This window comes from Camellia sinensis, chromosome 3 (assembly GCF_055761805.1).
Source record: "Camellia sinensis isolate YWXY chromosome 3, ASM5576180v1, whole genome shotgun sequence".
NCBI classification, from domain to species: domain Eukaryota; kingdom Viridiplantae; phylum Streptophyta; class Magnoliopsida; order Ericales; family Theaceae; genus Camellia; species Camellia sinensis.
Genome location: NC_138963.1, coordinates 91,458,574 through 91,530,662, shown reverse-complemented (window position 1 = coordinate 91,530,662; position 72,089 = coordinate 91,458,574). Strand labels below are relative to the sequence as shown.

Genomic DNA, 72,089 nt, shown 5'->3' with positions numbered 1-72,089 from the left:
CCCCGAGGGAGAGGCCAGTAGTGTCCAGCCTCCGCTGCATTCCGGTGGCAACAACGTTCTTCTCTGGGACGCAGAACTCCGAGCCATGAAGCTCTAGCTCCAAGGAGTGATACAGAACATACAGAATAAACCATCTACCACAGCCAACTCACCGTTCGTTGCCTCAATCAGGGACAAACCCTTACCTCCTAGGTTCAAAATGCCCTCGCTCGACTCTTTCGACGGCACAACGGACCCGGTCGACCATTTGGAAACTTACAGGACCCTCATGATCCCCCATGCATTCCCCGACGAGATCATGTGTCTGGCTTTCCCCGTAACACTTAAGGGGTCGGCTCGACTCTGGTTTAGTCAACTGCCAACAGACTCTGTCTCTACTTTCCAGCACCTAAGTGACTCCTTTCTTAGCCATTTCATTGGTACCCAACGCCAGCGGCGTCCGGCAACCCAACGCCTCAACATCTGTCAGACCGAGGGGGAGTCGCTTCGTAGCTTCGTCACTCATTTCAACACCAAAGCCCTGCAGGTAGCAGAGAACGATGACAAGGTCATCCTCACAGCTTTCATGGCCGGTCTACGGTCATCTGATTTCCTTTTTTCTCTCTACAAAAACCCCCGACCTCCATGGCAACCCTACTTTCCAAAGCCCAAAAATACATGAACGCCGTAGATTCCTTAGCCGCCCGACAAGATCCTACAGCCAAAAACACGACCCCCAGAGAGAAGAGAAATGACTCTGAAATCAGAAACACCCAGTACACTCACCAAACACCTCAGTATACCGACCGACCAGCCCGAGCCGACCGGTCGGCGCCAACCCGACCACCCGGCCGGTTCGAACGATACACACCCCTCAATTCCCCCACAGAACAAGTCCTGAACCAGATTCAACGAGACTATCCTCTAAAATGGCCCCAACCATTACGGTCTCCTTCCAACCGGCGAGACTAGTCCAAATACTGCTGCTTTCATCAGGACTACGGCCATAATACGGAGGAGTGTGTTAACCTCAAAGACCAGGTCGAGGGCTTGATGCGTCAGGGACGTCTCATTCGGTTTACGGCAGCCTGTCCTCAGCAAAGGAAAAGGACTGAACCTATCAGAACCAACCACCGGCGCACCCCTCCTCGACAACTCGCACAACCTAACCAAGGTCATAATAGACCCCCGCAACAACCCTGGGCACAAGGCAACCCTGCCCACCCTGTTGGAGAGATCAGAGTTATTGCTGGCGGGCTTGCTTGTGGAGGACCATCCCGTTCGGCTCAGCGGGCAGAACTCAGAAAAATAAGGCAGGGTTCAGATAAAGAAGTTGTCACATTGGACCGCCCTTCCAAACAGCCCAAGCAGTGGATGGAGCCTATCACCTTTGAGGAGGCCGACTGCACAGGCATCCATTACCCCCATGACGACCCCCTCATCATCTCTGCCCTCCTCTCCAATCACAAAGTAAGACGGGTTCTCGTCGACAGCTGCAGTTCTTCAGACATCATCTTCCTAAACGCCTTTCACCAGTTCAAGGTCGGGGAAGAAAGTCTGTCCCCTCTCCAAACCCCATTGGTCGGTTTTACTGGCGATCGGATGACCTCCATAGGCTCCATTGATCTTCCCATCACAATCGGAGAATACCCGCGGAAAACCACAAAGTTGCTCACTTTCCTCATCGTCGACTGTCCCTCTGCTTACAACATTATCCTCGGCCGCACCGCCCTAAATGCTTTCCAAGCTGTCACATCCACTTTCCATCTTGTCGTCAAATTCCCCACCGACCTTGGGGTCAGCACTGTGAGGGGAGAGCAGACCGTGGCCAGGGAATGTTACGTCGTTTCACTTAAAGAGGTCAAGCTAAATGAGGCTATGATCATTGAAAGACTCGACGAGCTGGTCAGAGGGGAACCAGTAGAAGAGCTTGTCGAGGTCCTCATCAATCCCACAAACCCGACAAAAACAGCCAAGATCGGCAGCCACCTATCCCCTCAAGCCAAGGCCGATCTTATAACCCTCCTGACTAAACACAATGATGTGTTTGCCTGGACCCATTCCGACATGCTGGGTATCGATCCTTCCTTCATCACTCATCGTTTGAGTATCGAACCCTATTTCCGACCCTTCCGCTAGAAACATCACATTTTCTACCCGGAACGCAATGCTCTTATTGCCTCTGAGGTAGATAAGCTACTGGAGGCATAGTTTGTCAAGAACGTGGACTACTCCAGGTGGCTGTCGAATGTGGTCTTGGTCCGTAAAAACAACGGTAAATGGTGACTCTGCGTCGATTACTCCGACCTCAATCGAGCTTGCCCTAAAGATAGTTATCCCATTCCTCGCATAGATCTGCTTGTTGACGCCACGACCGGTCATCAAATGCTCAGCTTCATGGATGCCTTCTCTGGGTACAACCAAATTCTAATGCACCGTCTGACCAGGAACACACCTCCTTCATCACCGACCGAGGAACCTACCATTATCGTGTCATGCCATTTGGGTTGAAAAATGCCGGAGCAACTTACCAACGGTTGGTCCACACCGTCTTTCATCATCAGATAGGTCGGAACATGGAAGTATACGTCGATGACATGCTAATCAAGAGCAAACTCTCCTCTGATCATCTGGCCGACCTGCGAGAGACCTTTGGCAGCCTACGAAAGTATCAAATAAAGCTCAATCCAGAGAAATGCGCCTTCGGCGTAGGATCTGGGAAGTTCTTGGGTTTCATGGTCAGTCAGCGGGGCATCGCGGCTAAACCCGAAAAGATCAAGGCCTTGATAGAAATGCAGTCACCCAGAACAGTTAAAGAGGTTTAGAGGCTTACTAGCAGAGTCACCGCCCTCAACCGCTTCATTTCCCGCGCAACGGACAAGTGTCTTCCCTTCTTCAAAGTTCTTCGGCAGGCTTTCGAGTGGACGATCGAATCCGAAGAGACTTTCCAACAATTGAAGCAGTGCATGGCCAATCCCCTCTTACTCTCCCAAGCGCTCACGGGTGAGCCCCTTTTTCTTTATTTAGCCGTATTGAGCATCGCAGTCAGCGCGGCCCTCATCAGGGAGGACGGTTCAGTACAGCGCCTAGTTTATTACATTAGTCGGGCTCTCAGGGACGCAGAACAGAACTACCCATTGCTAGAAAAAATGTCCTTGGCCTTGGTTACTGCCTCAAGACGACTCTATCCTTACTTCCAAGCCCACTCCATAGTGGTCCTCATTGACCAACCTTTGAAGAAGATAATACAACAACCAGAGCTGTTCGGTAGACTTATGCAATGGTCAATCGAGCTCAGCCAATTTGACATCTCCTACCGACCTCGAACGGTGATCAAAGGGCAGGCTGTTGCCGATTTTATCCTGGAATTCACTAATCCCATCCCAACCACGGCCCTCCCGCCCCCGCAATCCCATACTGAGGCAGAAGACCCCATTCTTGGACCCTCAACATCGACGGATCATCCCACAAAGAAGGCAGTGGGGCTGGTCTTATCCTCACCGCCACCGAGGGTGGTTATTTCAAGTGTGCTCTCCGTTTCTTGTTCGACGCAAGCAATAATGAGGCTGAATATGAGGCATTGATAGCAGGTCTCTACCTAGCTAGAGACATTGGTGTCAGCCATATCCAGGTATTCAGCAATTCCCAGCTCATTTTCGGACAAATTACGGGGGAATTCAATACCAAGGAAGACACAATGCGGGCTTACAGGGATATTGCACTCCCCCTTGCTCGTCTCTTCAACACTTTCCACATCAAGCACATCCCTCGGACAAAAAACTCCAAGGCAGATGAAATGGTTCAATTAGCTTCTGCCGACCAGTCAAACCTTAGCCATGGCGTCCGCCTTGAATACCTGGCCCACCCTGCCATTTCCCCATAACAACAGTAATTCCACTTCCTCCAAAATGAACCTATTCCATGGGCGGCAGACATCCTGTTATTTTTGACAAATGGGGAATTGCCTGCCGACCAACACCAGGCCGCTAAAGTCAGGGCCCGGTCGTCCAACTATATTCTTATCGGCGGCCTTTTGTACAAACGTGGCTTTTCACGCTCATACCTGAGATACCTCAATCCCGCTCAAGCGACCTACGTGATGAGGAAAGTCCATGAGGGTGTATATGGTAATCATTCGGGTACCAGGTCACTAGCCCACAAAATATTTCGCACCGGTTACTTCTGGCCTACTCTCAATCAAGATGCCATTGAATTCGTGCTTAAATGTGATAAGCGCCAACGCTTTGCTAACATCCCTTATGCTCCTCCTATAGAACTGATCACACTTTGCAGTCCTTACCCATTCGCCAAATGAGGGATCGACTTAGTTGGCCCATTGCCCACTGGCCGAGGCCAAACCAAATTCGCAATCGTTGCCATTGATTACTTCACTAAATGGGTGGAGGCGGAACCCCTCGCCACAATTACCGAGCGGAACACAACCAGATTCATCTGGCAGTCGATCGTGTGCCGATTTGGCATCCCTCAAGCCATCGTCTCCGACAACGGCAAACAATTCGACAACGCCAAGTTCAGGAAATTCTGTGCAGAACTTCAAATCCAGCCATGTTTCTCTTCCCCAGGTCATCCCCAAGCCAATGGCCAAGTTGAGGTTACCAACCGTTCTCTTCTGAAGATCATCAAAACTAAATTGGAAGCTGCTAAGGGACTCTGAGCTGAGGAATTACCAAACGTACTCTGGGCCTACCGTACTACCGCCCGAACCTCCACTGGGGAGACCCCCTTTCGCTTAACATACAGCGCTGAGGCGGTCATCCTAGTGGAAATCGGTCTGCCTACCCTGAGGGTTTTGCACCCGAATCCAGAACTACCTGAAGAACTGCGTCGGGCAGACTTAGACCTGATTAAAGAGCTCCGAGAGGCCACTGCTGTCAGGCGGGCCTCATGTCAACAGAAAATGAGAACACACTACAACCGCAAAGTCCGACCGAGGGAGTTTGCCGTGGGGGACCTTGTTTTGCGCGAAGCAACTCTTGCCACAAAAAATCCGGCTGAGGGCAAGCTAGCAGCCAAGTGGGAGGGACCTTACGTTGTTAAGGCCAGACCTCGTCCGGGCACTTACTGACTTCAGGACATGGAAGGTCGTGATCTCCCACATCTATGGAACGCCGAGCACTTGAAGCGTTATTTTCAATAAAGCCCTATTTTTGTATTGATCAATTGCTGTATGTTCTTTTTGACAATCTACACACTTGGATGTTTTTGTCCTTTTCTCACATGGTGTACATTTGTGATTAATGGGCTACGCTTTAAATGACAACGATCTTATATCTCAGTTATCTGCGTGGTATTTCAATAACACCCTGCTTGCAGAGCTCAGCTAGACTGAGTCACTTAAAGCTTCAGCCAGACTGAGCATGAAGAGCTCAGCTAGACTGAGTTACCTAAAGCCTCAGCCAGACTGAGTTACTTAAAGCCTCAACCAGATTGAGCACGAAGTGCTCAGCCAGACTAAGTTACTTAAAGCCTCAGCCCGACCAAACCCGACGAGCTCAGCCAGACCTAGTGGTAGTCGACCGGACTGAACACAAAAAGCTCAACTAGATGAAGGGCTTTCCTAACAAGAGACGTGGTTATAATTCGGCAGCGGCCGATTTTAATGATTTAATGTTACAGCATGGTGGCCATACTTAGTCAAAATCCAACCCATTTTTGCAGTGTCTATATTTTTAATCTCACATTTTCCACATCGTTAAAATTCAGGTTCATAGTCGTCCAAGATAATCTTTCCTCTTTCATTTTTTAACATTTTCATGTACGCCCATATTTAATGATTTTTGCACCATGGCTCTCTCACAAGTTAGGCTAATCTGCGCACAAGTCTTAATTTCATATCCACTTTTCGTTGAATTATTTCCAAATTTACAACTCAGAAGAAATAAGGGCAACAATGATACAAAAGACAACTTGTTTTATTCCCAAAACTTACAGTTACATACAACTTTCTACAAAAATTACGCATAACCAAAAAAAAAATAAATAAATAAACAACAAATTTTTTACGTGCATCAGTCTTCTTCACTAGAGACCAAGTCTTCCTCCTCAACCCCCTCATCTAGGGGGGTCTGGGCAACGTTGTCTTCATCTATTTTCACACTGCTGAAGTCTAAGTCAGGGAACATCTCTTCCGCTTTATGTTTGAAGGTCTTCTAGCCGCTGTCCCAGAACTCAGCCATCTCGTGCTTATAAAAATCCGACCGCTGGAAGCTTTGGATCACTTCTTCTTCACTCCTGCTTCCAGTGGCCGCCCTCGACGGCCCAGCCCCTCCATCACCCTCTCCCTCCAAGCTCCTGGCAACTGCGGCATCGATGGCTATCTGAAAGTCAGCAGACTCCTTAAATTGTTCCACTGCCGCCTTGTAGAGGTCGGGATACCTTGCCCTCTCAGCCGCCAGTCTAGCCTGCTCGTCCGCTAGTGCTTTCTCCAACGCACCGATTTTCTGATCTGCTTCTTCCTTTTCCTTGATCGACTGAGCGCGTAGATCTTCATTGCAAACCATAGCCTCATCCCACCTTTCATTGGCGACGGTGCAGGCTTTCTGGGCCTCCTCAAGCTTTATCTGCTCGCCACCCAACTGGAACTCAAACGACATCACCTTGCGGCGTTCTGTCTCCAGCTCCAACTTGGTCGCGAGCAGCTTAGCATTAGCACGGTCTGCTGAATAGCCCTGCACCATCGCTAACACCTCCATCTTCTTGGTGTTCTGGGCATACTCCAGCCCCCTAACACACGCACTCTGCGCGGCTTTCCTCCAGCCCCCGGTCTCCCTCCTTAAATTTTCAAGCTGGGCCTTCACCTCCTCCAGCTTTGCCTCCAGTGGCTTAACTTCGCCTTTTGCGTGCGTCACGTTGTTCAGTAAGGCCCCTGCTAAGGCCATCGCCTCCATCTGGGTCGAGCACAACCCCCTTAGCAATTCGGCCTCTGTGAAACATGCCATTGAGCGCACGACCGCATCCTCCACTACTCCCAAGAGCCGATCTGCAGCAGTCCTGACTTCACCTCCTTCTCCCTTCAGTCGCCCGGACACTGCTAGAGCATGGTAAATGGCAGTCTTCAACCTAACCCTCTCTCCTTCTCTTTGGGGCACAGGACCCCCTTTGGGCTGTTGCTCTGCCTCCTGCTCAGGGCTAGTCGCCCTACCTTACACTTGTGTTTCGGGGCCCAGGGCACTCTCCATCCCCTTCGTTGTTCCCTCCAACTCCATTTCGGGGGTCTCCTATGCCATCCCCTCCTTCATCTTTTTCAACACTGGCCCTTCCTCACCCTTGTCTACCTTCTTCTTCTTCCTCCTCTTCAACACAGTCTCCACCTCCTTGTTGCCTCTTTCCTTCAATGGATCCACTGGGAGCGATCGTGGCTCAACACTGCCCAAGTCCTTTTCCCCCAGCGGCTTGGGGCGCACCTTCACGATCGGTTTTGGTGGACGGCCTAACCGTGACTCTTTGTATTTATCAACCTTGGCAAAAATCGTCCTATCCTCCGCCTCCTGTGCCCTCCTCCTCGTCTCCAATTTTGCTGGCGCGAGGTCCCCACCGGTCGGCTGCGGTCCTAGCCCCGAGGCAAATAAGGCTGAGGGTTGAACGAGGTCGTCCCACTTGGCGCCCTCCTTCTCCCTCTATGCCTTCACCTTCTTCACCCTCTCCTCTGCCTCCGCCTCCAACCTTGGCTCCACTGACTTGGTTGGTACCCTCCATACTGTGCGTACTCTCACTCCCCCGTTGGCTGACATGTAAAACCACCATGGCCTTCACCTCTTCACCGACGATGGTAACCCCGCCACCAGACCTTTCCCGGCCGCCGCCTGTAAAGTGACCCAAGTCTCTTGCTGGCCCGACGCCTTGTAGCATGCAAAAAACTCATCCATCGTCGTTGTAGCTCCGTCGTTCGCCCGCGGCCACGCACTTGTGCAGGCCAATAAAATCTTCCACGCGTTGGGCATCAATTGACCCGGAGCCACCTCCAACCGACCTAGCATATCCACTATTATCCGGGGGAGTGGCAACCTCAACCCCCCCTTTAACGCCTCTTCGTAGAGGGCAAACTCCCCCAATCGAGCATCAGATGGCCTCTCCTTTGATGTCGGCAGTTTTAACTCTATTTCGACGGGAATCTGATACTTCTCGCGCGTGTCCTTCAACTCTTCCGCGGTAAATGTCGATTTGTTGGCCTTCGTGTGCCAGTGATCTGGCTCTACCTGACTGATCGGCTACGCAGCTACTATCAGCGTGGACGAATGGGGTCGCCTTGTTGACTCCCCCCCACTCCCTGCTCGCTTCTTCGTCCTGTATTGCTCCGCCAGGTCCACCACGTCATCGTCCCCAAATGCATCTAGTCTCATGGTGGGCACATCCTCTCGAGCCATCTCTCTGGTATGCCTGCGTATGGCATCAGACGCTGGTACAAGATAGTTCGCAAAATATTGCAAAGGTGTAGCACTCGACACAAAAGAGTTTACTTTTGGAACGTTTTGGTTTTTTAAAAAAAGATAGGTAAAGCGGATAACACCAAAAGCCCAAGGCTTGCCTGTATTCCAAGGGTTATGATTAAATTTTGCCAGTTTGAAAATTTTCAAAAAATTTGCCAAAGCCTTTTCAACGCCCTATGTTAACCTAGCCCTTCGTTTCTTGCCCAACGCCTAACCTCCCCCATTATGGGATTCCGCCACGTGTACGACCACGATCCACTGCCCCCTTCCCCTACCCTGTCTTTTCCACTTTAAATCACCACGTGCCCTGCCACTCCTTGAGCTCCGCGCACCGCCACTTCTCTCTCCACTCGGTCACCCTTCGTGGTCGGCCCTCCTCACGGTTGGTCCCTCTACTCGGCCACCCTTCGCGGTCGGCCCTCCTCACGGTCGGTTCCCCCGCTCGGTCACCCCTCGCCGTCAGCCCACCTCTCGGTCGGTCTTCGTCCCGCCGGTTTCTCACAACCCTCGTTCTCTTCATTATTCCCTTCGTTGGACTAAAGCTGCACTTGGGAATGGGGGACTACTGACATGGGTAAGCCCATAAAGGGTATGGCCCACCACCTAAGGTCCAGTCCATGATTCAAATACTAAAGCCCAATACTCGTGAAACCCAGCGTTACACCAAACACCAATGACATCTAAACACTTGGCAAACAGAGAACCACCCACATCGGCAGACAAAGATCCTGCAAAGTTATTGCTCCACACACCAGCCATTAATGAGTTTTCCTGCAGCATTTATTGCGATAACCCTTCTCTGTTGAGATAGAACGGCCTCACCATAAACAAGGTAAGCTAGAGCATAGACTTTCGGCCAAGGTGACAGGTCGGAAGGGACAACGAAATGATTAGCAGAGGATATAAGCAAGCATCGAAGACAAAGAAAGGGTTAAGCTTTTCTATCACTAATCTATCTCTACATTCCATTTCTCTTTTTAACTTGTTCGTCGGAGGGTTCGCTGGGGGACTCCCCATTCCCCGTTGAACTCTTGTGCAGGTCTCTTTGTAGGCTTGGTACCTTGGGCACCGATTTGGGAAGCGTGGATCAATCCGACCCATTCCATCTGAAAAACGCTGTATCATCAGGATATGGCCACGCTGTATCATCAGGATATGGCCCATCACCTAAGGTCCAGTCCATGATTCAAATACTAAAGCCCAATACTTGTGAAACCCAGCATTACACCAAACACCAATGACATCTAAACACTTGGCAAGCAGAGAACCACCCACATCAGCAGACAAAGATCCTGCAAAATTATTGCACCACACATCAGCCATTAATGAGTTTTCCTGCAGCATTTATTGTGATAACCCTTTCCCGTCGGGACAGAATGGCCTCACTATGAACAAGGTAAGCTAGAGCATAAACTTTCGACCAAGGTGACAGGTTGGAAGGGACAACGAAATGATTAGCAGAGTATATAAGTAAGCATCGAAGACAAGGAAAGGGTTAAGCTTTTCTATCACTAATCTATTTCTACATTCCATCTCTCTTTCTAACTTGCTCGTCGGAGGGTTCGCTGGGGGACTCTCCGTTCCTCGTTGAACTCTTGTGCAGGTCTCTCTGTGGGCTTGGTATCTCGGGGTACCGGTTTGGGAAGCGCGGATCAATCCGACCCGTTCCATCTGGAACACGCTGTATCATCAAGATTTAATATCTCAAGTATAAAAAAATAATTAAAAAAATAAAAATATATGTATATAATAAACCACAAACAAATATAAAATAATAATATTAATATAAGTGTGAATCAAAGAACCTGTGCAAATAATAAAGAATTCTAGGAATCATATTGAAATTTCTTAATGGTTGGACGTCCAGCATGGCTGGAGAGGAGCTAGACCCGATAGGTAGTACCATCCACGAATGAGCAATGCTATAGACCACTAATTTATCATCACTAATACCACCACTAGTGAGGTGGCAATTGAAAAAAAAAAAAAAACAAGGCACAAAACACATGTGGCAGTGGGTGGGACCCACTGCCACATCATTAGAGCCATCACTAATTAGTGGTCTAAAGCATTTTTGTCCACGAATATCAGTAAGGATGATGATAGAAAGTTTTAAAAATAGAGCTTTATTGAAGTGGTAGTGAAATATATATATACTAGTGTATGTCCGTGTTTGAAGGCACGGTGTAAATAAATATAAGTGAATAAGAAAATATAAATAAATAAATAAATAAACACGGAGGAAAAAAAGGAAAGAGGGAAATAAAAAAAAAATGAGGAAGGTGAGATCACGGGATCATTCGTGGATTATTTATGAGATAATGGGAAAGGTGGGTGAGAAAAAGAAAAAGTAAGAGAAAAAAGTGGGAAAGTGAAAAATGTACACGTAGCATACATCACAGCTGTTTTGTAATTTGAACAGATCTGAGCCGTTCAAATGTCTTAGTAAGACAAAAATATATTGAAGATTCAAAACCCTCATGTTCAGGAATAATCTAAATAATTCCACTTATTTGATGAGTATACTTATTTATGTCTCATCCCTTTTCTATTTTTCTACATATTTTTTTATAAAAAAAGTTAAAAAATACACTAAATAAGCAAATCTCAAACAGCTTTTTAATATTTATTTTTCTCATATGAGTTGTTATTCCAAAAATGTTTTCATTCATTTGTTAGTAATTTTTTTATCTCATTTCCGCTCATAAGTTATTTTCTCAAAAATAAATGGCAAATGCATAATTTCAATATTGTAAATATTTTTTTAAAAGACTAATGCTATACAAATAGAAAAATTTATATATAATAATAGAATTGATTGTGAATTTCTTATTTCAAAATAAAATAATAGAAAGAATAAATTTATTTATAATAATCATATTACCGCATTATTGTCAAAATTTATTTATTTATTTATTTATTTTTTTGGGGTATGAATTAGAATAGAGATGAGATTGAGAAGTTTTTTTTCTTCCACGGGACTAATAAAAAAATAAAAGAAATCAAACACAACTCAAACACAGGGAAGCCTTCAAATTGGTCCCAGATTTGAAACATTCAACTGTGATCAAGATCTCGTCTGCTTTTCTCTTCCCAACTTTGTAATTCACTTCTCTCCAATACATAGATCGAATGATATATACATATATATATATATACACATTTCCAGAGACACATATATGGTTTTCATTTTTCTTCTTCTTTCTCTTCTCTAGGATCCCCAAATTCCTCATACATATAGACACACATTTGCGGAGATATATTAATAGCGAAACTCACAGCTTCTATGTTGCTGATAAAATCCACCCTTGTTCTGAGAGGATTTATGAAATGCTGCATGAACTCTTTCTAGCGATGAAGGGAGACACTAATTTTACAGATTTTGAATATTTGATGTAAATTTTGGGTATTAGATGTAATCAGGACACTGCATTGTGCCTAAGTTCTGTGGTGGTGCAAACGGACGGAGTGACTTGAAATATAAGAATATTTGAGATTAAAGAAAATTGACTTATTATCTTCTTTAATTCAAACTGTCATCATCAAAATTAAGGTCAATTATCATCAGGATTGCCTCTAGTCTATAAAAGTGGATCAGGCATGCAGTCTTGCTGTAAGCCTCACCTTAAGTCTCACTCTAGTGATCTAAATTGTTCATTTTGTAAATCCCTACGTATAAATCATAAATCAAACATAAAAAGAATCAAAATAATCGTAGCCACATTATTTCATCATTTAGTCAAAAATAAACATATAAACTTCATTGTAAATTTAAAATATGCATTACATTGCACCAAAGGGAGAAAGAAATCGCATTATAAAATGGGTCAAAAGTATTACATATAGATACACAACAACAATCTTACATCCCACAAACAAAGCATTAACAGCTAGCCTCATAATACAATGATAACAACAAACAAAGATGTGCAGGAAATCTATCCAAGAGTACTTTGGCAAGGAAACCAATATATTCGGTGACTCTGCAGCATATCAACACTACCATAAGATGCTAAACTAAAGAAAGATCTCTGTCTTTCACATAATAAAATATTTCCTTGGTATTTTCCTGTCTCCGTACTTCACAAAGCTTCTCCTGTGAATTCTTCACAAGATCAAAAATAGGTGTATCCACCAACTAATAAATGGTATGAGAATCTCAATGCTACTCAATTTAACAATGCAAGTTTTTATTGTCAAGGAAATTGTGGATCATGGTGTCAGGTCAAAATTTGCTTCCAGTAGTGAATGAACATGGGCAAGAGAAGACACCTTGTAATCTGGCTTAAATTCCACATCTGTGTATTCGGGAGAATCATACCTCCCTGTTTCGTCAAGCAAGCATGTAAATGCTCCCGCTCGTTTCCCACAAGCAACCTGCAAAGACCAAGTAAAGGAGCTTTAATTTACACAAAAGCATGTTTTGATTCAAACAAATTTGATAAAAGAATGTGAAATTAAAAAAATATATATACAAAAACAACACCTCAAAATGAATCAGAAATATTCTTAACAAATATGGTGCAAATGATGGAGAGAGAAATAGAGCAGAAGTCACATCATCTTTAAGGCTATCCCCAACCATCATTACTTCATTAGGTTGAACTTCCCAAACTGAACAGATATGTAACAGTGGTGCTGGATCTGGTTTATAAGGACTATAGATACAGATCAATCACAAATTTTTCTTCTTCTTTCTCTCCTCTAGGATCTCCAAATTCCTCATACATATACACACACATATCATGTAATCCTTAACAGACTATTTTCTACTGTTTCAGCAATTAACAAATCAAGAAAAACCCAAATTCATGTAATCCCAACAAATAAGAAATTACACAGTAATTTCAACATTTTTTTTTTGGGGGGGGGGGGGAATCACAACCCATAAATCACCAATCTATTTTCTACAGTGATCCTTGGCAAACTATTTTCTACTCTTTCAGCCATTAACAAATCAGGGAAAAACCAATTTCAACCAAGCAATACAAGTAAGAAATCACAGCAATTTTAACTTTTTGAGAAAAACAAACACAACCCATAAATCTCCAATCTTCTTATCACGAATCACAATCTATAAAAATGGGAATAAAATCTAACGAAACATTGTGTATGATCCAATGAAAAGAACATAAAAGAGAAATGTAAAATCTATAAAAATGGGAATAAAATCTAACGAAACATTGCGTATGATCCAATGAAAAGAACATAAAAGAGAAATGTAAATCCAATAATAATAATTAATAAATAAATAAAAGAGGAAAGTACTTGCCCTTTTCAGTGATGTAAACCTAGTCCAGTCCCTTTGATCTTCTTCGTTGAGAACCCAGAGAAGCAGAGAAATAACCTCTTTTGGAACCAATAGAGACTCAATAAGCATAGATAGACCAATGTAGAGTTGCAATAGTACAAACCCACCAAAACCCAAAAGCCAAACAGTTGAAGAGGAGTAGTTTAGAAGCAGAAGGATATGGCCTCAAGTGCTTCACACAAAAATTGTTAAGTTCTAAACCCATATTTAAATATTAACTTTAAATTGGAATTTCTGATTCTAAAGGGTGAGAAGAACAGTTGTGATAGAGATTGCCATACCTGAGCGGTTGAAGCAGAGGTAGACGAAACCGAATCTGTGGTTGAAGGAGATCAATTCAAAGCAAAGTGAAGGAGAGCAGTTTCGGGAAGAAAAAGAACAGGGAGAGAGAGAGAGAGAGAGAGAGAGAGAGAGAGAGATAAAGAGGGATGGAGGGGAGACGTGATTTGGCTGGAGATCAGAGAGATAAAGATAGAAGGGTGGGGGAGACGTGGGTAAGCAGGAGGCGGGAAGATAGAGGGATGGAGGAGAGACGTGATTTGGCTGGAGAGCAGAGAAGGGTGGGGGAGACGTGGGTAAGGAAGAGGCTTAATGTTTGGGCGGGAAGATATATATTTAGGATTGATATAAAATTAAGGGGAGTTATCTGAGCCATTCATGTGAATATACAAATGAATCATGACCCTTGAAATGTCCTAGTAGGACAATTGTGTCTAACATATTTTCAAAATCAATTCTGCTTTATTATATATATATATATAATATAAAAAGTTAACTCACATCATATCATAATGAAATCCAGTTCATCAAAACTGTTTCAGAACTCTAAAACATTTTCTTATTATTAATAATCAAATTGCTATATTAAAGGTTTTATATTGCCTACTTAACATCTTAGGGTTGTGTTTGATTGGGGGATTAGGTGGAGACTATTTACTATTCGAATTGCTTATTCGAAGGAGTGAGTAGTCCATCGTTTGTTTTTTTTTTTTTAGTTTGCCGGACTCCTTATCCCCCATATGGGTGATTATATTATCTTGGGGGGGGGGGGTGTGGGACAGTTTTGAGCGGATTATTTACTGTTGGGATTAGGTGATAAAATGACCATTTTGACTCTCTACTATTTAATTATGTATTATATTTAGTAAAATTCAATAAAATTTAAATATCTCAATTTAAAAATAAAATAATTTTATTTAACTTTTTATTGATGTTTTATTAATTTAATTTTTTAAAATAATTTTTTATAGTTATTTTATTGATGTTTGATTTTAAAATTTTGTTTATATTTTCTTTAATTTCATTATTTAAATGTTAATAGATGTTTTATTTAATTTCATTGTTTAATTATTATTATTTTTAAAAACAAATTTATTTAAAATTTTAATTAAAAAAATAACATATATTTTTATTGATATTTTATTTATTTAATTTAAAAAATAAATTTATTTAATTGTGTAAAAAATAAAATAAAATAAATTTTTATTTAATTTAGCTAAAAAAAATTAAAATATTAAGATATGTTTAATAGTGCTATTACTTAGTAAATAATTGAAAAATGGTAAAATAGTCTTTTGTTCATTTATCCTATCCAGTCCGTCCAACCAAGCGTTGGATTCACTAAAAATAGTTCTTTCCAGACATCTAATCCCATGAAAAAATAAACACATGATACATATTCAATCCAACCAAATAGTTTGGAGGATTTACAGTTTCAAGACTCAAATCCAATAAATTCTAATCCCCTTATCTAGTCCGTCCAATCAAACACACCTGTTGGGGCACTTTTTACACAGAGCATGGATAAATTCATGTGAAATAGCTGAATAGATGATTGCATTACTTTTGTGTGATAGTGCCTTACCCCATATTTTGAGGTGATAACTTCATGTTAAATAATTTCAAATTATTGCATCACTTTTGTGTTATGGTGCCTTGCACCCACAGGGGGTGTTTGTTTTGGAATGATTGGACATATGATTGGACTATTAGTCTGAATAAATTAATAGTCTGTTGTTTGTTTTAAAAGTTTTGTTTCAGATTAATAGTTCATTCGGACTGTTAGTCTCATATTTGTGGGACTATGCCATCCCATGGGGGGCGTGAGATAGAAACTATGTGATAACTCATCCCATGGGATTAGTTAATAAAATTACATTTTTGCCCTCTGGTATTTAATTATGTATTATATTTAGTAAAATTCAATAAAATTTAAATGTCTCAATTTAAAAATAAAATAATTTTATTTAATTTTAATTTTAAATTTTATTTATTTATTTAATTTTTTAAAATAAATTTTTATAGATATTTTATTGATGTTTTATTTTAAAATTTTCTTTATATTTTATTTAATTTCATTATTTAAATTTTAATAGATGTTTTATTTTATTTCATTATTTAATTATTATTATTATTTAAAATAAATTTATTTAAAAATTTAATTAAAAAATAACATATATTTTTATTGATATTTAATTTATTTAATTTTTTAAAAATAAATTTATTTAATTGTGCAAAAAATAAAATAAAATAAATTTTTATTTAATCTAGCTAAAAACAATTAAAATATTAAAGTTTAATATTAATTGAAAATGATAAAATAGTCATTTGAGCATTTATCATTCTCCATAATATTCCAAACAAACATTAGATTCACTAAAAATAGTCAAATCCAGACATCTAATCTCATGACTAAATAAACATAGGATACAAATCCAGTCCAACCAAATAGTTCTTGGACAATGTATCCCAAGACTAATAGTCCGATGGATTACAATCCACCCTTATCCAGTCCGTCCAAACAAGGGTACAATGTGGTATTTTTGTATGTTAATAAGGTATCACGTGGCATTATCTTTCACTAATCACAAATATATATGTTTACTATTGTTCCCCAAACACTCAATATAAATATAGTGGACCCTACTGTCAAAGCTAATCACAATAGTAAAAAGTACCACATGACACATACCATATCTGCATACAAAAACTTCTCCATATTTAGAGATGATGAGCATTATTCGAATAAATGGTAAAACTTTTTTAAAATTATCTCGAGTAAAATAACCTAACATATTAGTCGAACGGATTGATTTAACATAGCATCTAATAGGGTGTTCAAAGCCTAATAGAACTTCGGAAAAAAATATCTTAAAGGAAAATCTTTGGTGCCTCGAATTGAGCTACCTCTAATGGCTTGAATTTCTGTTCACCGGACGACCACTCAGACAACCGGGTGAAAACACTTGTCTATCGCGATTCTCACCTTATTGATCGCAGCTATAAACCTTTTTGTCGGACGACCTGTTGGATGATCGGCCGGACGATTGGCAAAATGAAATTCAAGCCATTCGAAGTAAGTTCAAATTCTAAGTACGTAACATTGTTCTATCTTAAAAGAGTATCCAAACAAAACTTTAAAATAATAGGGCTAATTAAAAAATGTGTTACGTATACCCATATAATTCAAAGCTAATTTTTAGGTCCCGCACATTTTTTATTTTGTTTATTTATGATTGGTCTCATCCAGCAAAGTAAGATTTCAAATCTCTTCTTTTTTCTTTTCCCTCAGATGTCTAAGAAAATAGATCTAACAAGGTGAAATTTGAATCTATTTTATTAACATAGTCATGAAATACGATCAAGATTAAAAATTTAAATTAAAAAAAACACGATTGTGTAATTTTATGAAGTAGTAATTCATAATAATATGATAAACGAATTTATAATAAATTAAAAACGAACATTGCTATTCAAGATAAAAAAATTATACTCAATTTTTAAGTCAGTAATGTGACACTCCATTAAAATATCAAAAGTAATATTTTTTCTCACATCTTCTTTAATTATCAACTAATCATATTATTTACATATCGTTAAATTTATAAAATAGATGTAAAAAGTGAGAGGTAATTTGAGAACTTACTAAAAGAGTCAGCTTTTGGTTTTTTAACTTTTTTACCTTAAAAAAGCTAAAAAAAAAAATCCAACTTTTTTTATACAAAAAAGTCAAAAAATTAATTTTTTATCAACCTTCTAAAACACCACTGAATTTATATATCATTTTTCATTAAAAATTTATTGTAACTTACAATGGTGAGTCTTGTAGAAGGCCTCAAACATTTATTTATTTATTCAGTTGATATGTAGCTACAAAGCCGATGAAATTTGGGAACTGCTTTTGACCAGCTCGATGTGCAAGTTAGATGCAACGGCCATTTTGTCAAATTTGCTTAATGTTCGGTGTGACCTGTTGACATATAGCTTCCTCTTAAAGATGAATGTCACTTTACCTGGAAAGATGGTTGAATTAAAATAATTTATTAAATATAATTAATAAGATAAAATATTATATTTAATTTATAATTATTTATTTTTTTTATAATTATCAAATCAATTATAAAAATAAAAAATAAAAAATCAACAAACTTTTCAAATATAACTATTTTAGCCAAATTAAAATATTCAAAAAGCCGAATAATTAACTAAAATAGTCAACTTTCCAAACAAAGCCCTAATTTACCCAAATAAGTAAATAAATAAATACTTTATTTACACTGCTGGAAATCGCACTTTTAGCGGCGTTTAAAAAACGCCGCCATATGTATCAAAAACGCCCCTAATTCCTTTTGTGGCGTTTAGTACCAAACGTCGAAGCTGCGGCCGTCGCTGTAACTTTGCGACGTTTTAAAAACGTCGTGATATTAGTAAAGGCGGCGTTTTTTAAAACGCCGCCAAATGTCCCACCACACACACGCTGACGTCACCAACAATATTTAGCGACGTTTTTGAAACGCCCAACAATATTTAGCGACGTTTTTGAAACGCCGTCGTATCTGTTTTAAAAATATTACCGTTACTGTTGAGGGATTAGGAGGCGTTTGTAGAAACGCCGTCATTTCTTTTTTTTTTTTTTTTTTGGGGGGGGATATTATGCTAATTTTATTTGATTAAATTAAAAAGAATACCTGTAAAAAATATTGAATTTAGTTTCTCATTCAATTAATAAAAAAATACCTATAATAAAACTAACATACAAAATATTAACTCTCATTCAAATATCTATAATAAAACTAACATTTAAAATAATAACTCCCATTCAAATAACAAATGAAGCATTAATTCAATTTCACATTAAAAAAAAACTAACATTTAAAATAATAACTCTCGTTCAAATAACAAATGAAGCATTAATTCAATTTCTCATTAAAATAAAAACTAACAAACCGTGTTTAAGTAAGAGACTACAATTTGTAAAATTTTGATTCCAGATCTGCTAAAATGAAAAATCCATCCATCTTGTCATAAAACATAACCCACCAAACTCAAATCTTGTCTCAAAACTGCCACAAAAAGTAAATTAACTCCTCTTGAAACAAAACAATTAGATAAAGATATTATACCAAGACAAAACTCAAAGACAGAAAAATCTCACTGGGAGACTCCCAACCACTTTGAGAAGTTTTCAAACTCGGTGTAATCGCTGTCGGAGATCATAGTCTGGTACTATGCCTTTCCTGCAGACTTGCTTTTGGTAGCCTCTTCCTGTTAATGATGAAAAGGTCAAAATTATTCATTTAGAAAAAAGGATCCAAATGAGGCCAATTGTCTACATATCAGTTTCTATGCACTGAATGATTGACAGAACTGAATATTATTACAGCAAAGTGATCAGAAATACACGTACACAAGTATAGTCTCAGTATGCACTTCTAAACTACTGAGCTAAATCATATGGTACTAATTATGGTACTTAACTAGGAACACTTTGTAATATTGCTGGGATTTGATAAGCAGCATTTTGACTAAAGATAAAGAATTTTCTACAGCCATAAACTGCACTGAGCACCATTAACAGAGGATATAACCAACAGGTGTAAACAATTCGGACTAGCCACCAATATCATGTATAATATAACCAATAAGAAACATGACACTAGAAAACTGAAGGGAAATGTAAATAACATGTAAGCTAAATATTATTCACATTTTGTTTCCCTTTTCTTTTTTCCCCCTCCACAAACCCCCCACCAAATTGAAGATCCGCAACAATTTTCATGACACATGGGGGGGCGCAAAGTATATAGTTTAATATATTTATTATGTTATACATATGAATACTTAATAAAAAATAATAAAAATAAAACATAGCACTAATTTTTAAAGTTTAGAGGATAGATTAATAAGTATAAATCTACATTTTTACCTTGTTAGTTCTTCTGTTTCTTCTTATTCTTCTTCTCTTTCTTTGAAAGGTGAACCTATATTTAATAAGAGCAAGTATTGTAATTAATAAGATATGTTATTTGTCAAAAAAGCTTTTGATTAAATGATTGCTCACCTCTTGGGATGAAAATGCATGAGATTGTTGTTGATGTGACATTGGCCGAACAGTAGGATGACTACTAAGTGAATCCACAACCTATCATTCAATAAGAGGCTTAAGTTGTATATTCATAGTCACAGAAGTCAACCATGCAAGTGAACAATTATGTCAAGAAATGTTTGATTAAACATCTTGCAAGCTCATGTAATTCAATGAAGTCATCGACTGGTCTAATAAAAAAGTTATTCTATTCTAATATCATAAACACATATGGGTCATTCATTCCATGTAAATGGACAGTCCAGATTTATTTGTGACATGACTATATCATTGTCACATATGATAGTTAATAATTGAAGAGTAATGCATATATTAAACAATCACACTCGTGATTGGTGATACCTATCCCATATCATAAAGCAGAGTGAACAATGATTAACATAAGATTAACATGGATGATTATATAAATAACATATGTATATGTATGTGGATAGCCATGTAATGTTTAGATAGAGTCAAAAGATGAGGGGGGTTCACACCAAATTAATATGCAACTTGTTTGGTGTGCAAACTAGGGAGGGGTTTTCCAACACCAGTTCAGAGTATGTGTGCTTCCCAGCTGTGATATTCTAGAAAACTCTTGTACCTCTTGAGCAAAGCCATCTAGGGTAGGGAAAGTGTACCAACATTGAAAAAAATCGCTTACTGAAATCATTGATTTCAATACAATCAATGAACCTTCGTTATTCTTTTGTTTCAATTATCTTATTATGGTAGACATGTCAACAAAAAATATAATCCAATGATATGAATTTAAAAGCAAAATAATATCCATTACACATTCCAAAATTAGATCGTTTTGTTTCAACTTTAAATTTGAATCATTCTATTATCACAACAAGACCATTGCAGAGATCGATGACAGGGGATCCTAATCCTAATAAAACTAATACTTGAGCCTTAAAAAATGTTGGCTAAAGACCCAACAAACTTGTAGTAAGGACAACACCAACTGATTAGTTTAAGGATATCTGTCCAGTTAAGGATACACATGAAGTACACTCATGTTCAACATAACAGAATACTGATCTTATGGGTACTTCTTTAGAATCAAAAATAATTTTTTTTGAAAAGTCATTATTCAAAATAGATTTGACTGGAGCTCTGAATTAAGTAGTCAAATCTTTTCAAAAATAATAATTTCTCAAATTTGAAAGCATGAATGAAATACACTCATGAAGTAATTATTTTTGGGTACAGCTCAGATATCTGTCCAGTTAAGGATACACATGAAGTATACTCATGTTCAACATAACAGATATCTGTCCAGTTAAGGATACACATGAAGGATATACAGGTTTGTAAAGCCTTCATTTTCTATTGATCCTTGATTTAGGCAATTTTTTTTCTTAAGGTTAATGGATCATCTATCATGCTATATTAACTAACTTTGATTCACTCCAAAGCCTTTGACGTCCTTTACATAAACATATGTTAAGTAGGAAGAGTCTTTTGGAATTGTTAAACCAAAATTACAAAGATTAACAAACAAAATGAATGAGAAAGTCAATTATCAGAACACATGGCCACCATGATCTTGACCGATATCACAAAGCATCAAATCAAAAGAACTCACCTGAATTTTGTGTATATATATAGTATTTGATGGGAAGGCCAACAAACAGAGTTGCTTCTGGTGGCTCTTTGCTTGGGTATGTAAGTTCCAAAAACTACACACACTCAGATATCTTCAATACATGCATACATATATATATATACTATTCACTTAGCTACACAGTGAATCTTATTTTTGGAACAGTTAGTTGCAAAACCAAGTGTTGTGGTATCTTCATGAGTACTTCATAAACTTTTTTTGACTTTATACTGGTGGCTCACCTAAAGCAAAAAATATCAGATACTAAGCACGACACAACATTTCCCACCTAAAATCCAAGCAAATGATTGAAAATCTAATTTGCAAGCATGGGAAAAACAAACCCACATCTAAAATTTTGAAAATATGTACTAAAAATTTGCATAAAATTTCTGAAACCCAATTCACTAAAATTTCTGAAATGTCTAAAAAACAGAATTCATAAATAATCTTTTTCAAGAACAAAATGGGAAAAATAAACAAGAGTTCTTTCGTTAAAGGATCCATTTTCCAACCAGAACAACACTGGTACATTAGAACAGCTACCAGTTTACTTTTAAACAAAAAAAAAATAAGCATCCCAATTTAGCCATCACCGTTCAAACCAGTAGGAAAAATATTTTGAATAAAACAACTAAAACTTGTAATTTTGGATTACTTACCAACACATCCTGAGACAAAGCTAAGGTTGTCCTCCGGTATCAACGTTCTATCAAATCAAGAGCGAAGGGAGTAAGGTGGCATTCAAGAGCCTACTGTTGCCCAAGTACCCAGCCAAGTTGACACCTACATGGAAAACCAAGAAACGAGTAGACCTCACATTAAGATGAAAAGATTTATATTGCATTTCTTCATATCAAACTCATGTTCCAACCTAAGTTCTCAATCTTTTCCATAAAGAGGGAAAGTGGGGTACTCCAAGCTAAGTTCAAAATAGTAGGTGAACTGTACAAATATTTTACCTCATACCTATGCCAATACCATATTCCAAATCCATAGATTAGAGGATATCGTAACATAGTATCAACTATCCAGGATAACAAGACTAATAATTCATTGCATAAATGATAAAACAACTAATTAAGTTCACCAGATATATAAACTTACCCTCTAGTACTTCGGCGAAGACAAACATTATGAGTCCTGAGCAGACATATTGTGGCACAGAATACGGAATTACTATATGGAAGCTCAGTAGTATGCCGATGCAAACCATAATTTCAGATGCTAATAAAATTTGCCTGCAATCAAATCAACGACGAAAAATGAATCAGCACGTTGTGATAAAAGTTTTGTAACATGTAATGAACAGAGAACTAACTTCTTGTACGAAGTGTTCAAGTAATATAAGGGTATTGCAACTATGTTAGGTTATGTGCACAAGTTAACTTATCAGCAAACAAACCCAAATAGCATACATATTGTCAATTCTATATCCATAAGTTCCACGACTAAATCAGTGTTATCATGAAAGTAGGTAAGCCATTAGATTCAGAAATTTTTAACAAGAAATTAATTTCTGATGCACACCATCCCTGCTAAGGTGGAGGGTGAGGCAGGAAGCAAAAGTGGAAGAAAAGAAAAATTTACATTGCAAAAGCCTCTATTCTTTTTTCTTTTCCTTTTTTTTGCAGAGAAGGTTTGCAAGAATATCGGGGTGGAAGTTCTATCAATATTACCTTGCATACTAATAATATGTAGATTGTTGGTAGCAAAATAATATGTAGATTGTTGGTAGCTAAATCCCAATTGCAGTAATAAATCAAATGGAACCAATCCTACGGCGAGTATCAAAATTCAAAATATCTTCTCATTAAGCTGTTTCGGTTACATTGGAAATGGAAATGTTTCAGAAACATTTTTGGAAATGTTTTGAATACACAAGGGAATAAGTGATTTAATCATTCTTATTTTATTTTATCCTTTACAGTTTCTTAGATTATCTAATAAATTTAACTTTTTTCTTTGTTCTCAAAATTTTTCTTTTGACAAAAAAAGATACAAATAGAAATAACCATATCATTGAATATTCATAACCAATATAGAGCAGCTCATTGTTCGGATATGTTTCATAGTGTTTTGTGTTTCTATGTGCTTTTGTGAAAATATTGGAATGTTGGTATTTCACTAATGTTTCATTTCGGTCTCCTAGGAAACAGAAATGCTTCAGTCATTTTGATGAAAATGAAATGAAATTTGGGTCCTTGTCCTATGGCCTAAAAAGCCTTGCCAAATGCCACAATTGGTCCTATCAATCAATAAGTCCCGCCGTTGGTCAATGGTTAATATCACTCCACAGCCATAACATTCAAAAGAAAATACCATGTTTTCTATATCATGAATAAAAGAAAATACCTCCCAACGACCAGTTAGTACAGTTCACTTCTGCTGGAACCCAACCCAACAAAATTACTCTACAATTGAGATATGTATATATTAAAAAAAATCTTTATTGTTTTATGTATTTCCAAATTTCAAAGTGATTTACTTAACCAACAATATACGGGTTGTCGATTTTCCCTTTTTTCATCTTGTAAAGAAACACAATTGACACTAAATTGTCTATTTAAACACAGACTTCAGATCAGCAACTATAGCGAAAGTCTTTAACATTATAAAGCACACCTCCCATAAAATTACCTGTCTTCAAACATGTTGCTGATGTAGCTTCCAACAACAATGTTTACTGGAAGAACTGTTAGACCAAGACATGCAAGAAAAAGTGCCACTTTGCTCGTGGACCAATGAAAGTAGTATGTGGTGATGACGCTAGATTCTGAGAGTAATACCTCCATTGCATATTTTCGCATGAAATAAATCAGCAATTGAACCTGAAAACATCATAGAAATCTTTTAAACCTCACCAAAAGAGAGAAAGAGCAAGTCAATCTATCAAAAACTGGCACTACAAAGCTATGGCAGGAGTTTGAGACTAATACAAGAAACTATCAAATGACATATTAAGAATAAAGCCATTAGATCAATTGAGGGACTATAGGGAATAGAACATGCATTTAGAAGTATGGGATGTAACATACGATAACAGCTGGTACATAGAGCTAGGCCGGGGACTAAATGCAATGGCAGTAACAGCTCCTATATGTCCACGCAAAACTGAAATAGGAAATCCATCTGGCAAGCGCCACTGTAACACACAAGAAAAAACTATTAGGTCACCAAGGGATAAATAGTATGACGGATTTATATTTTAAGTGTAAACTGGAAAGAACCCTTACAACTTGAATGCTGTAGTCATTTGAAGCAGATGCCACCAAAGCATTGTTTGAACTTACAACCAAGTCAGTAATGTCACCCTTTCAGTAAAATTAAGAAGAGTAGACAAGTAACACAAGGAATGAAAATGGAGTTCCATCCAAACAAACTGAATATGGCAATATATAAACTATTAATGTTGTGCTCTAAAAGCCAATAATTTAATCAAACTTAAGCCTCTTACTGAATGATAAATACAATAAGAGCCATCACTGCAGAAGAAGTCACCTGATCAATAATATAAACTTAAGCCACCTGATCAGCCTGCATGTGAGGCTGCTAAGATACATACATACCCAGCTGCAGCAACCACAGATTCACAGCTACAGGCAGAGCCATCACTGCAGAAGAAGTCAGCATTGATATCTTGTTCATCACAGTTCTGTTTTCCTAAATGCTCTTCAGAAAATATCTGTAACAAACATAGCAAAAAAGGGCTACCCTGTAATGTTTGTTAGATGGTTAGAGTGTTTGTTAGCTGAGTTAGTTACTGCATTAGTTACTGAGTTGGTTAGTTAGTTACTGAGTTAGTTAGATATTTTCCTATATAATATCTTGTACAGTGTATATGTGATTCATTGAATAAAAAGAAAAGTTAGAAAAGTCTTTCATTCTTTTCAGAGGCCAACGCAAGTATAATAACAATATAATAACAATATAATATCTTGTTTTCTTCATTCCTGTCAGCTGCACCATATAATAACAATACTAATAAGAAAAGAGCAAACAAAGCTTATAAAAAAGCTAAAGAATAAAAGACACTTTTTACTAAATTTAATAAAAATGGTTGAGGCCTCACAGTTCCAAGAGTTAGTAGACTTTTATTAATATAGGATCCTTCCTTTTGACGCACACCGGTAGTTTCAGCCTTGGAGCTCTCAAAACCTGCCAGATCAATGAGGTTCTGCATAAGTAAAACACAGAGAGGCCAAATTAAGAAAACAATGTTGGCATCACATAAAAGCCTAAAGCAGTTACTTATCCATAAGGAAATAAAATCCTAAAGCAGTTGGCACAAAATAATTCTAAAATTAAAAGCCACAGAAATATACCAGTTGTGACAAGTTTACCGCTCCACCTTCACAATTATCACCACAAGGGCTACCCTCTATTGTCTGTCAAATATGTAACAAAGGAAAAATTGATCAGCAGAGAAAATAATTATAAAAAATAAAAATAAAAAAGCAAAAAAGCAAATAGTATTTGACACAGGATAAGAATATTCAATCAAGACTTTTGCCTAGTTTGATCCAAGCTAAATTTTCTCAAGACCTCATTTCAACATTCTACATTGAAGAACTTGCTTGCAAAAAAACCTTTGTGGGACCAATTTTATGACATATTGAATTTCCTAACCTAGAAAAAATGGTTTTCAAGAAAAAAGAAATATGGATTTTGTGACAAATTTGTCAATCAAAATAGAAAGTACTCTTCTTAACCTATTAAATGAGACATGCATTGAACAATTACACTTCATCCCCAACAAGTGAGATATTCTTCTAAATGGGCCACTGAATTCTTGAAAGTTAGCCGAACTAAGTGATAAATGTCCAAGTCACTCGAGAATGAGTAAGATCAAATCATTATATGAATAAATTTGGATAAAATAAAAGTAGAATCAACATATACTTTCATATGCTCATGTGTGTGTCTGACCATTGCTTGTGTCATAAAGAAATACTTACATGCATATTTTTAACAAATTTAACTTAAACATACCATATAATCTGAAAGCAATAATATAAGTTAGTTAATAGCTAGAAGAAAAGCGCTGAAATGCAATGATCAATAAATATATCAAAAAATAAAAATAAAAGGAAGAAGTTATACAAAACAACATACCAGTGTAAATATTGTATGGCTTCTGCTACTGAGTAAATTGAAATTTGTGGAACCGACATGTCTGTGCTCTGTTACCATCAACTAAAATCTTGTCATAAAGTTTAAAAAGAACTTAAGTAATGGCAATAAAAAAATTACTGCAATCACACCCATAACTAAAAATGCTAGCAATGTAAAGAACATTTAATCAAAAAAATAACTCGAAATAATTAAAATATTTTATTTTTGTAGTTTACAGCATTCTAAATCAATCCTCAAAAATAGTTTATTATGCGACAAGCATTCAAAGCACACTATTTCAGATAGTGAATAAAAGTTCTTTACATATATTTATATATATATAAATCAACCAGCTTCACTTGGATCCATTTCTTCCCCTCTAGGAAAGAAGAAAAGTTCTTTCTTTTTCCATTTTCTGGATCAAAAAGTTCGAGAACTGCATGACTTGGGTTGAACTTTATATGTAACATTCAAACTTGAGTCAAATAGTAGTAATTCAGTCGGAAATACATCAAGTCAAGCTGGACTGAACCTTGCCCTTGATCCCTTCCAAACTTGGAGTTAAATAATTTATGCACAATGCAGTGACATGTTTCATCCTTATAGTAGTAAATTCAATAGAATATATTCCAAAGATTATTTTGCATTGTTCTTTTTCATTTGGGTTCTTCTCCAATAATGACTTTAGAAATGAACTCTACCATGTTTCTTCTGATCTTTCTACAGCATATGCACACAGCATCTCATCTGATCTTTGTTGATTTGGTAGACTGCTAAGTCTTGCATGTCGACAGAGTAGGGAGTACAATGCAAAGGTACCACCTGAACTATGAAGGCAAATTTGACACAGGAAAAAGAAAAAAATAAGAAGAAAAATTAGAAAAATGTGTAGTTATGTGCAGATTTGCTAAAATGAAATGAAAGTGATCTCAAAGGAAACGTTAAAAATGGTAAATTTTTGTCGAATCTTCTCTCAAAACGATGAAAATAAGCACTTTTGATTATCATTTTGAACTGCTAGGAGCCAAATCAACCATATCCTTCTCATTTCTGTTTGTAAAGTATTACTCGAAGGAAAAATAAATAAAAAACAGCCCAAAAGAACAAAAGAACATCTTGAAATGAGACATAAAAATAAATAAATACTGCCAAACAAGCCCTAATATGTTACTCTGTTCTTTTAGTTCCTTCTCAACACTATATTGTATATTTACCAACAAAAAACAAAGAACAGGCAATGAAACAGAGCATATACAACTCATCAGTGAAAAATAATTACTGAAACAGATCACATACAACTCATCAATCACTAAAATAGAGAGAGAGGGGGGGGGGAGGAAGAGCTTCAGAGAGAGAGAGACGGTGGGGCTCACCTTAGTAGACGATGGCGAAGACCGATCTGAATCTCTGAATCTCTGCAATGAAATCACTAAGATGAAATCGCTCTGAATCTTTGCGATGAAATCATTGAGAGGAATCTCTGAATCGCTCTGATAAAGGTTTAGAGAGGCTTGAGAGAGAGAGATTTAGAGAGAGAGAGAGTAGATTTAGCGATGAAATCACCGAGAGATTTTGAACCTTCGTTGGTGCTCGCTACCTTGCTCTGAGAATGAACAAGCGGTAGAGCTTCGAAATCGCTCAGAGAGAGAGAGAGCGCTCGAGATTTGGGTCTTAACTTAAGTGAGTGTCAGATTCAAAATTAGGTTTTGAAAAGAGGAGGAGACCAGGCGAGGAGACCAGGCGCGTGTGGCACAACACATTTGGAGGCGTTTCCTATTATAAAACGGTACCGTTTTTTAAATAAATATGCGACGTTTTATAAAAACGTCGTTAAATGTTAAAAAGCCTGACGTTTAAAAATGCGTCGTGAAAAAAACGTCGCCTAAATCCCTTTTTCCTGTAGTGTTAAATAGCCAAACAAAGGCAACAACTAATTATCCTAATTAATTTTTTCAATATGGCTCTATGTTAAAGTTAAAATAATAATAATAATTAAAAAAAACTGACATAAAATATGAAATGCATCTCAGGTATATAATGAACTTTATAGCTTTCCACGCCGTAAAATTAACTCGACATCTAATGGTGCTTGAAAATTTTTCAACACTTGGGAATTGTTTGGGAAATTAGTGGTTTAATGAAAAAGTTAAAACAATCACTGTAAAAAGTTAATTCATTCTCTTTATACTCTTTTGCGTGTATTTTGATAAAAAAAATTAAAAAAATCACTTAAAAAACGTAAATTCCTAACAAACTCTTAGATAAATCATTATAGTGTGCTTGATTTTACTAAACCCTTGTAATTACTAAACCCTTGTAAAATTGACGCTTTTGATAATAAAAAATTATTTAATTATTTAATTTTTTTAATAAATCTTAGTTGATGAGTTTGTTGGCTTAATAATTCAGACCACCTCTACCATGTTGTCCGTAAAGTGCAAAAATCTTTTATCCTATGTTCTTTTTTTGTTTTAGGCCAAGTTTGGCAATTGTAAAATAATCTATCTTTTTATCTTTTTTCCATCACATCACCTTTCTACTTTTCTGTACATCTTTTCGTAAAAAGACAAAAAATACACTTATTTAGGTCATTCCAGACAACCCTTTAATATTATAGAAGGTTAGTTTGTTAGTAATGTTATATTATAATTAAAGGGTTGTCATTACTCCATCAATTAAAACTCTTGACATTTCCTTCACCACATTCAAAGGTGTAGTTACAAGTAGGACTGAGTAAAGAATTTGAAAAATTCACAAACCGAACTGGTTTAGTCCAATCTGATAGGTTTGATTTGATTTTTCTAATCCGTGGTTCGATTCTTGTTTGGAAGATTAGAGAACCGATCTTCGCGAATTAGTTTTAGATTTAAATTCACGGTTCCAAATTGAAACTGAACCAGATCGTATATAACTTAAGCGATATACTTACTATACATTATGCATATAATCTTACCCTCTTATACATAAAATAAAACTAAAATTCATATCGTTTCAATTTTCTCTTCTCTTTTTTGTGCTTCTAGAACTGATTTTTTTAATTATTTAGTATAATTTTAGTTTTGTGTGGGTGTTGATTTCTGACCACAAAACCAAACGGGGAACTCAGCTGGAGAGCATCGGCAGAATAGATTAACCTTGAACAACCTGTCATAGAAAGATAAGAATTCGGCGGTAATTCGTCTACTCGGGAGCACTCCAACGATTAAGTCAGTAATCAATATCTCTCACAGATAGCAAATAGTGCTTCAACTCACAATAAAGAACTTCCTTCTCACAGTATCTCATACATACTTGAGACCCATGGGGATGTCTTGCTTCTATAGCCAGCACTGAACTGATCCCTGTAGATGCCTCACTTCAGTGAGCTCAAGCTCAATGTTCATCTTGGACTCTTAGCTAGATAGGGATAAACTCCCTAAAAGCTTTATCTTTATCAAGACTGAGATCCTCCCCTGTTTTAGGTCTCTTTCCCCTTATCCGCTCATCTTGGATTCCGGTATCTCCGCAGATAATCTCGACTTAGCCGAGATCACCTTAGCATCATGACCAGGCCATGCGGTACATCAGCTGACACTTCAGCGTCACCTTGGCCACGTGCTGTCATTCACAAAATATGTCCCCACAACTGCCCCCTAGGTTCTATTACCTCGGCAATCTGAGGTGATGGAACCTACATCGCTTGTTCATATATTATGTCGGCCAAAATTCATTCTTCCCTTTGACCAAGGTCATGACTCGTCGGCTTCAAGCAACATGGACTCACATGTCCACTTTATCAAGGATCAAGAACCAAGGATCATGTTCTTTAAGTATCTCAGCCGAGATTACACCTCTAGCTGAGGTTACTGTCTTATTACTTCAGGAATTTGAAGTGCTCTAGCTGCGCTTGAGCTGTCAGCACAGTCTTTTCAACCGTATTCCTCTTTATGTGTCCTTGCCCCCATTGGTTCGTATCAGACACGCGATGTCAGACCGCGTCGATTCTATTCACGCCGCTTGATAGGCACACCGCCCAAGGCTAATTATGTTTTGCCGCATTTTCATATTTTTGACAAAAAATGCTTTTTTCTTTTTTCGTCTCTTCACTTCACATTCTGTTGTTTTCATCCTGCTCAAGTTTTCTCTCTCTAAAATAAAAATCCAAACCACCATTGTCGCTTCTTCGAGCTTTCTGCAACTGCTCCGTTCACTGCCTCCGGCGAAGCATCTATCGTCCTGCTCTACTCGTGGTCATTGTCTAACTCCAGCAAACCTTAAACTGGTGTCCTTGTCCTCAGCCCTAACCGGTAAATCTTTAATTTCTTGTTTTCACTTTCAGTTTTGTACTGTTCTTTTAATGCGTTGAACTTGCCACATGCTCTTTATACTGCATTTGCTGTCCTTCGAGCCTTGTATTCCTAACTGTACTCTGTTTTTACCTTCATGTTTTGGTCATCATTTCTTGCTCTAGAATCTGTTTTGTGCACTATAATTTGTTCCTGGGTTCTAGAGTATTCGTGTTGCTTGTGGTTCTTGCACACTGCCTTACACACACTCACTCAGTGTTCTGTAATTTTTCTCATTCTTGAATCTCTGTTGCTTTCTTGATTCTGAATCATGCTTTTTTTCCTGCTTTTCTTGCATTTGATTCTTGTTTTAGTATAGACTTAGGTTTGGGATCTGAATTAGAACCCTGTTCTTTAGGAAAACTGAAACAGAGTCCCATCTTGATCTTTAGAAACCCACACCCTAGTTCTTTCTAGTTTTTTCCGAGGTCTCTAACCCTTTGCCAATCACCTTTTTTCTAACTCCAATACCAAACACTTTTAAGCCGATACCATGAGTATGTTTAGGTAGAGGGTAGACACCCCAGAAAAACTTGAGCACTTTAGGAGGGAGTTCTCTATCCCAACTGACGTCCACTTGAGGTTAGCTGGGGAGGAGGACTCTATCATGCCTAATGAAGACTCAATGCCCTTTCCCGTTGTTGCATTCATTGAGTGTGGACTTCAGTTTTCCCTAGACACTCTCTTTCAAGAAATCCTTCACTTTTACAAACTTAACCCCATGTAACTTACCATAAACTCATATACAGTTATCAATGGCATAATCAAACTAGCGCACCAAGAAAAGGCTAGGATCACATTAGCCGGCATCCAATTTTGTTATACCATGTGTGGCCTTTAGTCTGAAAAAGGCTACATATATTATCTCAAACCCAGATCCACCGCCTTGAAACTTATAATCAACCTCCCAGATTCAAACAAGGGTGCAGGAGATGACTATCTGATCGTCTCGGGTAACTGGGAGTTTGCACCAGATGACGATCTTCATCTTTTCCCACTGCACCGAGGAGTGTTTAAGGAGGGTGATGGTAAGACCTGAGTCATCCATAACTTTACCTTAGTTAAGACTCGTCAACTTATCTGTTGACATTAATGTTTGCTTCTTTGTTTTAGTAGCTCTTCCCCAGCCATCAAAGGACTTCCGCCAGACCTTTTTCCCAAGCCCAAATCTAAAAAGGCTACTGGGCTTGCCTATTGAAAAATGTAAGGCCCCACTACTGCTCAACTACATTCCGACCTACAAGTCTGCCCTTCCCGACGTTTCCTACCGAAGCAAGACTTCTTCTTCTGCCACAACCCCACTAGCCACTTCATCACCAAGGCCAGACCAAGCCTCCGCATCTGATCTTGCAGACCAGCCATCAATTTCTGGCCCCCAATTAATTCCTCCAGCCCAGTGCCAGCGCTGATGCCGATGTCGAGCTCTTGCCAACACCCCTTCCGGCAGAACTCGAAGTAAAAGACGCCGAGGTCTTGAGTTCTCGGAGGTTAACCCCTTAAATCCTCCAATCGCCCTGCCAATAATTTATTTTGGCTCTAGAGTCACCGTCGCTGTTACCTCCGACGAAATGGGTTGTGCAAAAATTGTTTTCAACGATCTTCTTGCCGACATCTTCGGCGTGGTAACAGTTCACTCTTTTTCACTTTCTCAGTCCCAGCCCAAGCCCAAGGTCAAAAGGGTGAAAAGGGCTAAGCCCAAAGTCACCGCCACCGAAGTCGAGTCCGAGGACACAATGCCAATTTCCAAATTGGCTGAAATCAAGAAGATTGCTTCTGTGACCGAGAAGAGGCCTACCGAGTTTGAAGTATCTGACTAATAACAATTAAAGAAGCTGAGGTCTGATGGTGCTACTCCGCCTGGCTCTTTCCGCGCCAATGAGCCCTGGACCCCGGTAGTCATGGATGGAAACCGACGTTTGCTAGCCGGGGACAGTGCGCTTGACTCCGTGGAAGTCGGTGCTGCCCTTTCTGTCACGCCCCAAATCTGCCCCTAAAAGTTTGGGCATGACCTCTTCAGAAACGAACACTTAACTCGACGTACCTAAGATATGGGGCCTGAACGGAAGCATTAATAATATAAAATAACATAAAACAATATCCATTGAGCTACTATTGCCATGCCAGGATCACAAACAGTACAACCAGTAAATAACTACACAAAGAACATGCACCTGAAAATTAGTTATGCACTTACTGATATACAGATTCAGCCCCAAGATTGGGCGTATAACAAAACATTATTTACATTTCAACCTTAGTCGGCAATTAGAGTACAAGCCAAAAGTCCAACCAATTTCGCTAAAATGCACGGGCTTCTCCAAGTGCCTGGCTATACTTAGGTTGACAAAAGGGAGACGGGTATCGGGGTTAGGACTGACCTCCCGGTTGATTACCTACAGAATCAGACAAAATACAGAGTGAGCTAAGCTCGGTGAATAATAGTAATTAAATAGTTCAATGCACAACTAAAATTATAATACATAACCACGTGTATGTAACTGCAGAGTTCATATGGTTAATCTAATGCGGTGTTACTTTCAGAACGGCCATTGGCCTAGATATAACAAAACGGCCATAGGCCTCACGGATTTCACAGAATGGCCATAGGCCCAGACATTAACATATCAGCTTTAAGCCCAATTCCTATATGTATGGACTCAAGAGGTGTCTCGCACGGATTCTAGAGGTGACTCACACTGTAGCACTTAGTTCCGTGCAACACTTTGTTCCGTGCAACACTTTGTTCCATTCCAGAAACAATAGGTCTTACAATTTATACAGAATGGCCTCTGGCCCAGATATCGTTAGAACAGACTAGTCTCAGTGTTATTCAGAGGCATATCAATTCTTTCAATCATTCACATGAGTTAACATAGTTAATTTGCATTTAACAAAGTGTTCATGATAACTATTAACAATAAGTAAAGTGTATCTTACAGATTGCCCTTAGGCCCAGATGTTAACAAAGCAGAGTGATGCCAAAGTCGTACTATTGTATGCAGATGTTCCAATCATTTGTAAATATTGACGTAATTAACTTACAAAGAGCAAAGCGTTAATAATAACGATTAACAGAAGGCAAATGCATTATTACATTAATAAGGACAGAGCAATTCACATCATAACGGCCTTTAGCCCACTTTTATACAGAATGATTGTAGGTCCATATCAATGCCACCGTTTCATCATGTTCGTCAATTCGGTCAGAGCACAATATTATTGGTATATGTCATTCTCGACAACCTTATATAAATGTTAACATAGTCACTTACGAAGCACAGAACGTCAATAACAATAATCATTAATGGTAAGTGAAATCTACATCTACCGCACTACTACTCATAGTGCTGTGGTGGAGCGATCATTCCTCCTGGAGTACGTCCTACACACAAACATAATTCACAATTTAGTTCTCTTTTTCCTTTTTAAATCATTTTCTAAGTCGTTATGCTTCGAATGAATTTACAATCGGTCTAAGATTACCAAATAATTATTTTAATAACATCAGAGGATCAAGCACGCAAAACAGAGCAGGCAAATTTTTCGGCCTGGGCCGCACGTGCGGCTATGACCTCCGCACGTGCGGTGGTGTTCCGCACGTGTGGGCATGACCTCCGCACGTGCGGTCGACAGCAGAATGCAAATCCTATTTTTTTTCCTCTTGTCTACACGTGCGGCCATGACCTCCACACGTGTGGCTGTGGCCCCTGTTTTGGGCAGTCCGAATTCAAAGCACAATTTCACTAAGTTAAAACATATCAAGGCCCCAAAATGGAGGAATTAAGACAACATAATGGTATAGCTATCACCTTAGCACGGATTACACATTCAGGCCTCGTTTGGCAATTATCCTTTTTAGCCAAAAAGTCAAAAAATTACTAAAAAAATCAAAAAGATAACAACCCATACCAAAAAGTCAAAGATTCCTTTTTCTCTCTACTTTTTGTTCATCTTTTCGTAAAAAGCCAAAAAGTCATTCCAAATATACTAGTTTTTTTTACATCACATTTTAGCCAAAAAACCAAGAAGTTACTAAAAAAGCCTGTTCCCAAACGAGGCCTCAATCAAACTTTTAGTTTCTTAAAACTCATAAACACAATCCAATTCCATGGGATTTCCAACTTCCTCACACAAATATACACACACTTAGCCATTTGTTTACATAGATGAGCTCAAATGTATAATTGAAGAAATAAAATGTAAATTCTCACTAAATGGGTCAAAATAATTCCAAATCCATCAAACATGAGAGACATCATCCCAATTAATCACTTAATACATGCTTGACCCATATTATGAACCCTAACTTACATAACATAGAGGAATTCCTTCTCAAATCAAAGAGAGGGATCAATTAGAATAGGTTAAACATACCTTGAATTAGAATCTCAACAAACCCTCTCAAATTCCCAATCTCTTCCTTGATGAAATTCTCTCCCCTTTGTTATTCTCCTCTACACTTACGTTTTCTCTCCCAGGGGATATTTTGAGAAATGGTTTCTAAGTCAAATTTGCAAAGAACATGGACATATATATCCAAAGGTGAATAAAGACGAAATTTAATCAGTTTAATCGTCCCAGATCAAATTTTTGGAAAAATGCTTATTGTAACTTAAAAATTATGCTGATCTCAAATATAAAGTCAATTTCAGATTATTAAGCCTCTAAGGCTCTCAATTTTTTATCCAAATGTTTTAATTGTGACAGATATGTTTTCTTATTAAACAGATACATGTCCCTAATCATAAAATCCTTTTGCTTAAACTTAATTTCACATGAAACTTCACATTAAGCATTTAAATGCACAGAATAAGATATTGAAAATGTACCAGAAACACATGCGAGGGTCGGGTTATTACACTTTCTATTACCGTCCTTCTACCGGCCGACATCAACCGTATGGCCGAGTTAACAGAGTATGAGAACTATGCTCTGATGATGCAGCACTATGTTTTGGTAAGCTTTATGTACTTTGCTTCTTGTTGTTCAATTTCAATTCTGAGTTTTTGCTTGTACTTTAACCAAAATTTCTAATTTCTTCTTGCAGGCCATCCAGCAAGGTCACTCCTTTGCGGTAAAGACCAAGGCATTCAAGAAGGAGTTGACCGACAAAACAAAGGAGGTAGTTAAGCTCCTTCTTTCATTAAACAAGGCCGAGGCTCGTATCCGAGGTCTTCTGGATCAGGCAAAGGCTGCTCAGTCGGCCATGAAAAAAGTCGAGAGCCATGCTGAGGCCTTTAAAAACATTGTCGAGGTTGCTTAGGTCGAGGCAAAAGAGGCTAAGAAAAAAAAGACTGAGCTCCAAGCAGCACTTGCCCCAAAGGCGGTCGAGATCAAAGTGGCCGATGAGAAGGTCTATGCCGAGGAAGTAGCCGACGTCTGTGATGCCTACAAGAAACAAGTCAACCATGTATGTAACAAGGGTTACACCCTTGGCTGGATGGCTGTGTTGAATAAGTTGGCTGTTCTCGAGGATTCGCCTCTCTATGATGCCAGCCGACTAGTTTTATCATTCCCCTCTACTTTAAGCCACTCTAAGGCCGAGACAGAAGAACATGCTGAGGCCAATAAGTCTGAAGATGTTGCTACTGCTGGGGCCAAGTCCCCAACTCTGAATGATCAAGTCTTGGACTTAACTTAAGATGAGGAGGAAGATGAGGTTCTCAACAACTCTTCTCCAAAAAAGACATCCTTTGAGGCCGATGTCCAGGCGACTGAGAAGAGTTTGGATCATACATTGCTGGAGATAGACGCTGAGATCGCGGCTGAAAGGGAAGCAACACTGCCAATCGAGGTCGACACACCGCCAACGGCTGAGGTTGAGCTATCACGACTCGAACCCGCCCCTATGGGTTTAGCATCATAACTGGCCAATAATCATTGGATCACCAAAGGCCTCTAAACAGAATAACATATAATAGGGGCTGCGGAAGTAAGTATATAAAATTTACATAGTTCATAGAGTTGTGCAGACATACATGGGACAAAAATTTTCAAAACAAACTTATATATATATATATATATATATAGATGTGACGTCGAAAATACATTAGTCTTACGTCACCCAATTACACAGATAGAGTCGAAGGGAACTTAGCCCAAGTGCAGATATGCAAAACAAACTCAACTAAAGCCTTGATATGATCCTCTCAAAAGGAACCTCCTCGAGAGGCACGGTAGTTGGCTGACAAAACAGAATCCTAGGCCATCAACTCTGGGCCTGGTCACGTGCCTGCTCACTTATATACAGTGAGCTGGAGCCTAGTGAATAATGACAGAGTAAAAAGGGTTTTAATGAAAGTTGCCCATAAAAGTTACAGAAAACAAAATTCAATAGTTATCAGAAATGAATTCATAATTATGTTCAGAAATGATAATACATAACATATACAGATTCAGAGTCATATTCATAATTGGAACTTGTAGTTAATCATACGTGGTACATTCATTAGCACTAGCAGAAACAGTTGACCCATAAGGGACGACCATAAAGTCATATAGTTGACTCATGTGCATGGAGACGGTACAGTTGGCTCATGAGACGTACAGTTGTAGACACCCCATTTTTGACTGTCCTCAATACTTGGACGTCATCGTTTGAACACTTGATGATCATCCATGCTCGTGTTCGTTTTGAGTTCCTGAAGGTCTTGGTTGCGCGTCTTGCCTTAAAACCTTTCAACTTGTCTGTTTTGTGCTTGGTTGTGGACCAAGGACTTGTGGTTTTGTTTCTGAAGGAAGAGAGTGGCTTGTTGGCCAGCCTTACGACCCATCGGCCAAGCCTTGTGCTTATCGGCCATGTTTTCTTGTTATCGGCCATCAGTGATGGTCGATCGACACTCTTTTTGGCCGATCGGCTCTCCTTTTGGACAATCGGCCATATCTTTTGGCCGAGGCCTTTTTATTTTCTTTTGCAGATATTTTTGTGCCAGCTGTGACCGCTGGTGAGCACAGATTTCATCCTCCATACACATGTATGGAGGGATTGAATCAAGTCTCAAGCTTGCTCAACAAGCTTGAGGTTTGATTTTCTATAAGAAGGGAGACCCCTCTCCCTTTCCAGAGGTTCTGAAAATTTGAGATACAAGTTATACATCTCTCTCTATATTTCTTCCTCTCTCTCTATATTTGTGCTTGTTTGTGCTTGAAAGTGTAATTTCTTCACACTTTTGCACTAAAGCACCTACTCAAACACCATACTCTTGTTGTTGAGGTACTTGAGGGTTTTGTTTGAACTCAGAGTTTGGTTTTTAGGTCAAAAAGTTACTGGAGTTGCCTCTTTTAAGTTGTTCTACAACGGTGAGTCACTAACCCTCTTTTAAACTTTGTGTTCATTGTTTACTTAGCCTTATTTTCATGCATATTTTGGCTTAACTCTCAACTGTAAAAGGCTTCATTTTCATGTGTTTGAAATGATTGTTTAAGGTCTTGTTGGTGTTGGGGGTGGTCTACCCCCTTTTGTGCCTTATTTTTCCTTGTTTTGGGCCACATCTTTAGGCTTTTGTTTTAGTCTTTGCATGACCTTTCTACCACTGAATTCCAGAGGAATTTCAATGATGGAAAGTGTATTTTGAGGTCTTAAATAGGAGAGGGTCATCCCCTTTACTTGTGTCTTGTATGCTTGTATAGATGGCTCATCAAAGTGGCATGTTTGTCAAGCTTGTTTTGGCTCCATCTTAGCATGTATTAGGCCTTATTTCAGCATGGCATACCACTGTTTTGACTTGGTTTTATCACCCCTTACATGGTTTATACACTTGTAGTGTAATTCATACAAACTAGCCTTGTATGCTTCATGAAGTAGCATGTCTTTCTAGCATGTTTTGAGTCCATCTTAGCATGTTCTTGTTGTTGTTTTTCCATGAGATTCCTCTGTTAAGGTTTGGTTTGATAGCCCCATACATGCCCCATGCACTTGTAGTGCATTTCCATTCACTAGCCTAATGTACATCATGCTTTTGACTATCGTTCTAGCATGATTTTGGCTCAACTCTAAGAAGCTTTTGGTCATTTTTTAGCATGCTCTAGCTCTGATTTGTATTATTTTGGTCATGCATGCATTGTTTTGTATAGCCATGGTTCAACCTAGCTCACTGGCTTTGTGTATTGAGTCCATTAGCATGCATTGCTTGAGCTATTTTCATGATTTAGTATCATTTATAATGTGATTTCAAAGCTTGTTTAATTGCCATGTTCTCACATTTGTCACTATTTCCATGCTTTGGAAGGTTCATGCTTGATGTCCTAAACATAAGCCATTGTGTATGCCTTCACGCCTAAGCTTGCGAGCTATTATTTCAGTGTGTTTTTGGGGTTATTTTTCCATGATATAACTCTGATTTTTATTGGCGAAGCCATCTCATGCTTGGTCTTGGTAGGTGTAGTGTAATCCTCCATTTTGGCCTTGCATACTCCATGCTTCATGCCCCTCATGCTAGTTTATTTTGGCTTCCTTCCATACATGTTTTAGTATCATTTTGACATGCTCTAGGATTGTTTTGGATTGCCTTGGTCATATGCTTCATGTATTGCATAGTTGTAGTGCAATTGGGCTTGCTAGCTTTGAGTTTTGAGCACCATAGCATGCTTCATTTGCGTTGCTTGGATGATTTGGCATCATTTAACATGGTATTTCAGAGCATGTAGCATTGCCATGTTTCCACTTCTTTCACCCTTTGAGTGCCTCTAAGGGTTGTGCATTATTGCCTTGCTTATGGCCTAGTGTGCATGCATGCGTGCTTAGACATTTGAGCCCCCGTCTTAGCATGTTTTGGTCTTTGCTTAGACCTATTTGAACTCTGTCCATGCTTGGTTCATGCATTTGTGCCATGTATTGCATGTCTCTAGAGTAGTCCTCCTTAGTAGCTTTGTGCCTTAAAGACTCTTGCATGCCTTGCTTGTGTTGATTGAATGATTTGGCATCATTTCATACCTAATTTCAATGCTTATAGGGTTGTTACACTTCCACATTTGTCACTCCTTGAGCACTTTTGAGCGTTGTGTTCTTATGCCTAATTGGTGAGCCAATACATGTGCATGCATTTCTCTTGCTTTCATGCCTTTATTTCAGCATTATGGCCACTGTTTTGGACATGATTGAGGTCTACCCATATCCGGTTTAAGTCCATATAGCATGTTGTTGCATGCTTGTTGCATTGCATGATATTTGCATGTTTGTTGTTTGTATTGTGTTGACATGCTCATGTTGCATTGCATTTGTGTTTGGATAGGGTGTTAGTCCAAACACGAGAAACGAGAGACGTTTCATACTTGAAGTGATGAAACGCGCCTCAATTCTCGGTCGCCTACTCTCTTGATCAAGCATGATAGAGGATAAGGTCCCTTATGTGTTTTTGTGCATTCATTTGTCATTAATATGTGCAACTTGGCATCTTTGGCCATCATGCATTGAGATGTGTGATTGGTGGTTCGAGAGTCGAGCACTACACTCCTTTGAGCTTTAAACATGATAAGGAGTGTGGTTGCACACACATTTTCTTGCAAATACACTGCCATGCCTTTGTTAGTGCTCTGTTGCAGCAAAAGGAGAATTTGCAGGAAGTGTTGGCCGATCGATCATCAGATCTGCCAATCGACCATAAAAGTCTGCCGATCGACTACAAAATTGGCCGATGACTATTAAACTTGGCTGATGGCCATTCCTCTTGGCCGACCACCTCTCAGATTGTTCCTAAAATGGGTCAGAAGCACTATGGAAGTTGGCACAATTTTCAGAGATGCAGAACAGTGCAAACAGAGGCAACACGAGGCACAGTAGTGGATTTCAGAGCGAAGTCGACCGAGCATGCATCTCTTCATCGCCTGTGAGGCCATTTCAGTATTCATGATTAGTTCGTGTAATTTAATCATTTGATTTGTTGTGTAATATCTCAACTAGCTTAGTGTAGCTATTTGTTTCAATTCGATTGTGTAATAATTAATTAGCTTAGCATAGCTAGCTTAGCTTATTCATTCGGACCCTCCGTCGAGAGGGCGAATTTTGTAATAAGCATGTGTGTGTGCAATGCATGTCTTCCAACCCCATTTCTTTCTCCCTTTTACTTAACCACTTTCGATGGTCAGTTTTAGGGCATATTTCAATTAGCATCCTTATGCTTGCATTCGTGCATCATTCATCTATTTTGCATGCACCGGGCTCTGTGCATCATACTAACTACATTGTATTTCAATACCAGTTTGAATACATGTTATCAAGTGGAATTCACATGACATTTTAGAATAGCCGAGCCTGTTTTAGTTGCATTTTTGCATGTGTTGCATTAGCCATTTTAACATGAACTAGGATCATGCATGATTTCTAACTAGTTCTCTGTTTTGGCTCGGAGTACACTGTGAGTGTCTACGCTTTAGCATACTGCATGAGATGTGTATGTTGCCATGTTAGCATGCTTGCTATGAGGCTAACTGCTTAAGTGATTAACTGTATGAATGCCTGTGGGTGAATGTTGGATTGCTTGAATTGGAACAATTCATCAAAATGTGTGTTTTAAGCCCATTTTAGAGTGGCACAATCATGTTTTCTAAGCCCACTTAAGGGTGGCAAAATCCATGACTTAGCCTACTTGCAAGTAGCACCTCTAAACCGTTTTCAAACAAATGAACATGAAACGTTTTGTTCCAACTTAGGCGATCTAGTCTATACTTGTATGTTGTGCGCATCACATAGTAATTCTAGGTTAATAACCGGAATAAGAACACATGTGTTTTCAAAAACAAAATATCATGTTAGTAAAGGCCGATCTTTGATCGAGCGAGCGGGGGTGCTCATTGCATGACCTTCCCCCCTTGTACTCAAGTTCCCGAGCTGAGGCATCTTTGGTGATGACGGACACGTGGCCTTAAGCACGAGTCAGAGTTTCCTAAATTTCTCTAAAATAAAACATTTAGGTGGCGACTCTGTATCTGGCAAAGCAGTCCATGTTTGGCATTTCTTTATTAAAATCGATTTTCCAAAACGATTTGCCGGATTTGGACTCTTTAGTGATTCATCGGTCTCACATTGCACTTTGTGAGATTAGATTCAGAACCGTGACAGGAGTCCGAACTGTAATAGCTAAGAACAAACGATTCGTGCCCTCGCGTGTAGAGTCGGGAGTTCGGGGCGGTCTACAACAGTTGACCCATAATTAGGACATTACAGAACAGATAACAGATGTCATCTGAAGCTAAGAATGCCATAAATACATTACAAAAATATTGGACAACCATTCATTCATACAGAAAATAATATTTCAGAAATAGATCATCTTATATCATTCAAAAAATATTTATAATTGAACATAGCTTTACAAAATTATTACTCACAGATAACCGGTGGCTCTAAATAGACGAGTAGACACTTAACTTGAGGCGCGCGATCTACATAACATGACAGATACATACATTGAAACACACGCTCAAATTGTACATACTTATTTCATTTGTTCTTAGTGTGTTTCTAGCCTTCATCCTCATTATAGTATTTTAATCTTAACCTAGGAATGCCTATGATGGAATGAGGATGCAAAAATGTACTTGAAAGCATTTTTCAAAACTTGCTGAAAAGAGGGTCCACGCTTGAGCGTGGCTTTCCCCGCTTGAGCGACCATGCAAAATGTGAGGGTTTGCTCGAGCGCAACTCCCTTCGCTCGAGTGGTTTGCAAACTTTGAAAAAGTATTGGTTGCTTGATTTTCATGCTTGACGGACGCTTGATCCTCGCTCGAGTGTAAGACTCAAACCTTCGCTCGAGCATGTCTTTTGTTGCTCGAGTGATCTGCAAAAACACATGAACTTCTGGGAGCATGCATTTCATACTCGAGCGAACTTCTGGTTGCTCGAGCAGAGGTACAAAAACAAAGGTGGTCGCTCGAGCATACAATAGTTCACTCGAGCGGAGGGTGCAAATTCTGGAATTTCCATATTTGCTTCCATGGTCCAAAACTCAATCTTAACGCATCAAAACTCAGTTTTTCTAGGACAAAACTTGAGGAAACACTTAGAAACTCATAAAATATCATGCATTAAAGATCATTTCAAGAAATCATGCCCCAATAGCTTGCCAATTGTGCAAAAATTCAACTTAAATTTATGAATGTTCCATGAACATGACATGCATGAATTTCTTTGAACTTAAGCTTCTCAAAACATGATAAAATGCTACAAAACAACAAGAAACTTGATGATTTCCCAAAATTAAGGTGAATTCAAGACATGCATGAGGAAATTTTTTGGAAATTAAACTGAAATGCATGCATGCGTGATATGACTCAATAAATTCATTTCTAACTCAATTCTTGCATTAATCAACATAATTCTCTTATGTTCATGCATTATAGTCTAGATTTCAAGGCTTAAGGATAAAATTCTTACCTAGAGGCTTGAGTTCACAAGTGTTGAAGTTGTAACTCTCAAATATTTTTCAATCTCTCAACAATTTCTTGCAAGCCTCCCCTTTCTTACTTGATCCTAAACCCTTTCTTAGTCTCTCACTTGTCTCTTACGTTTGTGTGTCTTAGGAGCATGAGTTGGTGATATAAAAATGACCTAATGGGATCAAGTATATAGCCCATCTAAGGACATATGTTCAATTAAGGTTAAAGGCAATCATCTCGCATTAAATTAGTCTAATTATTTGTTCCAAATGGAATTTCAATTAAGCCTACCATAAAATTCTAAAAATTTTAATTAACACATAAATCAAGTCAATTTCTGAATCGGATGTCGATAAAGCCTTCAATTTGCAGAACATATCGGAAACGTGAACAGATCATTCTATGTTAAACAGATAAGGCAACACAAATAAGGCAACACACATGCAATTTAATTCAGGTTTTGATCTAAAGAACTTATTAGGCATATTAAAGCATGGATTAACGTTAATTATGGGTCCGGATTGTTACATGAGCAATCCGAGATCATCCCTAATGCTTAGGATATTTTCTTCTAGTTGTAATCTTTTCTTTTTTCAATAATTTGTAATCTTTTTGAACAATGTTAGTTTCAATTTGGCCGATGTGCCCCCCTTCCTTATAGTTTGAACAAGTTTTCTTTTTAAATGCATGCCTTCTTTTTTTTCTAAGTGTTGAATGTATGCTTCCATACTTAGAATATTTTTGTACTTCCACAACTTTCTTTGAGTGATTACTTCGGCTTAGAACACCTTGGACAAGTATTACCTCGGACCCACCTATAGTTGGTTACCTCAAACCAAACTACCTTGAAGTTCACCTTTTATTGTATTCTTGGTCAAGCAACACTTAAAAATATTTGATTCAAACATTTTTACAAGCGTTCTTCCATTACTTATACTTGTTGTCTTTTAGCAGGACTTCACCCTTTCAACCCTTCCAAGCCTGACAGCTTGGTCGGTTATCTCGGATAATGAATACCTCGGATACCGCTTCCTTTATTATCTCAGCTATCTTCAACTTGTAAATTGTTCTGAATTTTTAACAAGTGTCAAGCCCAGTCTAACTTGTAAATTTCTTCTAAAAATTTCAATAAGTACCAAGCTCTCCAACTTATTTATCATTCGTGCTCCCTGCTCCCTAATGTGAACCTAAGTTCCACTTAAGTTCACAATATGCGTTTATGGTCTATTGCCGAAGTCAGATTCAAACAAAGAGTAGCCGAGGTGTTCGACCTTGGTTTCTCTGTTAATCTAACTAAGGCGAACTTAGTTCCATTATGCCGACACATTAAGCAAGTCTGAGTTCAACTTTGCCGATATGGCAAGTCTAAGTTAATTCAACTTAGTTCAACTCTATCTTATGCAAGTATAATTCAACTCTGCTATATAATAAGTAAGTTATTCGTCATGTTTCATTTAGAAACATCGCCAACTTAGTTCAACTCTATTATATGCAAGTATAATTCAACTCTTCTATATAATAAGTCTAAGTTATTCGTCATGTTTTATTCAGAAATATCGCCAACTTAGTTCAACTCTATTATATGCAAGTATAATTCAACTCTGCCATATAATAAAGTCTACGGTAAATTACATTTACCTCCCCTGAGGTTTCTGAAAAATACAGAGACCTCCCCTGTGGTTTGAATAATTACAATAACCTCCCCTACTTTACCTGACAATGTCAAGATTCCCCTAAACTGTGACTGTCGTTAGAAGATCTAACAGAAAGTGCTGATGTCACTCATTGTAAATTATGAAATGTCCAAAATACCCTAACTGCGTTCTAATTCATCCAACTTCTACAGCCTTATTGCCTTCTAATTCACCTTCTACTCCTGTCATCGCCAAATACCAACCCATTCACCATTGTAGCACCTCCCACAAAATCAGAAATATACATAAAGGTATATATATGTAAGATATTTATGTATACATATATGTGTGTGTGTGTGTGTGATATATATATTGATTCAATTCTCTTTTTTTTTATTCAATCAAATATATATATACATAGGGTTTGATTCAATTCTCTATTTTATGTTTGATACATATATATATATATAGGGTTTGATCACGTCGCGTTGGGGGGAGAAGTTCGAGAAGTCACCGTCCTCGGCGGAAAGGAAGCGAAAATCGAGCGACGGAGACCAGAAAATCGACGCGTCTAAAGTTTAGATATACGATTTTGAGGGAAGGTTCGGAGGAGGAGGAGGAGAAACGGCCTAGCGCAGCTGCGGCAGCTTCAATATTGGAGGAGGAGGCAGAGACGACACCCCAAGCTAAAGCGAGCTCGAGAGGAGAGGGAGATGCTGAGAGACCCTGACAGGGTTGCGATCGTGTGAGGCAGAGACGAAGCAGCTGCCGTGGGCGTCCCAGTCATAGTCATTGCAGAGGAGGAGGTTGTCGGTGGCTAACCATTTCTCTCTCTCTCTGAAAACCCTAACTGGTATGGGAGCTTCAAAACCCTAGAACTAGAATGGAAGAAATTGAAAGTACGTACTAATTTTTGCACAAGCTATTGAGGAGAATAATCACCGGTGGGCTTGGGGATCGCCGGAGGCAGTTGTATTGGTTGGAGAGATTATAAGTAGGAGAGAGGAGGTAAGATGAAAGAGAGATGGGGACAGAGCATGATGTTAGTGAGGTATGTATGAAAGATATAGGAATTAAAGGGTATTTTGGTCTTTTTGTGTTCAAATGAAAGGGCAATATGGTCATTTTGTATAATCAAGTAACATCGTTTCTGCAAAATTAACGGATTGGGGGAATCTTGACATTGTCAGCTAAAGTAGGGGAGGTTACTGTAATTATTCAAACCACAGGGGAGGTCCCTCTATTTGTCAAAAACCTCAGGGGAGATAAATGTAATTTACCCTAAAGTCTAAGTTATTCGTCATGTTTCATTCAGAATCATCGTCAACTTAGTTCAATTCTATTATATGCAAGTATAATTCAACTCTGCCATATAATAAATCTAAGTTATTCGTTAGGTTTCATTCAGAAACACCGCCAACTTAATTCAACTCTATTATATACAAGTATAATTCAACTCTACCATATAATAAGTCTAAGTTATTCGTCAAGTTTTATTCAAAAACATCGTCATAGAATTGGTAAGTCCTATCGCACAAATTTCGAGTTCATAAAAGTCAAACTAGCATTTTATTATTACTTCGGCTAATTAAATTATGACATAAACTTCGAAGAAAAAAAAAACTAATGATAAAAAAATTTCAAATTGCAAGTGTTCCAGGGTCTTGGCAACTCTTTGCCATTAGTGTCTTCAAGCCGATATCTCCCATTGCTGGCAATCGAGATGATTCTCTAAGGCCCCTCCCAGTTTGGGCCAAGTTTGCCCTCCCTGGGATCCTTCTTGTTGCCAACAACTTTTCTCAGGACGAGATCCCCAACCTTGAACTATCTTGGGTTGACCTTCTCTGTTGTAAGCCCTAGCAAGTTGTTGCTAGTGTGCCCCTAGCAGAACTACTGCTTTCTTCCTTTTTTTCTTCCAATACATCCATATCTCGGGGCTAAGAATGCCTCATTGGTCCCATTTTCCACTCCCTAGGTTCTGATTCCAGGGATGCCAACTTTCAGTTGGATAACTGCTTCAGTGCCATAAGCCATGGCAAAAGGAGACTTCCCAGTTGATCTTCTCAGTGTAGTCCAATATACCCGGAGCACATTGGGCAATTCTTTCACCCACTTCCCTTTTGCTGCTTCCAGCCTCTTCTTGATCCCATCCAAGATAGTCTTATTGGATGCTTCTTCATGACCATTGCTCTGAGGGAAACGTGGAGTAGAATAGTAGTTCTTAATTTTATACTTTACACATAAGCTTTTGATTAGCTTACTGTCAAACTGTGTACCATTATCTGCTATTATTGCCCTTGGGATGCCAAACCTGATGATGATTTCTTCCATATGAAGTTCTTCACACCAATATCTCGAATCTTTGCAAGGGGTTCAACCTCTACCTATTTTGTAAAGTAGTCTGTGGCCACCAGCAAGAACTTTCTTTGTCCGGTTGCCTGTGGCAGTGGTCCCACTAGGTCCATGCCCCACTGGGCAAACGGCCAAGGACTGAACACTGGGTTCAGATATGTTGTTGGTTGATCTATCAAAGGGGCGAACCTTTGACACTTCTCACACTTTCTGACATAGGCTTCAGCATCCTTTTGCATGTATGGCCACTAGTATCCCTGGGATATGGCTCTATAGGCAAGTGACCTACCCCCTGCATGGCTTCAACAAACTCCTCCATGTATTTCATACAAAAAATCTTCAACCTGAGATGGATGCACACATCTTAGAAGGGTCCCAGTGAAGGATCTTCTGTAGAGATGGCCATCTGTTGACAAGCAGAACTTGGTCGACTTCAATCTAGTCTTATGCGCCTTTTTGCGGTCGTCCGGCAGCTTGCCATCTTTTAGGAACATTACTATTGCATCCATCTAACTTGGACCCATCTCCACACATATTGCTTCGTACTCTGTGATCAGTGGTTCTACACTTGAGGTTGACAAATAATCAACCATTATTGTCCTTGTCTCTCTTGATTTCATTGCACTAGCTAGGTTAGCTAAGACATCGGCATGACTGTTATCATTTCGGCTAACTTGCTGTAGTCGGCAATCATGGAACAGCGTGAGCAGCTTGACAACCTCTTTGACATAGGCTATCATCTTTTCATCTCGGGCTGCATATTCACCCGTTGCTTGATTCACAATAAGCTAGAGTTACAGAAGACTACCACCTCATCGACTTCCATTGCTGTTGCTAGCTTTAGTCCAGCAATCAGTGCCTCGTATTCTGCTTCGTTGTTTGAGGCCTTGAACCCCAAACGAATAGACTGCTCTAACATTCGCCCATCTGGCGATACTAACACTACTCCTGCACCTGCTTATCGACGGTTTGAACTTCTATCAATAAACAGGCAAAAGGAGTCACTGATGTTGATGTCGCAGGGCTTTGGCTTTTCTTCTGCCTTCTTTAGCTTTGCCGACGTAAGGTTCTTTGGTCCTAGTTGCGTTTCCTTTGGTTCTTCTAGACATCCTAAGTCGTCGCTCACCGGAGCTCAACGGGGGATAGCACCAGGCGTGAACTCGGCCACAAATTCGACCAAAACCTGACCCTTGCTTATTGTTCTGGGCCTAAATTCCAAGTCATATTGGCCTAGAATTACTGCCCATCTGGCTACTCTTCCTGTCAGATCTCCATGTTGTAACAAGTACTTCAGAGGATGCTCTGTTAGCACGACAATCTTGTGGGCTTGGAAGTAGTGATTTAACTTTTAGAAGCCATCACCAGGGCTAATGTCAGTTTCTTCAGGGACAAGTACCTGGTTTTTGCTCTTGCTAGAGTTTTTCTCACATAGTATATCACTTTTTTTGTTCTCCCTCCTCCTCTCGGATTACTACCGCTCTTACTACGTGTTTTGAAACTGCCAAGTATAAGAACAATTCTTCTCCAGATATTGGATTTGATAGAACTGGAGCTGTTGTTAGGTACTTTTTTAAGTCAGTCAAGGCAACTTCGCACTCTTCCGTCCACAAAACATTTGTGGCCTTCTTTAACAAACTAAAAAATAGTTTACATTTATCAGAACTTTAGTTGATAAATCTGTTCAGGGTTGCCGCCTTGCCGGTCAAAATCTGGACTTGCTTCGCTGACGTCGAGCTCTTTAAGTCAATAATGGCCTTAATTTGATCTGGGCTTGCCTTAATGCCCCTTCTAGTAACCAAGTATCCCAAGAACTTACCAAACCCGACTCCAAATGCGCATTTCGAAGCATTAAGTCAGAGTCGATATGTTCTCAGGATATTAAAAACTACCTTCAAGTCAGTAAGATGATTCCCAAGTTCTTTGGTCTTCACGACCATATCATCAATGTATATTTCTACTGTCTTGCCAATCAGATGTCTGAATATCTTGGTCACTAACCTCTGGTAGGTTGCTCCTGCATTTTTTAACCTGAAAGGTATCACTTTATAGCAGTATAGCCCTTTTGGGATGATGAATGCAATCTTCTCCTCGTTAAGGGGATACATTGCTATCTGGTGGTATCCCTTTTAAGCATCCAGGAAGCTCATCCTCCCATGCCTGAAGTGGCATCCACCAGCTAAACAATTTTAGGCAGAGGGAAGTTATTTTTAGGACAAGCCTTATTCAGGCTGGTGAAGTCCACGCAGACCCTTCATTTCTTATTCTTCTTTTTCACAACTACTGTGTTGGACATGTAACGCCCCGACTTTCGGGTCGTTAATAAATCAAATCAACCTCAAATTTATAATCGTAGATAACTCATAATCCCAAATATACAAATCATCTTCACAAATAATTAACTCAAATGTCTCCAAAACATAAATTATACAAATCTCCAAAAATAATATATAGTTGTGGATTAAAAGAATCTCCAACTCAAACAATCTCTTTAGATGCTTCAACTCCAACCGCCACTAAATTTGCTCCACGCCTGAAAAATAATTTAATTTGGGAAGTATACAATACAACAGGAATAACAAGGCTCAGACAGAAAATAAATTAGCAGAGATCCAATAATTACACAACCAATTAGATTCGATAATCAAACAATTTACCAAATGACACAAACAAGTCCACTCAACATATGATAATTTATCCAGAACCAAATACCCGGTCCTACTGAGTACATGACCAATGACCAGCCTCACCCACCTCACCCAAGCACAAACGCTTATTTGGGCTATTGGTCCAAGCTAGTGGTAAGGTCTACTCGATCCATGTACGAAGCATTTCCACGTCATTTAGCCAGACAAATAAACATTAACTACACAGAACAACTTCATAGAATTTATCAAATGACCAAAGTACTCAAACGTGTCAATAGACAATGATTCACAAGATTTATCAGATGATCACAATAATCAAGAGGATTACAAATTGAAAGTAATTAACATAAACTCTTTGTGAAGAGATTTAGAGGAAGCATATTGTATATCACCCAAATTACCTCAAATCAATCTCCTTCGTCGCTAACACTCGAATCTCAATCTTTCTCCATGAATCTCCAAATTCTAAGCCATAAGGTATGTAAGGTTTCACAAAATCTACAACTCTCCTCCTTTATGAAAATGCTTACTCTCACTTTAAACATTCTTAATCTAAACTCTATATAACAAATGGAGAGAGATATGGGAAGAACCATAGAAAGAAGTTGAGAGGTGAGCTACATTTATAGGCAAACTTGGTGTAACATGGCATAAAAGCCCACTAGTTGGAATTGAAAAGACAAGTTAGGATTTATTGGTTCATTAAAGCCCACTAATAAACACTTAGTTGGATTATGAAAAGACACTAGTTGGATTATGAAAAGACACTAGTTGGCATTAAATGAACACTAGTTGGATTAAATGAACACTAGTTCGAAATAAGTCTAGTAACTGAGGGGCTTTAAGCAAATAATTAAAACCTTTTTTTTTTTTGTTTTTAAAGAGAAAATATTTTTTAGGGCTTCACAACCTATCCCCTTTAAAACAATTTTGTCCCTGAAATTCAACTACATACTGCCTTCGAAAAGCTCGGGGTAGTTTGCCTTCACCCAATCCTGGCGTTCCCAAGTAGATTCCTCAATTCCCCGATGACGCCATAGCACTTTTACCAAGTGAACCGTTTTGCCTCTAAGGTTCTTCTCTCGGCTATCCTGTATTGCTACCGGTCCTTCTTTAAATGTAGCATCTTTGTCAAGACTGATTTCGTCCCATTTGAGGATGTGTGATGAGTCAGCGATGTATTTTCTCAACATAGATACATGGAAGACGTCGTGTATCCCTGCTAACTGCGGAGGTAGAGTTAGTCTATATGCTACTTCACCCACTCTTTCCAATACCTCAAAAGGCCCAATATATCATGGTGACAGTTTTTCTTTTTTCCCGAAACGTACTACTCCATGCCTAGGTTGCACTTTTAGGAAGACGTGATTGCCTACTTCAAATATTAATGGCCTTCTCCTCCTATCAGCATAGTTCTTCTGACGGTCTTGAGTAGTCTTTAACCGTTGTCGGATCAATTTGACCTTCTCAGTAGTTTCTAGAACAAGTTCCGGTCCTATCAGATTTGTATCTCCCACTTCCGCCCAACAAATCGGCGATCTACATGGTCGTCCATATAATGCTTCAAAGGGTGCCATACCAATGCTAGCTTAGAAGCTATTGTTATAGGCGAACTCAGTACCAAGAGCTTCCTGCAAACTTCCCCAGAATCGAGAGGTGAACCGAGGATCACGGTCTGACACAATAGATACCGGAATTTTATGTAGTCGAATGATCTCTCCAATGTAGAGCCTGCACATGGATTCTAAAGTGTCGGTCATCCTATAAGGTAAGAAATGTGCTGACTTGGTGAGGCGATCCACTATTACCCATATAGCATTGCGCCTTCTAGGTGACTTAGGCAAACCTGTCACAAAGTCCATTGTCACGTACTCCCACTTCCATTCGGCTATTGGTAGAGGTTGCAACATTCTCCCTGGTTTTTGATGCTCTGCCTTCACTTGTTGGCATGTTAGACATTTTGCCACGAATTTAGCCACCTCCTTCTTAATTCCATTCCACCAATACTGCCTCTTTAAATCTTGGTACATTTTAGTCCCTCCTAGATGTACTGCAAATGCAGAATGATGACATTCCTTAAGTACCTTTTCTCGAAGTAACTCGTCACCTGGTACAAACAATCTACCTCAGTATCTTAAACTCCCATCAGGGTGAATTTCCCAGTTGAGCATGGGTTCTCCTGATTCCAGACGTCCCTTGATATAGGCTACCTCTTGATCATGCTTCTGGGCCTCCATGATCTCATTCATCAACTTAGGCATCACCTTCTATGCACTAAGATATGCGTTTGCATCTTGAGATTCTATTTGGATCTTGAACTCATTGAGTGTCTTAACCATATCCCACTCTTTGATGGAGATCGTAGCCATCATCCCTCTGCTCTTACGACTGAGAGCATCTACTACTACATTGGCTTTACCAGAATGATATGAGAGAGTGAACTGGAAATCCTCAAGATACTCCATCCATCGTCTCTATCTCAAGTTGAGGTCCTTCTGTGTAAATAGATACTTCAAACTCTTGTGATCTGTGAAAATCTCGAATGGTTCCCCATATAGGTAATGTCGCCATTGCTTTAGGGCAAAAACTACGGCTGCTAACTCCAGGTCATGTGTTAGGTAGTTACGCTCATGAGGTTTCAACTGCCTGGATCCATACGCGACTACCTTTCCATTCTGCATGAGCACGCACCCTAACCCTTCTTTAGATGCATCGCAATACACAGTATACTTCACTTCTCATTCTGGGATGGTCAAAATTGGTGCACTAGTTAACCTCTTCTTTAACTCTTGAAAGGATTTTTCGCAAGCTTCGTCCCACTCATACTTTACTCCTTTTTGCGTCAAACGAGTCATTGGTTTGGCTAGTTTGGAGAAATCTTGGATGAACCTCTGGTAATAACCGGCCAATCCTAAGAAACTGCGAATTTCTGACACAGTTTTTGGTTGTTTCCAGTCCAATATTGCCTCCACCTTGTTTGGATCCACCGCAATCCCATTATCTGATACTACATGCCCTAAGAATTTTACTTCATTCAACCAGAACTCACATTTGCTTGCCTTGGCATATAACCGATTATCCCTAAGAACTTGAAGGACAGTCCTTAAATGTTGCTCATGCTCTTCTTCAGATCTTGAATATACCAAGATGCCATCAATAAATACTACCACAAACTGATCGAGGTATGGTCTAAAGATCTTATTCATTAGGCTCATGAATACTGTCGGTGCATTGGTTAGTCCGAAAGGCATTACTACGAACTCATAGTGTCCATATCTAGTACGAAAGGCAGTTTTTGGTATGTCCTTCTCCTTGATTCATAGTTGATGGTAACCTGACCTGAGATCGATCTTTGAATAGCACCCTGAGCCTCTAAGTTGGTCAAAAAGGTCATCAATTCTTGGGAGTGGGTATCGGTTTTTAATCGTGACTCAATTAAGTCGACGGTAATCTATGCATAGCCTCAACGACCCATCCTTCTTCTTAACGAACAACACGGGTGCTCCCCATGGCAAAATACTTGGCCTAATGAATCCTCTCTCGAGCAATTCCTGTAGTTGTGTCTTTAATTCTCGTAATTCTGCTGGTGCCATACGATACGGGGCCATGGATATTGGGGTGGTTCCAGGTTGTAGCTCGATGCTCAAATCTACTTCCCGGGTTGGTGGCAATCTCGTTAACTCCGTAGGAAATACATCTGCATATTCACATACTATGCGCAGAAGTTCTAATTCTCCTTGGCCTTCCTCATTCAAAATTAGACTTGCTATCCTACCCGTAATTTGATTGCACCACTGCGTCCTACGTTTTGTTGAAGCCATGGGGTCTTGTCTATCCCTCTTAAACTGGAAACGAGTTCCATCTAGTGTGTGAGCTACCACTTTCCTCTGATGACAGTTGATCACTGCTCGGTGGGCAGACAACCAGTCCATGCCTAAAATAATATCGAAGTCTGACATTTCCATGACACGAAGGTCGCACGTTAAGTGTAGGTTTGACATTCCTATCTTACAATCCTTACAGATCAATCCTATCCGAATGCATCCTCCCATAGGTGACATTACATTTAAGGCAGGTTCTAAGGGTTCACATACAAGTCCTAATGACTGAGCGCAAGCAGAGGATATAATGGAATGTGATGCGCCAGTATCAAATAAAACATGCACCCAAGAATTGTATAATACTAAATTACCCTCACTAACAGACGGGTCTGCTTCTTCCTCTTGCAAGGCAAAGACTCTGTCGGTTGCCTTCTGGTTGCCCTTGGTCTTGGTGTTTTGAGTTCCCCCATTCTTCAAGTGCTGCAGTCCAGTCGATCTTGTCTTGTTCGTCCAAGGCTTCTGCCCACGTAATGCCTGGGCATTTGCTCCGGAACCTCCTCCTTGGTACCTAGATGGAGGGAGTTGGGGGCATTCGCTCTTTTTGTGCCCTAATTGTTGGCAATGAAAGCACTGGATTTATCCCGTCGGCCTTTGTTGATAGCCTCCTCTCTGGATCTGTTGCTGTTGTGGTTGTGGTCTGGAGTGGGGCTTTGGTGTCATGTTTCCTTTTTGGTTCTTCTGAGGTCCAACAGACATCTGACTCCCTCTCCTCTTGTTCCAAGCCTTTCTAGCGTCTGTTATTTCCCTCTCAGACTCTAACGCCGTATCCGGCACCTTAGCAAATGTGGGGAGTCGTTGCGGAAGAACTCTTCCCTTGATTGTAAGGTCCAATCCTCACTCGAACATCTTTGCCTTCTCTTTATCATTTGCTACAAATCTAGTTGCGTAACGGGCTAGTTCTTCAAATTTTGCAGCATACTGGGTCACGGTCATGTTTCCTTGTTCTAGGTTTTGGAATTCCTTGACTCACTCTCGACGGACCGTATTTGGAAAATATTTATTTAGGAACAGTTCCCTAAACTGGTTCCATGGTAGGCTCGCTACGTCACGAGTGTTCTTGATTAACTCCCACCAGTGGTCAGCCTCATCATCAAGCTCGAATACTGCCAAAGCTATTCTATCAGCGGCCTCGGTTATGCCCATGGTGTCTAGCATTTTCTCTATCTGCCGAAGCCAGTTTTCAGCTACCTTTGGATCCGACACACCAGTGAACTTTTGGGGCCTTTGCTTTCGAAACTCAGAAAAGAGTCGAGTCCTCTCATTCTGCCGATTGTTCCTTACTTGACCTAATCCCTCCAAAATTTGATGTCTTGGATTATTGGGAATGTCAGCCCCTGTGGGGACGGGTCCGCATTGGTTTCTGGGGCGGTTTCGTGCGTTGTTGCTGGTTCCGGCATAGTCATTTGCTCGCGTGTCCACCATTCTGTTCATGGCACGTGGTGAGTTGGTTCCAGTTTTAGAAAATCTTACTATTTAGATTTGAAATGAAAGTTCAGTTTCCTTAGAGTGTACTAAAACAAATAACAGTCAACAACATAGATCAACATCATTCGTATATTATAATAGGCATCATTCCAAAAGGGCTCCTAATCGAAGTTACATTTAAAGGGCATCTACGCATTACAAAGTTCAGGCTGTCTTATTCTAAGGATCCCATCAGCGGATCTTACAAAAGTCTAACTTTACTATTTCTCGAACTAGTTCTCGTTTCCCGACCAATCAAAGTCTTCTTCTGGATCTTCCTCAACGGAGTCAGTGGCTTGGTTCGGAGAGCGGGGGGTGTACGTTGGTGAGGGGGGATTGTGTTCAGACGACACCTCTATAGGGTAGGCTGGGGTTACTCCATTCCGTTCTGGTGGTTGCTCTATATTCCTTGGTTGATTGTTGCTTGGCCCTTGATAACAAGATGCGTAGCTTTCAGCCTGAGTCGGTGGTCGGTGGTATGCTATGGTGGTCAAAGTTCGGTGTATCAAGGAGTCTATCCTCTGATCATCTTGCTCTATTTGGACCGCCTTCTTCGCTGCCCGGCTCAAAAATTGTAGGCGGCGTTGCACCAGAGACCTCTTATGCTCCCACGTATAGCGGGAGTACTCCGTTTCCACCTTACGAATCTCCGTTCTGATCATTTCCTCGGTGGCACTCACACAGCGTCAGCAGCTAAAGTTGGGGCTGACAGACATGGCCCTCCTTCCTTGCATACAGAAAGTACCCCACGAGTCGAGACTGATATCGCGTCCTGGATAGTCTCCCGCTGACATCCTAAGGTGGGAAAAGATTTTTATTTGTTAGTCCACCTTAAATATAGTAGCGTGATAGATAAAATAAGATAAAGGGGTAAGGGCTTCTAGAGTCGCATATTGGGTTGCGTGGGTTAAGGGTTGAACCTAGGCTCTGATACCAAGTTGTAACGCCCCGATACTACATTATTGATTGTAGCCAAGGGAGAGTCACTGTTAAGGTGTATACGTCTAATTCTATAGAATACCAATACATAACAACCATAATAATATTAATTTCAAAAGCTTGTTCCATTACATTACATCCCAAAGAAAATTTAAATCTTCATACGAGTCTTACAAAATATGCAAAAATAAATTTTTAACTTTTCTAAGATAGCCAAAGGTCTTCGAATGTTTCAGGCTCGTCGTCTCCAGCTATATGTTCCTCTTCGGCACCGGGCATAACACGCCGTGAGCTTTGAATGCCCAGTAAACACACACACACCCCAGCCCTTTTTCCCGAGTCCAATACACAATCACAAATATAACATCAAGTAGTAGAGCATGATACATAACACAACAAATAAATAAATGGTTACAAGTTAACTGTTAGTAAACTAGAAATCCTCCAAAGAGATTTCGTCCTCTCAACCACAAGAATTGGACTCGGATTATTCGGTATGCCCCCTCTTTTGCTGCTTTGTTACAGAACTAACCTCGGATGCCTACCATCGATTATATACCGCGTAGCGCCAACCGCAGGGCCTCAAAAGAGACGGTGAAATAGGGCCTTGCCCAAAACCCTCCTCACACCAAACCACCTAGGGTCTGAATACAACCGCTCCGTTCAAGGGTTCCGAAAACCACTTACGCAAGACTTTAACTTCCAATTAAGGACGCATCCCAACAACCATATAACACATTTTCTCATCTTCCCATTACTCAAGTGCTCGAAAACCCAATACCCTCCCAATTAGGTTTCCCGTTGAGTTAAAAGTTTTAAGTCAAGGTTAGTCCAACTTACAAGATAATAATATCCACATAAACATGCATCCTTAAGATGAGAAAGATAAATAACATAACATAACACATAAAATATCTTGCCAAGATATGATCATAACACATTTTCATGAATACCAGGACATAAAACATCCATACATAACAAATATTTCCAGATTTAATATCACGTAAAGATTAAAATGAAAGGCTAGTTTAGATCCTTCACCGGACTCGGTCTTCTTATGATTCGTAGAGAATTTGATCTAGTTTCTAGAACATTTTTTGGAAATGGGTTTGCTTTTCCAGATTTCAAGTTATTTAGAAAACATTCCAGCGCTATCCAGATTCTGTCCAGACCCGTCGATCGTTACGAAAATTTGATTTTCTTGCAAACCGATTAATGTTTTTCAACGAAACCAATTTTATTTGAAAGATAAATCCTTAAGGAAAATTTTGACCTAAAATAGAGGTCAATAATAATTTTATACATTTTTCTGAAATTTTTGAAAGTGGGCTGTAAAAACAGTTTCTAGGGTAAATGTCCAAAACAAGAAGATTTATAAGAAAAGGGTTCCACCCAAGGGAAAGTTTTCGTTTCTTTTGTGAAGAAAACATGCTAACTAGCATATATTTAACTCAAAAAGTTTGCTTGAAGATGTGTCCTTGGAAAGTTGAGAGATTGATATGGAGAAAAAGATGGTTTTGTACCGAGATGGGAAAATACAAAAGAGATAGAATCAATACTCAACTCTTAGCATTTTTAACACAAGTAACTAATAAATAACAGATCTGAAACATTATCTAGAACCCTAAGACATGTATTTGAAAAAGGGAAAATGAAAGAGAAGGTTGTGTTGTGGCTTACATGCTAAGCTTTGAACAAGATGGTTCTCTTCTCCCTTCCTCTTCCTCTCAAAATTCCTCTCTTGTTCTCTTTCCTCTCCTTAGGTCAAATGTGGAAGTGTGAGAGTGTTGCTTGGTGATATTTATAGGCAACCTTGGTGTAGTTGGTATTGAAAGGTTGTCATTATAGCCTACTAGTTAGGATATGAAGGAACCACTACTTGAAAAATGAAAGGACCCTAGCCCACTAGTTAGGTTATGAATGAACCACTACTTTGAGATTTAAATGAACACTAATTGATATTAAATGAACACTAAACACTAATTGATATTAAATGAACACTAACTAGAATTAAATGAACACTAGTTAGACTATGAATGGACACTAGTTGGAATATGAATGGCCACTATTAAGGATATTCCCGTTTTGATAAAACAACAAAAACAATATTAATCAACAAGATTCGAAATAAGTCTAGTAACTGAGGGGCTTTAAGCAAATAATTAAAACTTTTTTTTTTTGTTTTTAAAGAGAAAACATTTTTCAGGGCTTCACAGGACATCCAGGTTAGGTAGTTCACCTCCTGAATAGCCTTGGCTTCCAACAGCTTGTCCACTTCCTCCTCTACTGTTTCCACATGAATCAACGTCGGCCTCCTTGCCTGCTAAATGACAGGTTTAGCCAACATGTCTACATTGAGCCTATGACAAGTGACCTTGAGGTCAATGCCAGGTATCTCGTATGGGGTCCAGGCAAACACTTCTATGTTTGCCTGCAAGAAAGCCTCCAACTCCCTCTCCTCCTCCTTGGTTAAGCCTGAGCCGAGAAAGAAGAAGCGTTCTACATCACCTTCTTTTATCAGAATTTTCTTCAAGGCTCCCTTACTCTTGTTGGCCGACTCTTTACCGATGTCATCCAGGACCTCTATGTCCTCGTTTTCAATTTTTATTGTTTCTGCCTCTTGCACGTTGTAGTTAGATTTCATTGCTGCCATGGAGCAATTTTTTGCCTAGACCTGATCCCCTCTGACCTCCTGAATTCTACGCTCCATTGGAAACCGCAACAGCTGGTGCAATGTTGAGGGAACAACCCTCATTGCGTGTAACTACGGTCTTTCCAAGATAATATTATACGGGGAAGAAGTGCCAATTACTGTAACCTCTGTGTTTACCTCGTTCGTGCTTGCCTGCACTTCCAAATTCGGGGCTCCTAGAGACCATGTCAGCATTCAGTTGAATCCAACCATCGGGCTGTTGGATTGTTCCAAATCATCTGGGCGAAGGCCAAGCTCTTTGTAACATCTAACATACATGATGTCATAAAAACTGCCTTGATCAACTCGTATGCGCCTTACCTAGCAGTCCTCAATCTTCAGCGTTTTCACCAAGGCATCATTGTGTGGGTGCTACACCATATTTAGGTCTGTCTCGGTAAAATAGACCATTGGTCCTTGGTACTCATTGGTCCTAGGCTTCTTCTGTTGGACCTGATACATATGTTGCAGATGCCTCACTCTTTGAGTCTTCCCACGTATCTTATTCTCATTAACCTTTGAGTGAATAACATTGATCACCCGAGGTCCATCTGTTTATTATGGTGTCAGTGGCGGTGGCGGAGGTGGAGCTGCCGGTGCCTAGGGCAATCTTGCTTGTTCTTCCTTTGTTTTGGTCTCATGTACTAGGTCTCGCAGATGACCTTGTCTGATCAGATCCTCCAAGTGCACCTTCAGAGCCCTGCACCCCTGGGTCAAGTGCCCATCTTCATTATGGTAGGCACAATGCTTCTTAAGGCTCCTTTTTCATAAACTCGCTAGGGACCCTCTCTGGCGTTCTATAATATGGCTGGTTCTTGATTCTTTCTAGAACTTTATAAACTGGGATCTGGAACACAGTGGTGACTGCACAGCCCTCAACCTTGTTTTCTACCTGTTAAACCAGTATTACCTCGACCTTGCTTTGGCGAGCCGTTTCTCTTCTCTTGTTTCAGTGCCTTCGTTCCCAGCGTATCCTCTTTCGCTCTGGCACATTTCTCGATCCGTGCCATGAGCTCCTTCATACTCTTTGATAAAGTTTTTGCCAGCGACTTTCGAAGCGTGTTTTCATCCTCCAGGCCATTCTTAAAAGACACGACCGAGTAGACAAAAAATTCAAAAATTGTCTGGTTTACCAAACATGTTTTCAAAATGTGTTTTGAAATTGATTTGGAATCATAATGTGAAACTCAAACCAAACATAACATTCAAATATAAGGGTGAAAACTTGATTTGAAACTAACACCAAACACATTCTGTACTCTACATGCATCTCCGCATAAATCCTAATATACACAGTTGAAAAAGACATACCATATATATTTTCAATTATGTTATTTTTATTTAATTATGATCAATTTTTTTAATTATGATATTATTTTAGTTATAATTCAAAAGTTTTTAACTATGATATTTTTTTAATTATGACTTAGAAAGTATGAAATTATATCATTTTTTAAATTGTAAGGTACATATCGTACACACTTATACATATATACCTCGAAAAGACTATACATATACCTTATAATTGTAGAAAAAAAAAATGACATAATTTTATATTTTTTGAATCATAACTAAAAAATATAAATAAATTATAATCAAAATCTCAAAATAATATTATAATTAAAAAATAGTAATAACTATAGAAAAAAAAAAAACTAAATTAAGGGAAATAATCCAGACCCCCAACATGCCAGCACTTCCACACATTTGTGATAGAGGAGAAGGAGAGAAAGGAGAGAAAAAAAATATCTACATATATATATATATATATATAATGTGAGGTCATAAATTAATTATAGATTGTGGGATAAAAAATGGTGGGAGTCTTAAGTCTTAAGTTCTTTTTCAGAATTAAGCCTTCGTTTGGCAATGATTTTTTTGGTTAATTTTTTGATTTTTTTGACTTGTTAACTTTAAAATAATGAATTTTTTTTTTTTTTATCTTTTTGTAATTTTTTGATCCTTTTTTTTTTATCCTTTTATGCTTATTTAGCCAAAAATAAAAACTAAACACCACCTCAAGGTGTATATATGCGTAATAAAATTATATGAGAGAGAGAGAGAGTTTTTTTTTTTTTTTTTTTTGAGAATCATAATGGATTTAACCGAACTCCGAAATACTACACGAATTTCGCTTCCTCAAAGTATTCAAAGACGGCCGGGTTGAGAAAATCAGCTGGCCGCCCGTCAAAATCCCTCCCTCCGACGACCCCACCACCGGCGTCCGATCCAAAGACGTCGTCATCTCCAACGAACCCGAAGTCTCAGCCCGAATATTCCTTCCCAAATTACCCGACCCGACCCACACGTTCCCCCTCGTCCTCTACATGCACGGTGGCGGATTCGCCATGATGTCCGCCTTCACCCCCCAATACGACCGCCACGCCCGCCTCCTCGCCGCCGAATCTACCTCCATCGTCGTCTAGGTCGAATGCCGTCTCGCTCCGGAACACCCAATACCGGCTTGCTACGACGACGCTTGGGCTGTGCTCCGGTGGGTCGCCGCCCACAGTACCAGAGATGGAGCCGAGCCTTGGTTGAACGATCACGCCGATTTCAGCCGTGTATTCGTCGGCGGAAGTAGCTCGGGAGGGAACATGGCTCACACGTTGGCTTACCGGGTCGGAACAATCGGGCTACCCGGAGTGAAACTCGTCGGGGCGTTTATGGCCCACCCGTATTTTGGGGGAGTGGAAGAGGATGATAAGATTTGGATGTACATGTGTCCGACGAACAGTGGGTTTGATGATCCAAGGATGAAGCCGCCCGTAGAGGATCTGGCAGTGATAGGGTGTGAGAGGGTGTTGATGTTCGTGGCTGGGAATGATCCTATGAGAGAGCCAGGTAGGGCCTACTATGAGAGGCTGAAGAAAAGTGGGTGGAATGGGAGCGTGGAGATTGTCGAGAATATCGGGCAGGACCCTACCAATGAGAATGCTGTGGCTCTGGTTAAAAAGATTGTTGATTTCATCAACCAAAAATAGGAATGATAGGTGTGGCCCTTCCTTTATTTGTGGTGAAATGGATAGTTTTTGTTTTCTAGAGGGTGGAGTGGCTTCATATACTTCCATGGAATAATGTTTTGTTTTTTATTTTATGTGGTCCTCTGTATGCGTGTAGTCATGTACAATAATATTATAAATTTAAGAAGGTATTTGGAAAAATAAATTTATACATCATAATTGTTCAAGATGGATTTCATATAATTTTAAATTTAAATCATACAATTTATTTCAAGGTAAATTTTGCAATATCTGTTCATGATCCATAGTATTTCTGAGTCACTGTTAAGAGTAACACATTTGTGGGTTGTGCCTCTAATTATACTTAATGTGGCTAAGCAAAATATGGGGAAAAAATAAGTTCTTCCACGTATATATTTCATTTTCTATATCTATTCATACTTCTCTTGTGATTCCCAATTTAGATTTATATCGATGATCTGAATAATGTACTTCATAGGCCTCACGATAAATGTTATTCATACAAAAGTCAACTTATCAGGCAACTATGAACATGAAAACAAATCATATTTTGTTTTCTGGTTTAAATTTACAACTCCATTTGCTATTTATTTTGTAAAACGAAATGTGATTTTTTTATGTGTTTATAAATATCAATGAAATTAATTGTTTACATAGATGATCTTTATTGTGAGACTTATATAGTAGACGGTTTAGATCATCGACGTAGGTTTGAATTGGTACCCACAAGAGGGGTATAGATAGGTGTGGACACCATGCCTTTTTGTAGTTTATGCCCATTTCCACACTATATCGTGTCAACTCGCTTATCCCACATCGAAAGAGTCGACACTTAATTTTATGAGGAATTAAGAAACCTTTAACAATAGAAACTAAGTAAAAGACCTGATCCGTTATAACAAGAGAATTTCAGGTTCTGGAGCTAGGAACAAAAAAGGAATGCCAATTGTTAGGTTTTTGTAATTAGCAATCCCCGTTGGACAAAACTCCATTTAGTTATATTTTTATTCATTCTATTGTATCTGTGAGTTATGAGTGTTTAGATCCAACCTGAGTTGTGCCTAAGTAGAAGAGTTTATATTGACATTCGGTATCTCGTTTTGAGCTCTCTTTATTTGCCACTTCGCTGACTAAGTATGACGGTCGAGGGGTAGTGCCCCCGAAGCCAAGAAGAAGTCAAAATTGTTTGATAGCTTTTAAAAGTCATTTGTGTGCTCAAGCGATTAAGTGGTTCATCTAGTTTCTCTGCATGTTTTCTGAACTTCTAGAAACATGATTTACCACTCAAATGGTAGATGTTGCACTATAGCGATTGGTTTATATGTAAGCACTGCCTTTAGTTGTATCGCTCTAGTTGTCTTCGTAGCTATGTTTAGTATAAAGTGCATCATTTGCTATTTTTAGGGTTAAATCTGTCCAGGTTCTTAGAGAATAAGGAAAAACAAAGGGTATGTTTGGTTTGGATTTGTAGAGTGATTTTGAGAAATTTTTTTAAAAAAACTTGTTTGGTTGATAATTTTTCCAAAGCAATTTTCAAAATCACTTTCTCTCTCTTACACATCAATCAATCACTTTTTCTCTCTCCTCTCTTCTTCTCAATCACTTTTTATCTCATATACATCTACTTAATTACAACTGAGAGGGAGATTTATGATCTGGATTGGGCCGTGGTAATGGCTGGGCAGATTTTGGCCGAACACAGTTGGGCCATGGTAGCATGGGCCTGTCCCGAAAGGTTTTGCTCGGTTAAGGCAAGACATGGTTGGACCGAGCTACTTGGCTTCAGGGTGCAGAGACCGGTTGAGTGATGGTTCGGCCGAGATGTTCGCTGCCTCACTGGGTTCCACGGTTCGTGGGTTAGCCCGGTAGGAAAGCTGACGGCTAACCAGCACGAGCTTTCCCGAGCTCGGCTATGCCGGAATGCAACTGAGCTCGGTCGTCATTGAGCTTGGCGAGCGGAGCGCTCTAGCTAGCAACACAACACGGCCTTTGGCAGCCGAGATGTTGCAGCCCGACTGTCGAGCTCCCAGTAGTGTGGGCTGGCAGCTTGGTTAGGTGATGATCAGCTAGATTTATGCTGATAGATGGGATAGCAGCACCACGTGTCGAGAGACTAATGGGAGTAGATTTGGGGCGCAGAAGGTATATAAGCGAGTCTGCACCCCCCATGCCTAGATAGATAAAACATTTGATGAGATTTACACTATAGACTCAATCCTCTCTCTCTCTCTCTCTCTCTATCCCTGTGTGTGTCTAACTTGATTGTCGGAGGGGTATTCCGGCCACACACCGTCGGGTAGCTCACCGCCATTATGCTCGCAGGTCGATCGGACAGACAGGTGCTTGGAAGAAAGGAGTACAGGCTTGCCTGAATATTTGCTCCCCATACAATTGGCGCCGTCCGTGGGAACTTGACAGACAAAACCTTGTCTTTCAGGCTCATCTGATCGCCGTCCATGGTGAACAACGATGAGATTTCGTTGTCTGCCATCGACGGAGTTACCCCGGAGTCAGGAAGACGGAGAGAAGGACATCCCGCCATCATTCCTCCGATGGCGGACCTGAAGACTTCTCCAAGAAGACATTCAAGAGACGCGCGGGATAAGCACGGAAGAAGCTTTGGTCATTCACGGAGTCCAGACGGTCACCGGTGGCGGAGAGAATCGCATGCCAGACGACTGGAAAGCAAGCTAAGGGACCAAGACGCCGTCATTCGGCGAATGGCGGCGGAGACGGAGGATCTTAAGCGGCATGTCAAAGGGAAGGGTGTAGCTGGAGTGGGAGACCACAGTGAGCGCACCCAACCCCGCCGTTCAGGCAATCAGAGCTAGCGGCGTACTCCGTCCATCTCAATCACCAGAAGTTAAAAGGTTGGAGATTCTAACGCGCATGTAGAAAAGTCCAGCGCGCAAGACAACACCTATCAATCCTCACGTCCGGCGATGACATCGAGGTATTCTTATTCCGCTCGTTCAGAGGACTTGCGGGCAGTCTTGAAGGAACGGGCTCACCGGCGGGAGGCTCAAAGGGTGCCGGCGTTCCAGCGGCTATCCTATGGGGTTTACGCCAGTGAAGAGGTCGGAATGCCTCCACCCCGCCTCGCTGCGCCTCTCCTTTTAGACACAGACTTGGCGAGGCTGAGCGCCACTCCTTTCTCCCTAGAGATAGAAACAACACCGCTTCTGACGGGCTTCCACTAGCCAAAGTTCACGCTTTACGATGGAAAAACTGATTCATATATGCATGTAAGCCACTTCCGACAGGTCATGGTCGGACATAGGCGAAATGACGCTCGTATGTGCCTTATCTTCTCGTCGAGTTTGGGCAAGCTGGGCTTGAAATAGTTTGAGAGATTGCAGGAGGGAAGCATCAAAGGGTGGCAGCAGTTGGCGGAAGCCTTTGTGACGCGCTTCAAAACTAACACTAAGACGCCAAAGGAGGTTGACCACCTTCTCAGTGTCAAGATAGAGCTGAGCGACACGCTCAAGGCATACAACTCTAGGTACTGGGAAACCTTCAACGAGATCTTGGATTGCCCGGTCAACCTTGCAATCACGCAGTATAAGCGTGGCCTTCCAGTCGGACATAGACTGCGGGACTCGCTTACTATGCACCAGCCGACATCCATGGGCCAATTAATGCAGTGCATCAACGAGCACATCCGACTAAAAGATGATGCGGCAGCGTCTACCGCAAAGGCGACTCTGGTAGCAATAGACAAGAGGTCGGCTGGCAAGGTGCACGCGGTCCGACAGGAGACCAACCGTTCAAATGATCGCGCCGAGGAATCTGACCGAGGTTCAAATCGTCAAAACCGGGGTAGGGGTCGACGGAATGACCGAGATGAATACCCCCGCGACGACGTAGCTGATGTGAACAGAAGGTTGAAAGCCAGGACAGGCATCATCACGGTCTTTAAGATTCTAATTTATCGCATACTTAGTGAAATCCGTTACGAGGATTATGTCCGGTTTCCTGCTAAGTTGGGCGACAGACAGAAGGGTTTCAATCCGTGGTACCGTTGCACATTTCACCGGGAGCACAGCCACCAGACAGAGGACTGTTTGCCTTTGAGGCAACACTTGGAAGAGCTAGTCGCAGCTGGACACCTGGACCTTTACATTGACGGGGGCGTGAAGGCAAATCAAGCCCCGACTGATCCGCGTGGACCGGATGACTTGGAGGCACCCCCTCAGGGCATTGCTAACGTTCTCCACGGCATTGTGGAACCGGCGCGTGTGTGTGAACTCTGAGGTATGATCAAGAAAGCAGAGCACATGAGGGAAGTTTTGTCGGTCTAGCCCGCGATCAAAAGGGGCAAGACCGAAGAAAAAGACGTAATCAGTTTCTCTACAAGGGGCCTAGAGCGCATTCAGACGCCGTACAACGATGCCTTAGTGGTCACACACCGCGTCAAAGAATTCGATGTCAAGCGCATCTTGATCGATCAGGGAAGCTCGGTCGAGATCATGTATTACGACGCATTCAAACAGCTCAAGCTCTGGGATATAGACTTGGCTCCAGCAACTTCGCTATTGGTTGGTTTCAACTCACAACCTGAGTGGCCTTTGGAAAAAATTATCCTGCTGATCAAAGCGGGATTCGTGGTCAAGCAAGTGGAGTTCTGGGTATTGCAGGTGCCATCTACTTATAACTTGATCCTTGGAAGGGGATGGCTTCACGCTATGCAAGCCGTAGTGTCAACCTTCCATCAGGTGATGAGATTTCCCTCGGCTACGGGGGCAATTGAGGAGATTTGGGGCAATAAAGTCATGTCGAAGCAATGCTTTGTGGCAGTCAGCGGGAGCCGAGCTGCCATGGGCTTTGTCCAAATGATAGAGGGACCGGAAGACCGAGGAGTCCTTGACGATGTGGGCACAAGGGCCGAGGACAAAGCCGTTGAGGAATTGGTCGAAGTGCGAATTGACACAGAGAGTCTGGATAGGTTCTTCTTGCTTGGGTCCAGCCTTACCACACAAGAAAGGACCGAGATGGTTGAGTGTTTGATGGCCAATATCGAAGTCTTCGCATGGTCCCCTTATGACATGCCCGGCCTCGATCCGAGTTTTATTTGCCATCACCTAAACGTCTTCCCTGGAGCCAAGCCGGTCATTCAGCGAACAAGGAGATCGGCGCTGCATCACGCCGAGGCAGTTGCAGAGGAAGTGAAGAACTTGCTTAAGGCACGAGCTATTCAGGAAGTGCACTACCCTCGGTGGATTTCAAACATAGTGGTTGTACCAAAGAAGAATGGGAAGTGGCGAGTTTGTGTCGACTATAAAACCGTCAACCGAGCTTGCCCTAAAGATAGCTTTTCACTACCCAGAATAGACCAGCTTGTGGACTTGACGACAGGACATAACAGGCTTAGTTTCTTAGATGCCTACCGCGGTTATCATCAGATTGCCATGCATGGCCCCGACCGCGAGATCCCCTCGTTCACTACACCAAAGGGACTCTTCTGCTACCGAGTCATGCCTTTTGGTTTGAAAAACGGCAGGACAACTTTTCAAATGATGGTGACTAAGATGTTCGCTCCTCTGCTAGGCCGGACAATGGAGGCTTATATAGATGATATAGTGGTTAAGAGCCAGCGTCAAGCAGACCACTTGTCCGACTTGGCCGAGATGTTCGCCATTCTCAAACAACACAAGCTACCCCTGAATGCGTCCAAGTGTGCCTTTGGCGTGGGATCCGAAAAATTCTTAGGCTTCCTAGTCATGAACCAAGGCATCGAGGCAGACCCCACACAAATCAGAGCCGTACAAGAATTAAAACAGCCTAGCTCGGCTAAGGACGTGCAGCATCTGGTCGGAATGGCCGTCGCGCTTAATCGATTTATAAGTCGGTCATCAGATCGCTGCCGCCTTTTCTTTCAAGCTTTGAAATCAAAGTTCTCATGGGATGAAGAATGTGACCGGGCTTTGGCCGAGCTCAAGGAGTATTTGTCTTTAGCGCCCCTATTGGTCACACCGAAACCTGGCGAAGAACTCTACCTTTATTTGGCCGTTTTCCAGCACACAGTCAGTGCGGTGCTTGTCTGATCAAAAGGAATCAAGCACCTCCCCATCTTCTACGTCAGCAAAACCTTGCTACCGGCAAAGTCGAGATACTTGCCGCTGGAAAAATTTGCATTGGCATTAATGATGGCTTCTAGAAAATTGGCGCACTATTTTCATGCCCATACAATCATCATTTTGACCGAGTTCCCCCTCAAAGCTTTGTTTGAATGGGCGGACTTCTCCGGTCGAATCCTCAAGTGGGCGGTTGAATTGGGACAATTCGACGTCAAATTCCAGCCACGAACTGCCATTAAAGCTCAGACATTGGCCGACTTCGTCGTTGAATTCTCACCTGGAACTCATCCGGTATGTCCGGTGGATATTGCCACAGCAGATGAGGCGGTGAATGCAGGCCAGACCGCAATAACATAGCTAGGCGATGAAGGCGACGCGGAACTTGCGCGCCTCGCCGAAGAACCTTCGGTTAGTACAAACACACAGCCCGGCGATGCGATAACGGAGTCGGGTATCACCGACCATCCTGCTCCGTCCGATACCGCATCACCAGAGGGGAAGAAGTGGAACCGCTCAGCACAAAGCCTGCAACCGGCATAATACTGCAACCCGGCGATTCGCCTACGGACTTAGGCACTACGGATCAACTTGCTGAGTCCGGCGCCGAATCGCCGATGAGGGCTGAAGTGGAACCGCTCAGCACAAAACTTGAAGCCAAACAACCGTGATCCCATTAACCTTCAAGCCTCTCAGGACCCCTCAGACTGTTGGAAGCTCTTCGTTGGCGAAATGTGAAAACTTTTTGTTGATGGAGCCTCGAACCGTCACGGTGCCGGGCTAGGTATAGTTCTGATTTCGCCAGACGGACTGACTATCAAACATTCTATCACCCTCGGATTCTTTGCCTCAAACAACGAGGCTGAGTATGAAGCGCTTTTGGTAGGGCTCAAGAGCGCGCTTCAGATGCACACATCCGAGCTAATGGTTTACAGTGATTCCCAGCTTGTGGTTAACCAAGTTTCTGGGGTTTATGAAGCAAAGGATGACAGAATGATGAAATACTAGGCTCTGGTCAGAGACCACATCAAGCGATTCCAGGCAATAAGGGTCCAACAGATCGGTCGAGAAGAAAACGGTCGAGCAGATGAATTGGCCAGCCTTGCTTCCATAGTCGATAGCACATCTCCCAACCCTCTCCTGATTGAATTCCTTTCGTGGCCAACATTGAGGAAACCAAGCAGATAGAAGTACTCTGCGCCGAGCTAGGTCCTTCATGGATGGACCCTATTATCCTCTTTCTCAGAGACTGGACCCTTCCAACTGAGAAGAAGGAAGCACATAAAGTCTGGGTGAAGTCAGAGCGATTTTGGCTCTCTTCGTCAGGCGCTTTATACAAGAAGTCTTTTACCGGTCCTTATCTAAAGTGTGTGCACCCAAGCAGTGTGGACGCCTTCCTATACGAAATTCACGAAGGCATATGTGGCAGTCACATAGGGGGCAGTTCTTTGGCCTACCGAGCTATTTCACAAGGCTACTAGTGGCTGTGCATGCAAGCCGATGCGCAAAAGTATGTTCGCAAGTGTGAGAAGTGCCAGAAGTTTGCCCACCAAATTCACCAACCGGCCAGAGAATTTCTTCCCCTCACCAGCCCTTGGCCCTTTGCGATGTGGGGGCTCGATATAGTGAGGCCACTCCCAACAGCACCAGGCAACCGGAAGTTCTTCATCGCGGCCACAGACTACTTCACCAAATGGGTTGAAGCGGAGCCTTTGGCGACAATCAAGGAGAAAGACGTCAAGCGGTTTGTCTGGCAGAATGTGGTAACGCGATTTGGCGTCCCAAAAATTTTGATCTCCGATAACGGCACCCAATTTAACGGTTGCCTATTCAGAGGATTTTGTGAAGACTTGAAGATTGAATTCTACAACTCTACCCCGGCTTACCCCCAGTCTAATGGTCAAGCCGATGCATCAAACAGGACCATCCTTGATGGGTTGAAGAAGAGGCTTGAGAAAGCCAAGGGAAAATGGGCCGAGGAACTCCCCAACGTCTTTTGGGCATATCGAACAACCCCGCGGCGATCTACCGGGGAGACACCTTTTGCTTTGGCATATGGCATGGAGGCGGTCATACCTTTGGAAGTTAGAATGCCCACCCTCAGAAGTGAAAGTTTTGAGCCCGAGCTGAATGCCGAAGCAATTGCCCTGGAATGCGACCTTGTGAAAGAATGCCGGGAAAAGGCTCTTATCCATATGGACGCCTACCAACAAGAGCTCTCAAGGAAATACAACAAAACGGTGCACCCCAGACCATTCAAAGTAGGTGACTGGATCTTGAGGAAGGTCATGGGCAATACCCTGGTGCCAGGTGAAGGCAAACTAGGGGCAAACTTGGAAGGACCCTACAAGATAATCGGTCTGGCGGGCAAGGGGGCATACCACTTGGAGGACCTGGAAGGTAGAGGAATACCCCGGCCATGGAATGCGGCCAACCTCAAACTGTACTATTTTTAGCTTTTGTTTTCTTTTTGTGCAAAGGAATTTTTTGCCTTACACTTCATAATGTAATATTCTTTTTTATCAATATATAGAAGTGTCTCGTCTTTGCCTTAGCATTCTGATCGTTGCTTTTCAATTTTGAGATTCTCAACCGTGATGTTTTACTCCGGTTGATTTTGAGATTAAAACCGAGATGATTTACTCCGGTTCATTGAGTCGATGATACGATCAACTGAGATTCTCAACCGTGATGTCTTATTCCGGTTGAATGAGTTGATGTTTTGCTCAACTTTTAGATTCTCAATCGAGATGTTAACTCTGGTTAAATGAGTTGATGTTTTGCTCAACTATGAGACTCTCAACCGAGATGTTTTACTCCGGTTAATTGAGTTGATGATTTGCTCAACTTTTAGTTTAAAACTGAGATGTTTTACTCCGGTTAATTGAGTTGATGATTGCTTAACTTTTAGTTTAAAACCGAGATGTTTTACTCCGGTTAATTGCGTTGATGAGTCGCTCAACTTTTAGTTTAAAACCGAGATGTTTTACTCTGGTTAATTGCGTTGATGAGTTGCTCAACTTTTAGTTTAAAACCAAGATGTTTTACTAAGTTGACGATCTATTCAACTTCGTGAGATTTCCAACCGAGATGTTTTATTCCGGTCGAATTAGTTGATGATTTATTCAACTTCGATTGACTTTAACCGTAATGTTTTACTCCGGTTACTCAAGCTGGTTAGTCTTGCCGAGGTACTTTGTTCGATTGAAGATATTTCGCTTGAAGACCGTACAAACACTTGAAGGAAATTGAGTTTTTTCATTGACGAGAAAAATAAGTACAAAAGGTGGGGCGGTTAGCCCGGTTACATGTTTAGGCAAAAAGAGAACAAAGAAAACTAAACTAGGGGAGAAAGGTCAGTGAATTCATCCCCGGTTGGCTCTAGGTTGATTGTTGCTGTTTGGTTTTGGGCGCCGGGTTGTTCTGGATGGTTCTCCTATTGAGCATTTTCCTCGGCTTCTTCTTCTCCTCCTTCATTGGCCTCAGCCTGCAATACGCTGAAGATATCGTTGGCGTATGGCACAAGATAAGTCGGCAAGAAGACAGCTGGAGGAGAGGCAAATATATCGGTCCCAAATCTTTAGCCGTGCTGTTCACAAGCGGTCTTTCAACCCGCCTTGAAGTAGATATCTTGGGTGGCATAAACCTGCTTCATGTAGCTCTCCTCGGCCTCCTTGAAGCCGGCATTAGTGGCGCCCTCCAGCTCCTTCTCCCTTGACTGTTTCAAGGCCTCCAGTTCGGCCTTTATTGCATCTCTTTCCTGCTTGGTGGCACTAAGCTGGCTGAGCAATTTGGTGTTGTCCGCATTCGCGATTTGCAGAGAAGACTTGGCCCGCCCGAGCTCGGTTTGGAGGCTTGTAACCTGGTTGGCAGAATCATTAGCCTTCTGTCGGAGT

General features: G+C 40.4%; 2 protein-coding genes across 15 annotated transcripts; one reads left to right on the top strand and one right to left on the bottom strand.

The window, feature by feature from the left end:
- Positions 1 to 18,912: 18,912 nt before the first annotated feature.
- Positions 18,913 to 28,729, bottom strand: LOC114273155 (SPX domain-containing membrane protein At4g22990). 14 transcript variants are annotated; one of them, XR_014364304.1, is made up of 15 exons: positions 28,205 to 28,513; positions 27,533 to 27,658; positions 26,832 to 26,912; positions 26,042 to 26,104; positions 25,789 to 25,893; positions 25,218 to 25,401; positions 24,953 to 25,098; positions 24,755 to 24,861; positions 24,357 to 24,547; positions 22,824 to 22,957; positions 22,379 to 22,502; positions 21,699 to 21,792; positions 20,078 to 20,158; positions 19,943 to 19,997; positions 18,913 to 19,281 (listed from the first exon to the last, which is right to left on the bottom strand). XR_014364304.1 is itself a non-coding variant. In XM_082920354.1 (14 exons), the coding sequence occupies exons 9-14, from the start codon at positions 24,524 to 24,526 to the stop codon at positions 19,243 to 19,245; spliced, it is 573 nt and encodes a 190-aa protein (XP_082776480.1). In that variant the 5' UTR covers positions 24,527 to 24,547; positions 24,755 to 24,861; positions 24,953 to 25,098; positions 25,218 to 25,676; positions 25,789 to 25,893; positions 26,042 to 26,104; positions 26,832 to 26,899; positions 27,533 to 27,658; positions 28,205 to 28,729; the 3' UTR covers positions 18,913 to 19,242. The 14 variants fall into 14 exon arrangements, 6 of the variants coding, with proteins under 6 accessions (XP_082776480.1, XP_082776482.1, XP_082776484.1 ...); XR_014364305.1 differs by having other exon boundaries at positions 24,953 to 25,030; XR_014364309.1 differs by having other exon boundaries at positions 24,953 to 25,030; positions 26,832 to 26,919; positions 27,533 to 27,653.
- Positions 28,730 to 61,243: 32,514 nt separating this feature from the next.
- LOC114279130 (2-hydroxyisoflavanone dehydratase) lies at positions 61,244 to 62,303 on the top strand (the record flags this gene model as incomplete). The annotated part of the gene is given in 1 exon segment (XM_082918231.1): positions 61,244 to 62,303. A coding segment is annotated over 1 exon segment (876 nt), but the record flags the coding sequence as incomplete, so codon positions are not given.
- Between the last annotated feature and the right edge of the window lie 9,786 nt (positions 62,304 to 72,089).

What these genes read in the sequence shown, in the direction of transcription:
- LOC114273155 (XM_082920354.1), bottom strand. Translation starts at nt 24,526, where the DNA reads ATGCGAAAATATGCAATGGAGGTATTACTCTCAGAATCTAGCGTCATC. An exon ending in TATATATACACAAAATTCAG is followed by an intron (nt 20,159 to 21,698) that starts GTGAGTTCTTTT and finishes ATTGAATGATAG; the next exon opens with GTTGTGGATTCACTTAGTAG. An exon ending in ATGCATTTTCATCCCAAGAG is followed by an intron (nt 19,998 to 20,077) that starts GTGAGCAATCAT and finishes TATTAAATATAG; the next exon opens with GTTCACCTTTCAAAGAAAGA.